Source organism: Lissotriton vulgaris, chromosome 11 (genome assembly GCF_964263255.1).
Source record: "Lissotriton vulgaris chromosome 11, aLisVul1.2, whole genome shotgun sequence".
In the NCBI taxonomy this organism is placed as follows: domain Eukaryota; kingdom Metazoa; phylum Chordata; class Amphibia; order Caudata; family Salamandridae; genus Lissotriton; species Lissotriton vulgaris.
In genome coordinates, this window is record NC_141699.1 from 205,722,477 (window position 1) to 205,794,565 (window position 72,089).

Sequence of the window (72,089 nt, forward strand, 5' to 3'; positions counted from 1 at the left end):
AAGGCACATGCAGCTTCAGAGATCGGGTTCTGCATATTTCATTTGATTGCAGGCAGCAGTAGAGCAGGCAGGGATACAATCTCCATGGAAGGATGGATCTCGGCAGGAAACAGGTGGGTCCTTCGCAGGTAGGTTTTCAGGGTCAGTGCGGTCACACACAGGCCAATCTCCTTCCTGTTGTGGAGCCAAGCATAACCGCACATGGGTGAATCGTCATGGTTCCCAATAGGAAGCACTTTCAGAATGACTGTAGACCTGCAAGCACCATAGTAAACAGATGGCTCTCCACAGTCCTCCTCTTCTGTAAGTCCCTTCAGCCCTGGGTTCCTTCTGCACCTCGCTCTTCCAGACAGTTACTCCTCTGCAGGTTTTGATGGCTTTTTCCCTTTCCCAGTATAACAACACATGGTTGTGTCGGAATTGTTTTAACATCTTTCAGACATTTTGATCAAGTCCGCACAGTGATCCTCGTATGCATACAATGCATTTCGGTAATAATCACCAGAAGGCTCAATGTTTGTTTAACATATTACATATTGTCCAACTAATTCAAAATCCTTTACTGTAGTTATGCAACACATTTTGGACCGGATGTGCTAGTGCAGAAGTCGCCAATAAAGCGCATGTGCAGTGCAAAAAAGTGCTAGAATCTAAGAAAGTCCTTCATGAAATATTTATAGAGCTTTACAACGCTTTACAAAGCTTGCTTGGCTGCATTTCACTTGACAGCACCCCATTTGAGCCGGGTCACTGCCATTCACTTCATCCCAACCAGATGAATGAAGTGCAAGCTGTATCTTCTATATCGTCCATGTTTTGACCCCGTAGTCAAGGTGTGTCCCTGGGAGCATCCAATGGAATATTCCTCAGGACAAAATATTCCTGAATGATTAATGCCCGAACCGATGGCAACATACAAATCACCTACTGAACCAATTAATCCTTTGTATATGGTGATCAAACGCATGGAGAAGTCATGCAGTGGGCCCTCAAGGAATTGGCCCAAATGGTTACTTAGCAACACATCCAACTCAAAGGAACCAGGTATTGCATGCAAGTCAGCCGGTATTGTCTCTCATCGGTTAGAATATCTTTTTTAAAGTTGCACTTGTGAGGTTAATGAACACAGCTGCTTTAGAGACACAACTACAGGGATGGTGGCATGCTATTTCTCGCAGGCCTCCATCCTAAAATGTGTAGACAATCACATATTCAATAGTCATGTATTTCTGTTACCATAATGACAGGAGATTGTGTAATGTGACCTAAGTACAGGGCAGTATTTCGAATTTAGACACAGGTCACAAAAAGTCAATGCCTAATTTCAGATCACCTTAGGTGACGTGTCCATCAGGCCCCTATGTTGTATAGTTACATGGTTCTCTTTTTGACTGCATGAGTATGACCTATGAATACAGGCTGTTTTAGGTACATAGCTGAAGGCAGAATCCAGTAAGAATGTTGGAACTGATTATATAGATTTTAATGTAATGTAAAATATTCCATGACTGATTTTTGTAGTCTTGGGAAGGACATTGTTGCTCATTTCTTTGTGATTCTATATGGTTGTTTACAACTTTCTTGTCAATGTTTTATGATAGGGATTTTCATGTCAGGTTCTGGACTGTTGCCTAGCAAATCATCAGAGCTTGTTTCCTAACACAAACAAGCCTGATCTCATGAATATGGTGTTTTAGTTTGGGTATTATTGTTTGAGCTTCCTTAGTGCATTACACTGGGCTTCTCCATGCTGATCCCAATCTTGCTTTTCTTTCACTGATGTTGCAATGCATTTGCCATCAGGACTAGAATCTAATTAATTGTGTTCATTTGATCAAGTTGTCCTTGAAAAAGGTGGCAAGGGGGAATAGGCGATAACGTTGGTTTCCTCAAACTGAATAGATTATAGCTCTCATTACTGATGTCATCAATGATGCCATTTGACATGACATGGGAGATGTCAGTTATGACATATGATATACTGAAATGTCCCTAGGAATATTTGAGGCAACGAGTATATGTATGGTGGGCCATAAGTTGTGATTTGCATAGCTAACCACAACTGGACAGGAAATTTCAGGTGTTTTTCGTGACCATACCTTCAGTTTAAATCTAAGTTCTCAAGTAGATTTATAATTTTTTTAGCACATATGAATATGTTAGGAGCAGAACAATCCATGATGTACACGCAACAAAGATTATTAGTAAATATTTGCTTTTTAATGACATCCTATCATAAATCTGCAAAATAAGCAATTGATTTTCTACCAAAAACATTTTTAGAAAAAGAACCCATGCAAAAGGAATTAATTTCCCATCATCCATCCCCAAACATAAAAATGCTGTCCATCATATCATCGTTTCTGTCTCTTTGGAATTTACAATGGTTTTTATTTCCTCTTCCACTTGATGTAATCGTCGTGTCAGACCGCCCTTGCCTTCTTTGATGGTTTCGTGAACCATATATCATGAAGATTATTCATTTAGTTGGGCCATTTAATTTATAGCCGTTGTCTGTTAATTTAGGCATATTTTACTAATTTTGTGACATATTCCTCAAACTGACAGCATTGTTTTTGGCGTATTCCTCTAACATCTGAGAATGTGGGCCTCATAACTGGGAATCAGTAGCAGACTCTACTAACATCAATATAGCATTGCAGAAAAATACTTTCCAACCACTTTGTTTATTTCTTTTTCAAATGTTTTAGGTCTTGCTTGAGCTAAGACCTTTTGATTTTAGTAAAATGTTATGTGTAGTATACTTACTTACTGGGATTTGATCTGACCCTCCTCAGTAGTGTGTTGTGTCTCTCACATTTTTCTTGCACCCACTACGACATTGAATTAGGGTCATTAGGTTAGCCTGCTTATGCCTTAAGCTAAATTCACTCTGAGTGACGGAATTCTGGTCTATCACATGGCGCACAAACACATAAAGTAGTTATTTTCAGTGTCAGGGTCTGCCGTGGAAAAGTGTCCTTTTTGAAACCCAAAAATATTTTTGCTTTTAGCAATATATATTTTTTATATTGATGAGGGCCATGCAGTTCTCCTAAAAATAACGTTTAACAAAAAAACATGTCTAACAGCATTGACAAAGCCAAAATACAGGCGGCCAACATGATACCCATAGCCTTTGCCGCTGCAGGTTTATATTGCATTCTTTACACAGCATTGTGACACACTCACTGGTAGGACAAAGACGCTATTTGGGACAGAAACGCATCACTGACAAAGCCTATTACTGTTTATATGTGATCGAATAAAAGGTACCTCTCATTATACCTGTGACTCACAAATCGTAATGATGGCTTACTTTTCTATTTACCAAAAGAAGTGTAATTCTATGAGGATTAATTTATGTCTTCTTTTACCATGGATTTTAAATGTGAGACTTAATCTGCAACAGGTTTTATCTTCTCTGCCTTTTAGTATTTTTGCATATCACATCTAGTATGTACTAATGTATTATGACATTTGTTAAACTTATTGCCTATTTATTATATGTGATTGGAGAGTCTGCAAATTTGTTTGTACTATGGCCCACATGCATCATTGTAGGAATTTGCGATTCCTAAATTGCAAAAATTAAGGAATCGCAATTTAGGAATCGCAAATTCCTATGCATTAAAAATTCGCAAAAGTTTTTGCAATTTCTTAATTTTCCTTATTTGCGATTCCTTAATTGCGAATCGCAAATAAGGAATCGCTTTACATTGATTCCTATGGGCCTAGAGGCCCATAGGAATCAATGGGAAGGCATTCTCATTTTGCGTTTGCGTTTGCGAATGCAAAAACGCTTGATGCATGTGGGCCCAAGTTTGTTTCCTACGCTCAATAAAAAAAAAAATTAAATTGTAATTCTATTGATGAGTTATGGTATATATTGTGCAGAAATATCTAATTACTTTGGCACCTGAATGGCTGAGCAATGTCATATCAGATCCTATGACGAGCCCCCATTACTTTTTATCAGCTTTTATTTTCCTTTTTTCCTTTCCTTTCTTTAAAAGTAATATTTCACACTATACAAATATTAATTTCCTTTAAGCCTACTCTTTCACACTACATCATTGTGTGTTCTTTCTATATTTCTTTTCATATTACCGTGTGTGGATGTCAGCTCCCATTCTTCCTTAATGTAGCATTATAATGCCCTCTCATAAATTATTCTGCAAACTCTTCCTAAATAATTTTTCTTTAACTGTGCACATCAATTAATATGCACAGGGCCCAAATAAAAAAACTGAAGACGAGACTATTGACTTCAATTGTCTGGGGTGCAGCAGCACAGAGGCTGAGAGCTGGCGTCCTTCTAGATGAGGAATAAAATTCCTTGCAGATCTGGTAATATTTAACCGGATCTGCCGCAGCTCGCGCCACCTGCCAGCTCATTTTCTTAAGCGCTGTTCAGACACAGGTGCTTCATCAGAGGAAATGTATGGATAATTTAGCCCAAAGACCTTTGAAGATAAAAAATGAAGCATGTGATTTTTTTTTCCACTGGAAATGTGGCAGTATGCTCACCAGTTAAGCATCATCAGCATTAAACTTCAGCAAAATAGATTCATATGTAGCTGAAAAATACATGAGCCGCGCGCTCAGCGAAATGGTATATTAGGGCTCACGGTCAGCCACTGATCTGAGGCATTGCCACTAAGGGTTACCGCTGCTCTGTGTAACATTCATTGGCGAAGTGCATTTCAATATTGGTGAGAATTTTTCTTGTGCCTTTAATGCCCAAAGTCATTTTCAAGTAAATCCTGCTTCCCAAAACTACTGCAGGTTAAGGAGCGTGAAAGGGATTTTACGATTTTAGTTAGGGTGGAACAAACTTGGCTACTCAGGATGGAAATTTGTAGGCATATTTACAAGAACTGACGCATTTGCATCGATGCGTCAGAGTTCTGCGCCTGCCGCAAATGTCATAATGATGCCATGGATGCACTGTATTCACAACACAGGTCTCTAACACGCAAGGGTTTACGGATGCATCGGAAATTCTGACGCACCTTTTGGTGCTAACATGACGCATTGCTAGAGTTGGTCGAAAGACTGATGCAACTCCAGCAATGCGTCAGAACAAACACGCAAGTACCATGTTAAAAGCCCTGCATCAATCCTTATGCCTGGTTGAGAAGGTGTAGGGATTTTGACGTAGTCAAGTCATAGAGTCACGCAGTGAAAAGTTGTACATTTCACTGCGTCAGCTCTATGTGGCTTTGCATGTGGGAACACCTACTCTGCATACATTGTTCCTGGCACAACCATGATGTGCTCCTTGGAAGGGCCTCTATGTCTGACTCGAGGCCACAGAAGCACAACATATGTCAGGAGACGCAGCACAAAATAAATGCTTCTGAGTCACCCACTGCTCCGTTGAAGAGATCAAAGTAGTGGCATGACCTTAGGTCACTAACAATGGAGAGAGTGGTGAGATGACTTACAGAGTCCCGGGCAACAGGAGGTGGCCCCTCAACTGTACCCCCACCCACAAAACTGGAGGCTATGGTTGAGACTACTTTAGAGCCTAAGGCGGTTGTGGGATTTGGAAGCATTGACACCAGAGCACCTGCAAAATCACAAATTAAGTGTTAAATATGTTTCTGTGAAATCTTGAAAAAAAAAAACTCAGTGACTATTACCGCCGCATAGACGCTGTCATCCCTTTGCCCTGAGATACCGCGCTGGATACAGCCTTGGACATAGCCCGCCCGCCCCCTGCCGTGTGACTCCTCCAGCCATCCCGGGAGTCCGGCCGTCGAGGGGAGCGTGGGCGTGGCATAGGACCACAACCTCCAGCTGCCTTAGCGGTACATACCGCAACCTTTCCGCGCCAGGAGGCGCATAAAGCCTGCATCACCCCGGTCGAGGGGGTGAAATCTTGAAAAAAAAAACTCAGTGACTCTTACCGCCGCATAGACGCTGTCATCCCTTTGCCCTGAGATACCGCGCTGGATACAGCCTTGGACATAGCCCGCCTGCCCCCTGCCGTGTGACTCCTCCAGCCATCCCGGGAGTCCGGCCGTCGAGGGGAGCGTGGGCGTGGCATAGGACCACAACCTCCAGCTGCCTTAGCGGTACATACCGCGACCTTTCCGCGCCAGGAGGCGCATAAAGCCTGCATCACCCCGGTCGAGGGGGTGAAATCTTGAAAAAAAACTCAGTGACTCTTACCGCCGCATAGACGCTGTCATCCCTTTGCCCTGAGATACCGCGCTGGATACAGCCTTGGACATAGCCCGCCCCCCCCTGCCATGTGACTCCTCCAGCCATCCTGGGAGTCCGGCCGTCGAGGGGAGCGTGGGCGTGGCATAGGACCACAACCTCCAGCTGCCTTATCGGTACATACCGCGACCTTTCCGCGCCAGGAGGCGCATAAAGCCTGCATCACCCCCGTCTCGCGGGATGCGAGCAGGACGCCGGTCGAAGCCCGGGCAAAGGGCGGGCCGTCTGAGGCTGTCCGAGGTCGGTTGAGGTTGGGTTGGGCCAGAGACCCTGCCCGACATTTCTCTTGCATACCTCTGGATATAGCCTTCCTTGTCTACCGCACATCAGGTAAACTAACTTTCTGTTGAGCCTTCTGAGCCAACATCCTGTACTGCGTGTATTAGCCATTTCTATAATGCCTGGAAAAAAGCAAACCCCAGTTAATAACACCATGGAGAATTATCTTGTCCAAGTCGTGGCAAAAATCAATAGCGACAGGAGGTCTTCACTGGGACTAGATACATCCAACCATTCCCCTTCGGCAAATAAGGTGGCAGAGAACTCTTTTGCACTATTAAATGGCAGTATCTCTGGTGTGGTACATGACTCTTTCCATGATACAATCACCATCCAGCCTAGTGGTATTGTTGCTAATACTGAAGCTGATAGTGACAGCGAAGTATTGACTGTGACACTTATTAACAACGAGTCCACAATCCCTACTGCCGTCCCTATTCCAGCCCCGAGGGTTACCGGGGGCAAAAGAAAAGCCATACAAAAACGGGGGGGGGGGTTTAAGGTCTGCTAAGAACAAAGTTGCAACACCACCAAGGAAAACATCCGAGGATGAGGAGGATGATCTGACTGGGGAAGCACATGTGACCCTTTCCAACGCTCAATATAGTAAACTTTGGAGTATGATGGACACAAAAATTAAAGGCATAGTTAAACCCCTGATTAGTAAAATCGACAAACTAACTGCTGAGGTCAGCAAGCTGGAAGGTTTACTTGAAAAAGCCCTGGGGGAGGTAGGAAATCTCCCTGAAGTTATCGTGTCCAGTGTACAGCCTTTGGTGAGTGAAATTCAATCATGTAAAATCAATGGATCTATTCCTATCGCTGTACCAAATCCTCCAAAAGCACATTTGATTAATCCCCCTGGAGGTACCTTTGGTGTTGCACCCACCGTCTTATTAAATGATGTATCCAATACTTTGAAAGAGTCTTTTGAGCTAGTAGTGGAAGCCTCGCCACTAGTTCTCGTACTTGCAAATGTACCTCCACTAGCAACTGGTGAGGTTGAATCAACATCATCACTACTAAATAAATCTGTATCATGGCTCACTAACAATATGGCAATTTCTCCCTGGGGAAAGCAGCAATTATCTGAAGAACTTGTAAATGCAAGAAGGGTAGAGTGGATTGGGACCAGAGTAAAAAAATTCAAGGGGGATTGTGTTGTGCTCAATTTTTCCAACCCTGAGGTCTTGCCTAACATCTTGCCTCATATCTTCCCACCGCAGCGAAGATCCACCTCAATTGTTCCATTGACTTTGGACTTTTTCTATCCTCGGAAAGGTAGAGACCCGAATTCTAGCACCTTAAGAACCAAATGGAATGTTGTGACCAAAAAGGGTAGCAAGAATGTCGGTTTTAATGAATGGGGCCCAGGTTTGGAAAACAGATTCTCTGCCCTCTCAAACTTAGACGCATGTGATTGACAACCATTTAATCCCATGCCTATGTTACAAATTCCTTTTGACGCATGTACAATTATGGAGTCCAGCCATTTAACAGATGCTCAAAATGTGACAATCTACCCTGTGGTCATAGCAGGGCCTATTACTGTAAATACAAACGATAAAGGTACTGACGTTGTGAAGTTGAACGAGCCAGTTCCCAGTCCTAAACCAACCTCGACAAATTCTATGGGGAATCTTTTGTCTTGTAACGTGGCAGGGCTAAGCTCCAAACTGGATTGTGGAGAATGGTTTGGGTTTGTCAACCACTACGACGTTTGTATTTTTCAAGAGACATGGGCTTGTGATCCTGTTTTCGCACTGGGGTATTTGAATTTTAACGTTCCAGCCACCAAGGGCCCTAAAGGGTGTCCGATGGGGGGACTCACCATATGGGTCCGTCAGTCTCTTAAGGTTGTAGTGATAATTGTGGAGCTCCACCTAAAAGATATACAGCTCATCAGACTTACGAGTGGCTCATCCATCTCTATTGACATTTATAATATATACGCCAGAGGTGGTAGTACAGGAAAATCAGAAGTCCTCCTGAATTTGCTCAATCTACTGGAGTCCCATTCTTCTGGGAAGAACATAATAATTGCAGGAGACTTAAACCGCACATTTGAACGGCTAGATACTGGTGAGGCTTTCTTGGGTGCGGAGGAAGATAAACACTGGGATATTCCCGCACTTGATACAACTCCAGTAACTCGCTGGACCGAGGATATCTTATGTTTAAACGCAATGTGCCTTGAACAAGGTCTAAGAGCTCTGAATGGTCGGACAAAGTCCGATAGAGTACCAGCCATGACTTTTAATAACGGGAGAAACAAAAGTCGTATCGATTATGTCATCTGTAGTATGTCCCTCTGGCCATCTGTTATCGATATGGCTGTAAAGGAAAGGCTTGAGAGCGATCACAACCCTCTATGTGTTCTCCATAAATGGTGGCTGTCTGATGATATCGCTCCTAGTCTCTGTGTCGAACCCTCACCTCCGATGACTGTACCATCTAATGACATGCGTAGGCTGAGGCGGGCAAGTGTTAGGACAGATCAGCAGGTTTTAGAAAAAATAGGAGTGGCGACTGATAGGGCTATCATGGCCCTAGAGGGAGTGACTGACTATTCCCCGAGTCAAGTTAATACTACTAGGGTTCACGAGGATCTCTTTCTTGAAATTAAATGCCATTTCTTAAAACCGGTAAACAGAAAGAGGGTTTATGCTTATAGGGCTGCTAAATGGTATAATCATGACTGTAAGGTGGCACGAACCTCATTGGGAGCCGCAATTAAGAATAAAAATCTGGGGGTTATTAGATCAGCCAGGAAACATTATAAAAATTGTATAGCCAAAGCGAAAAGAGACTGGGATGAAGCCCATTGGAATAAGTTGAAATGTGCAAGTGATCGACACCATTCTAGATTATTTTGGCACATTGTTAAATGGGGTCACGATAGGATAGAAGAGGCAAGTACCAACAATGTCCCCCAGGACGCCTGGGTCCAATTCTTTAGCGAGCAGTATGCTGCCAGGGACCAGACTGCAAATAGTAGGTGTCCGAACATTTTATTGGCAGAAGACAATATTTTCACGCAGGGTGAAATACTGTCTGCCCTTAAAACTGTTCAAAGTGGCCGTGCTCCTGGCATTGACGGGGTTCCAGCGGACGTTTTTCTAAACGACTCTGGAAGGTGGTGCAAATACATCTACCTGTTAATAAATAAGATTGCCAGAGGTGCAGATATCCCGGCAACATGGAGGGGTGCTGTTATTATCCCGGTATATAAAAAGGGAGATCGTGCCCAGCCTTGTAACTACCGCCCAATCAGTTTAATAGATACTATTCAACAAATTGTGGGGCGTGTGATTGTCAACAGGTTGCTCGATTGGGCGGAGGACCACAATATTTTATCTCCCTTTCAGGCTGGATTTCGCAGGGCAACCAGCACTGTGGATCAAGTGTTTCATTTTCAATTGATCCAGTGGAGGACCGTGGTGCTAGGCGGAGGCAGCCTTTACGCGGCATTTGTTGATCTGCGGGCTGCCTTCGACCTGGTACCAAGGGGAAAACTGTGGGAAGTGCTCGAGGCTTTAGGGGTCCCAGGGGACTTGTTGTCTCTGATCATGCGATTGCATAATGGTAACTATGCCAAAATCCGATGGGGTGGATATGGTAATGACACAGCCGAATTTCCTGTTGAGCGCGGGGTTCGGCAGGGGTGCTCAATGGCCCCAACTTTGTTCACCCTTTTTATTAATGGTATTGTTTCCCGCATGCAATCTCAGGTAGTGGATGCCCCCTTTCTTGCAGGTGTGAAAGTTCCTATTTTAATGTTCGCCGATGATACGTTAATTTTATCCAAAACCCCAAGTGGTCTGCAGAAAGCTTTGGCAATATTTGATGAGTTCTGTGTTGATCACGGACTCGAGGTGAATGCTTCTAAAACAAAACTCATGGTTTTTAATCCGCATAGAAATTTTAAACCCAAAATTTCCATGAGTGGACGCATGCTTGAGGTCGTAAAATCATTTACCTACCTGGGGATCCTCATTTCAAATGATAATAGGTGGCACCAACACCTTAACATTGCTACCTTAAGGCACAAGCAACTTGCTGGTACTATTATAAAGGAACATCGAAATCATTGACCAAACCGATTAAACCACCCCTGATAATATACGAGGCTAAAGCAGTTGGGTCAGCTTTATATGGTGCTGAGCTATGGGGGCATGAAAATCTGCAGGATCTACAAATATCAGAAAACAAATTTTTAAGGACTCTCACAGGTACCCCCCAGAGTAGTCCGTTATTGCCCCTACGTTATGAGCTCGGTAAGAGAGAAATTTCGGAAATGGCCAAACTACGCCCGATTTTATACTGGCGTAGGCTCTGGACCACGCCAGAGCTCTCTCACTATGCGGATGGGTTCATTGACGTCATAAAAGCTGACCGTTTTAATAAAATCAAATGGTTTAAAGCACTAAAGATTGCTTTGATCGAACTAGGTCTAAATGCTTTATGGTCTGATCCAGCAGGGGCACCATTTCCCACTAAGTGTATTTTAAAAAACATTTTCTGGGAAAAGGTTGCTCAAAGGAGTCTGCTTAGTACCAACAGCGGGTCCATGACCACAAGTTTCCTTGAAGTTAAAATGTACCCTACTTATGAAATGTATTGGGACTATATACTGAAGCCTATGGACAGGAAATTGCTTTTTCAACTAAGGGTTGGTTCCCTCCCTCTCCATAATTTAACATATAAGTGGAAATCAGGAGGTGTAGCTACTTGCCCGGTCTGCGGGGAAGGAAATGAAACCCTTGGTCACTTTTTGTTTTCCTGTCCAGTATACTCTGCCCCAAGGCGAGCCTGGTTGGCACCTATGTGCAGGAACTTAGGTACAAAAAGTAGCATGGTAGCGCTGCGCATTGTTCGATCTACTTCTGTGCCCTGGATCACAATTGCCACTGCAAAGTATTTGGGGTGGGCGTGGGTAATAAGGCAGAGAATGCTAGTAGGGTAACTACTCTCTGCCGAGTTGTCCAGAGACTGCTAGGCTATTGTCTATGTCTATTCTCTGTAATTGTTTATTTAATTGCTCTGAGACTGCTAGACTACTGTCTATTCTCTGTAACTGTTTATTTGGTCGTCCAGAGACTGCTAGACTACCGTCTATTCTCTGCAACGGTTTATCTAACGTATCATTCGGTTTGAAATTTTATGAATTTTAGCTTAATGTTACCACAGTCTTTTTTTTGTATTCCTTAATAGTAATGAACTTTACACCTGTGATTATGATGTGTAATAACTTTTTTATATGTGTTATGTGCTTATGACTTTTTGCAGTTTAATTGACTTTTCATGATATGTTTGTTTGTCTGCTTTTATGAGTAATACTCGAATAAAGCACTTTTGAATTGAATTGAATTGTTTCTGTTCGCACAGCTCGCAGCCTAAATCTATTCCCAACATCCATTAATAATGTAACCTAATCTGCAGGATTATTTTAAGAAGTACAAAAAACTACCATCATAGAGCATAATGGGATATGTAGTTAATAAGTTACACACTGTAGTCAGTGTCAGAGATTTATTAAAGACATGTTTCCACACTTAACAATTGATATTCCCTCAGCTCAAAAACTGATTGAAAATCCATTTTTTACTCAGATCACCCTGGGTAAGAGGATGATGACAACACAAATGTGGAGGAACACAAATGGCGCCTGAAGATCCAATAGGAATTCAAAGTTAGCCACGTACACCTCATGGCCCCTGTTGCAGTGCTACATTATCACCACAGTGGTCATTAGTGTATGATGACAATCAGCCTAATAGTCCCATCCTGGAGCCTGTTGGGAGGCCACGACAGCAGCTTGTTCCAGAGTGTGAGCGCATTCGACGCAGTAAGGCCAATTTTGCCAACCAACCATTATTGCCGGGAGATGCTGAATCAAATGGCCATATATTTGGAGGCCTTGAGGCTTACATGCTCCAAACTCAGTGCCTGCAACGCAAACAGATGAAACTAATGAATGAAAAAATACAGAATATGCAGCAATGCATGTCATTTGAATTCCACAATACTGGCACTCAATTTGCTGAAAAAAAAGGCTAACTCTAACCTGGACAGCCTCACAACTGCAGTAGAAAAATTATGCAAACAAATGGCAGATGACACAAAGGCAAAAATACACCTGCTTTAATGGAGGGGTTAACCCATTCTATTAGTAGATTGGTGCATGCCGCTTAAACCCTATACTGGCAAACAATCACCCTTCAGGTTAAAATGGGACACTTCAGTGGTGACATTACATGGGGCTTAGGGAACATAACCTCTGCAATTGAGATGTTACACAATGCCAACGTAGCTAGCGGGGTTGCTTCTGCCCCTCCACACAATGAGGACATGTCTAGTGTGAGCAGCATCTCTGCCACTGATGCACATGCCTGTGATGCAGCAGCACTTGTACTCCTGCTGGTGAACAAGTAGGTTCAACCCATTTGAGAAGTAGCCACAGGTTGCTTTACTTTGAGGCATGAAATCATGATTTAGTAGTTTCTTGACAGTGTACTGTCACATCAGACCTACTTTGAAAAGTTTTTGGCTGCAATGTGGTCCTGTCGCCGCCTACCCTCCACTGCTGTACTCTCCTCTCTCGGCTGCTACAGAGATACTCAGTATCCTCATCCTCTGATTCAGAGCCAGCCGTAGTGATGAGTATACCTCACCTGGTGGCTATATTATGTAAGATGGAACATGTTGCCTCTATCTTACAGGGGATGTCTGGAGCATACCGTAAAGCGCATTCACTTTCGTGAAGGCAACGGAATCGGGCTTTTGGAAGACCATATGTGTGCTCTATCGCAGATCGGTTGTGACAATATGTAATGCTATATCGCCTTTTATTTGGGGTTGCCGGGGATAAGTATGGTGTCAACCAAGAACGCCTTAAGTCACCTGCAACAAATACAATACCGGTGAGCTTGCTTTCATTATGCATTTGATTAGCACAAACATATGTGTGATTCCACTCCATACATTACCTAACAAATAGCCATCATCAAAATCCCCTCTTTCCAGGCTTTGGTGCATTCCACTGTGCCTGAAGTTGAAAAAGCCATGATTACTCCTGAGTTATTGCTACACAATATCAGTGATTACATTGTTTGAATCACACACAATTTGAATCTTGAGGGAATGGGTTTTATTCCTTTTCCTAGATTAGTATTCAAGAAGTGTTGGAGGACAAATTGGGACATGTTTTCCATCTACACACTCTATGATGTGGGGAAAGCTGGAAAACCTATAAAATTTAAATTTACATTTCCTCACCATTCCTGTTTAAGTATTTGTACCAGTTGATATGGAGGAGCATGGCATCTAGAAATCTGGTAAAAATGAGGGAGCGCACTTTGGGGCACCCCACCAGCAACAGCAATCACACCAAGGTAAATTCCAGAACCCAAAAGGTGTAATGAGCACAACACCTGTACATGGGTGGGGATTAAATTGCTGTGCAGAGTAATGCTTTTTATTTGTGGTTTCCGCAATTCAATGAAATCTAATATCAGAGCTCTACTCTAGGTGGATAATGGTGAGTCTGGCTCTGAATATCCTCTCCTGTCTCCTCTTCCTTCTCTGCTGAGCAGTCAGTAGTTGCATCCTCCTTGCAATCACATACGGAGCAGCCATTCTGGAAAGCCCTGATGCATTCTGGACCAGCTTTTATAGTTTGCACACAGTTACCACCCGAAAAGAATTTGTATTAAATTGCATATGCAAACAGACATTTTTGCAACTAGTCGCTAATTGCAAGAGGGTGGAGCATAAGGTTTGCAAGTAGCAAGTGCAGGTAATTGACACATGCAAATATGGGTTGCAAAGAAATATCAATGCGCATAATGCTGTCATAGCTAAAAATACATTGTGAATGCCTTTTTGTACATCACAAATCACAATTTTTATGGTCGCCAACCAATTTGCGATTGATACGCGAGTCGCAAATGCTTCGTACATTTGGCCCCAAGACCTTAGGCAGTGGGTTCAAAATAAAAAAAGCTTTTAACAGCCTAGGAGGGCAAGACAGGGACTGGGCATCTCAGGTTGAACAGCTGAAGCGTAGAAAGGACTGGAGACAACAGAGGTCCCAGAACCACAATGTCCTCCCACACACTGAGGTTCCCCTACCATCTCCAACACCAGATGAAACCCCTCCAAGTGAACCCAATTCTGAAGGACCACAAGGACCTGTAGAGATGACACTACGCAGCTTGTAGTTGGAGAAGTAGGTTTATTCCAAGATAAAAGTCTAACCAAGAAGGGGCACTGGGGCAACTGACTACAAAGAGAAAGCCATGCTCCAATGACCTCATAACATTCCAAGCCTAGAGCTTAGGGCTTACACATTACCACAGGACCTCTACCGTTCAACCTAAATCATCTGCAATATTAAAGGAATCAAAGGGAATAGAGCAAAGGTCTTAAAACTAGGGGGGGAGAGGGCTGATTTGATCTCAGTGCCTAAGACGAGCATAATGCTGAAACAGAGCTTGGACTTTAGGGAAAAAAGAGAGGCACTGAGCAACCCTGTATTGACCCATCAGTAGGATATTTTGTCAATCTTATCCTGGGTGGATTGCGGGGTCAAAGGGTGTGGGGGGTTCAAATGATTCCTCAAAGCCCCTAAGCCCCATTTCTGATAAAGAATCACACTGTTAATACTTTGCCGCTTTAGAAGTTCAGGCTGACCATTGCATGTTGGAAATCATGTATTTGATTACATTTTTAAAAGGGATAACTGAATATCACTCCAAATGTTTGAACTGAAAATTATGTTTAAAGCTGCCAATTTAATAGAATAGTTATGGAAAATATGTTTTCATTGTGGAGGGCACAGGGAATTTCTTTTACACAAGGGATTCCATAGCATAAAAAAGTATGAAGACCACTTTAATAGATAGAATGCATACTGCAGCCCCCCTTGGTTAAGATGTTTGTGCATCGATCCTCCACGGGGCTTTTCGACCATGAGCCCTACAACAGGTATGTGGCACTTCAGGGTAATTCTCGAGGCAAAGCAAAGCAACAGCAAAGGGTCCTAAATACAGCTGGGCCATGCAGAAATCCTCAGATTATAGGAACACCCTGCCACACCCTGAAGATGGACTGTCTATACAAAAGGAACTCGCTGCTCTGCTGCAAACAATATTGAATAGAACCTGAATCTTCATTCTATTGAGCCATAGAAAATAGGTCTATTTCCACACCAAAAGTAGGATCCCAGCACGCCAACAGTGGTTGCAAAGCACTGGTACAAGGATCCAGGCGCGCAACGCCCATTGGGCTCAAAGCGCTTCCACCCCCCCGTCGTGTGTGTCTCCTCCTCCTGCTTCCTTGCCCTCCACCTCCTATGCAAGACCTTCAAATGTATCACCCTCTAACACAGAAAGGCTGTCACTCACTCACTCCCTGGTCACCAGCAGACTCGACTACGGCAACGCACTCTATGCCGGAATAAACAAAAACCTCACACGCAAGCTACAGAACATCCAGAAAGTAGCTGCAAGACTGGTCCTCAACCTGCCAAGACACTGCCACATCTCCCAGCATCTGCGCAGACTCCACTGGCTCCCCACCAAAGTTAGAGTCACTTTCAAGATGCTCACCCATGCTCACAAGTCCCTCAAAGACACCGGACCAGCATACCTGAACAGCTGACTCCAATTCCACGCACCCCAAAGGACCCTACGATCAGCCCAGCTCTCCTATGCTGTGGTCCCCTACACCAGAAAGACCAGATCAGGCGGCCACCCCTTCTCCTTCCTCGTGGCCAGAGCCTGGAACGCCCTCCCTCTCCACCTCAGACAGAAAATATCTCTCCCCATTTTCACAAGAAACCTCAAACCCTGGCTATTTGACAGACCCCCTCCTTGATGGACTGGAACATGTGAAACCCCCCTCCTCCAGCGCCTTGAGACCCTCACGGGTGAGTAGTAGTGCTTAACAAACACGTGATCGATTGATTGAGCCCGGATTGAGACAGCTTCCCGGGCACACAAATAGACAGTTTCTTAGCTTATTGCAGCCGTACACGAGTACTTTCACAGGTCTTTTAAAGACCAATTACGTGTTAAAGAGGATTTGTTGTTTTTTACCCATTCTTCTCCGCTCTGCCTATTGCTGGAAGAATTATCCCCCCCCCCCCCGAAATTTTTAGTAGCCCCCTCCAAAAAAAATATTTGGCTCTAGTTGTGCCTCTTCAAGGATCCCACAGCCAACGGGATCACTGTCCCAGGGTATTGAACGCAACCCAGGTTCCCCCTACAGGATATAAAAATCGAATTGATAGCATTGAAAACAAACACCAGCACCCATGGGGTAGAAGAAGAACTAGTGTCAAAACGAAATAAAAAAACAGGAAGTGCTCTTGAGTTTCCCAGATGTTTGGGTCTCATAAGGGGGTGAGCTACAACTATAGAAGGGAACTAAACAAAGGAAAACTTTCTGGGAAGGAAACCATGACCTTACATTATTTTTTCAGAGCTGCATTTACATTAGGAATGGAACATAGCATTAATAACAGCCTTTTTATGAATTCCCTGATGAAGGGGAGGCGGTGAAGGGTTCTCAACTCTAGATTTAGCCTGCAGGGTCCCCTTACTGCACAGTTAACGACAAATCAATTCTAAGGCAGCACTTGCGGATGGTTGAAATGTACAAGGAAGATTGTAAGCTACAGTTTTCCACCCTAACTTCATTTGATGTAGAGAGGACGCGATTATGATGACTGTATTCTAGGCAGAATCCGCAATGTCTTAGCATGTATGTAGTGTCAATTTAAAGGAGCCATCCAGTGAATAGAAGTTGTGCATCGCCAAGAAAAAGCATTCTAGAATGTTGCTTTGTTTGATGGCGCCTGCTTGGGTTGAGACATTGTGACATCATTCACTGCATGATGACTTTTAACTAACCTACTGTAATCACTAATTGAGAACGCATGAGAAATAGGAAGTGTGAGAAGTGCCAAGTGTTAAGAAGCTGCTTAGCAGTTTCTCTATGCGCCGCAAAGGCTGTTTTGATTAACACCTTTGCAGACTGGCCCACAGAGATAGTCCTGTGCCGTCTGAGAAGCACAATCAGGCGTTCTTTAAGAGGACGGCGCTGTCACCATAAACATTTGCTCATTGACCTACTTGTTAATTAGTTGCTGTGGAGACTCTGGTTGTAAAGATGTGTGCACCTGCCCTCTGGTAACTGACCACTAATCCATTTAATGAGCACTGCAATACGAAGGTGTCATCGCCCTCTGCCATCCAGATGACGTACAACCTCGCACGAATACAAGGGCTTGCGGCTTCTGGCAGAATGTGACATTTTTTTAAAATTATTGCTCATAAGTGTTTGCAGGGCAACTTTATAAAGCCTGGACTAGCTTGATTATGCATTCATAGCGCACCCAGAGTGCTGCAGCTACAGTGACTGAGTTATAAAGGTCTTTGAAAGTAACATTCATGTACAATGGTGTAATATTCTTAGCTACATTTATTAATTATATGTTGGAATTGGAATTTAGTACCTGCGTGTACTTCCATATTCTGGGTTCTAAGTTCTGTATGTAGCAGTTTCTTTCTTCCAGCTTTTGATCTTAGCAGCTGCTGCTCTGTACTCCTTTTACCAAAAAAACTCATTTTTAGGTCGAGCACCGAGAAGGCTGCGCTTGCGCAGTCTCCGGGTGGAGAATTAATGTCCTTTAGTAGGATGTTTGAACCCGCCTCTCTCTTCCGTCTCTCCTCCATTGGCTGGCTTCCTAAACGGAGGCCAGCCATTGGAGGAGAGAGGCGTCACTCTAATAAAGCCCCTCTCTTTCGGATTCCGTGGCGTAAGTTTTGCTGTTCTTTCGACGGTGACATTGATAGGGCGCGCAGGTCACCAGACTCTGGGTTTACCAGATTTTCACGCACTTGGGCCCATGACGTGATTATGACACTATTTTGTGAGTCGGGCGAGTTTACACACCTCTATCAGTACTTTGTATGTGTCTTCTTTAACACTATTACCATGGTACCTGACTTACCACAGGCACATATTCTCCCGATGAATCAGGAGTTAGTTGTGGGCAAGAGACAAGATAATCCTAAATACTCTATTCATTCAATAACACTTTGAGATTCTTTAATGACCACAGACACCTGAAGGGTTTTAAGGATTTTTATATAGTAAGTAAAATTCAAAGTGACAAGAGAATAAGACTGATGCAAATCAGAACATCAATGATCAAGATTACAACAATAAAGTAGCTATGGATAAGGGCAAGCACCATTTGAGTGTGAGTGGAAAATCTACTGGGTAAGGGTAACAGGGAACATGCTATTCAGTTTCAGGCTTATACTAGGGTGGATAAGTTTAAAACACATTAGTCAGTGAATTTCTAAAGAACCCTAAGTGATTCAAACCCTAATCTTAGTCTATCTATTAAACTAAACTTAGATCCTAAACATCAATAAAGTCATCACTCTATTCAAGCAATACAGTTCAATATGCCCTACAGGAAAGGGAAAAATGGAACATACTAATAAGCAGTTTGCATATACGACGTTGGAGATAACAAAGATGATATCATGGGCATAGAGGCTTTATTAAAAGAGGAGAAAAGAGGATAGATAGACGAACACCCACACTATATTTACCTAAGTCAGGAATGAGGACTAACCCTGGCCACGGGTCAGCTTTGGAAAAGACGAGGACAAGGACCCTCGAGGATTTAGGATGCCAGTAGGTGAGCAGGTACAGCTCACGGAAAATCAGGACAGGATACCCCTCAGGACTTTGGGTCAGGACTGGGCTCACCGAAGGGCATGACCAACACCTGCAGCTTCGGATGCAACGCCTGCGCTACCCCCTCACTGCACGGAATCCGCCAGTAACCCCGATTGGGTTCTCGAATCTCCCAGCAAAGTGCTCCGCCAGCACTTAAGACTATTTCCACCCCTTGGATTTTGTGGAAAATTCAGACAGAGGGCTCAGCAGCTCTCTGTTTCAATCACCTATAGAGTCGTGGGGTCGGTGACAGGTCAGCTATTCGGACAAGTCTGACAATTTCTCTAACTAAAACTAGGCTAGTTATACCCTTTTCCGGTCCCTAGACCACCCACAAATGTTGCAAGTGACAGGGTCCCAACTTACGATTGGTCAGGAGAGGTGGTTAGGTCATTGTCACCACCTAAAATTCTGGGTTCCCATGTTTAATATGCAATTATCAGTACCCACCCCTTACATTCCTTTTCCCAGGGCATGAGAAAGGTGTAAAACAATAGGGCACACATAAGAAAATATATTTGTTGCAGTTTAGGTACAGCCGAAATCTTCTCTCGGTGCACGAAAGTCGTTCCCAGGAGCATCTCAACTTCAGAAGCCAGCTAGATTGGTGTTGCTTCTGCGCAGTTTGAACTTTCCCTCATCACGTGACAGGGTTGTACTGGGTTTCAAAGATGGAGCAGCTCCCCACTCCCAGGCCCACAGATACGTGGTACATGAAAAGTAAGCGAAAACAAATTAGAAACACAGAAAAAATGAATACACTGTACACCATGATAATCTACACCGCACCCCTTACTTCATAATAACTATAGCGGTTAAGAGTTAAGCAGAAATAGATAGAAACTGCAAAGCGGCATGGGCAAGCAAAGAGCGTGTTTAGAGAAAGCGGCCATTTTAGCTACAATGCGCATGAGCAAAATATCCCTCCAAAACTGCGAGTGCGTCACATCACATGGGTATGACCGACGCATGCGCAGACTGGATTTCTGCGAAGCAGCCATTCTGTAGTATGCAAGCGTTGTTAGGATTAATTGACACATAGGCAAGCGTCTCTGGGACACCCGCGTGTACTGTAAAAGTGGAATATTAATGACAAACAGGATTGGTTAATACTACAAGTTAACGAGGTTCATGAATGTGAGCAAGTCGCTTTACGTGCGAATCCTTGCTCCATCAACATCATCCGTCACTCAGAACAACAAAACACGCCCCCGAATCCGAAAATTTTCGGACTTGCGGACTCCATTTTTATTCCTGTTTTCCTGCCTGCCAGCTGTTCTCTGGGCCCGGTGCGACCCGTCCTCCTCTAGGCGCAGGCCCGGCCTCCAACTACATGGGCTTGGTGGCTAGGGGGTTCTCCCTGTAGCAGCCGCCATCCGCTCCTCTGTAGTGTGATCTGCCTCGGTGCCGGCGCAGTCTAGCAGGTATTTGGTGTGCCCAAAAGAACTCCCGGAAACAGGCCCGTAATATGTCGGTAGGCGCGGAGGGGAGTTGGAAAGCAGAAATGGCTGCCCGCTTCCAGCCCAATTTACCGCATCTGTTCCCCTCACCACCCTGTGGTAATGTGTCGTCTCACCAGGCAGCACTCTACAGTGCACTACTGTGCTCTAATGTCTGTAATGGTCGCCTTTCTACTCCACGCCACCACCACACTGTGTCTCAATGTTCACAGTAGCCCCAGGGGTCCGTCCTGCCTCAGGTCGGACCCCGTTATTCTGCAAGTACAGCCGCCTCATCAATCATCCGCTCAAGTGATCCCAGTGCAGTCTAGCATGCATCGGGTGTGCCTGAAATTGCTCCCGGCAGTGTGTGGAGGAGGTGGGGGTTGTTGGAGGGGGGAGCACGCCCACGTCTTCCAGCCTAGCGGTGCGCCGTGGTGCTATTGGGTGGAGCCCGCTCACATCGCCCAGCCAGGCACCACCGCCAAGAGGTATTTCCCTCATTGTGGTCTGCGCTCCAGGTCCATGCCTACACTCGCCTCCCCCACCGCTCGGCCCTACAGGACGTCAGTAGTCCGCGGCGGCGAGGCAAGAGGCAGAAGGGAACGCCCGCTCCCAGCCCTATGCTTCACATATTCGCCTCTCACCGCCCTGTGTTAATGCGTCATCTTTCAGCAGTCCAGGGTCCGCTGCCGATCTCGGTGCTCGTTCTCTCAGACACCTTTCTGCTGGGAAGCTGTAGCCTTCACCTTCCGCAGTTACGTCCCTCACCAATCTCGACTGATCACAGGTAGCGAGGGCCGCTGTGTGGGCTGTGGGAGCTTTGTGGGCTTTGAGAGCTGTGTGAGAGCTGTGTGAGAGCTGTGAGAGCTGTGTGGGCTGTGAGAGCTGTGTGGGCTGTGTGGGCTGTGAGAGCTGTGCGAGAGCTGTGAGAGCTGTGAGAGCTGTGTGGGCTGAGAGCTGTGTGGGCTGTGAGAGCTGTGTGGGCTGTGAGAGCTGTGTGGGCTGTGAGAGCTGTGTGGGACCTGTGTGGGCTGTGAGAGCTGTGTGGGCTGTGAGAGCTGTGTGAGAGATGCGAGAGCTGTGTGGGCTGTAAGAGCTGTGTGGGCTATGAGAGCTGTGTGGGCTGTGAGAGCTGTGTGAGAGATGTGTGAGAGCTGTGAGCTGTGTGGGCTGTGAGAGCTGTGTGGACTGTGAGAGCTGTGGGAGCTGTGTGAGAGCTGTGTGGGACCTGTGTGGGTTGTGAGAGCTGTGTGAGCTGTGAGAGCTGTGTGGGCTGTGAGCTGTGCGGGCTATGAGAACTGTGTGGGCTGTGAAATGTCTGGGCTGTGAGACCTGTGTGGGCTGTGAGAGTTGTGTGGGCTGTGAGAGCTGTGTGGGCTGTGAGCTGTGTGGGCTGTGAGCTGTGTGGGCTGTGAGAGCTGTGAGAGCTGTGTGGGCTGTGAGAGCTGTGAGAGCTGTGTGGGCTGTGAGAGCTGTGAGAGCTGTGTGGGCTGTGAGGGCTGTGAGGGCTGTGTGGGCTGTGAGGTCTGTGTGGGCTGTGTGGGCTGTGAGAGTTGTGTGGGCTGTGAGAGCTGTGTGGGCTGTGAGAGCTGTGAGAGCTGTGTGGGCTGCGAGAGCTGTGTGGGCTGGGAGAGCTGTCTGGGCTGCGAGAGCTGTGTGGGCTGCGAGAGCTGTGTGGGCTGTGTGGGCTGTGAGAGCTGTTGGCAATGTAAAGAACAATGCCATTTATTTATAATAAAAAAAATTTAAAAAAAGAAATGTCATGAGCAATGCCAATAGCTCTACCTTTAATAATGCCGAGACCATTGCATTGTAAATGCTTGTTATATATCCAGTTTTGGGATCTTTTACTTTACACATTTGGCGACGAGTGATGTGGGCTTAGATCCCCTTTACCGCTTTTCATTTTTTTTTATGGGAGTACAGATGCGATGAACCTGACAACATGCATTTTTTAATTTTCCTTCTATGGATATTTACTACATTCATTGAGCAATACTATTTGCTCCAACTTGGTTCTCTGTAGTCTTTTCAGCAGCGAACTTACACATTTATGAAGTTTTTACCTTATTTTGATGCAACGATCTTCTTCGAATCTTCAGAATCTTCAATCTCCAGAGCAACAGGATCCGTGACGTCGGTGACTGATGCAGCTTTCCGATCTCCCAAGCAACAGAATCCGGTGACTGGCACAGTGAGTCTGACGTGAATTCCTCACTAGACTCTATGTTATTTGTTTCACCGGAGAGTTCGTCTTGTTTTGAAAAAGTCGGAAGCGTGCGTCTTATGTCATTACGACGGGTGCCATTTTGGATTGGGTTGATTTAGTGTTTATTCCGATTTTTGGATGCAAATGCTCATATTTCTTCGTGCGCTCTGTGGATAACATCTTAATCCTGAAAGTATTGATTCCTATTTTAACACATAAACTTGGTTTCTTGATCATACCATCGGATTAGCTATATTTATGATTCATGATTTAGCTTCGTTTTCACGATTGAAAGACTCCAAGACAAAGAGACCATTCAAGTACCTGATCATCGTGCATCGAGTTGTTTGTCTCAATCAGACATAAGTTTTTACAACTTTACAAATTGCTTTGGATTTATATTTATTCTTCAAGAACTATGTGATTTTACCTCCACTTTTATTTTTGTTTGAATTTTAACGAAACAGCTGGAACATATACTTACATCTATGTACTGTTGGCGCATACTAATATACATAGTATTACAGTTTAGAATATAATTTACTTATTATTTTTAATCTACATTTTAGCCTAAGTTTTGTGTTGTGTGCAACATTTATTGTTATTATAAAACATGCAGTTTGATCCTCCCAACAAATTGCTTCAAAACAAAGGTGAACTTCCTATTCCTTGGTCTAGGTGGAAGGAGGAGTTCATAACTTATTTAAAAGCTATGGATGGTGAGCGCATGTCTGCTGAAAGAAAAAAATATATATTTCTTCACTGTTTAGGCTCTGAGGGCCAAAATGTGTATATACCTCTTCCTCCTATGAGATCTGGCGGGGATTACAATGTTTATGATGAAGCTTTATTGCGTATTGAAAATAGATTCAAACCTCATACTAGTGTTGCATTAAATAGATATCAATTTTACACTAGGACTCAAGAAGAGGGAGAGTGTTTTGATGATTTTCTGACAGCTCTTCGTGCTTTATCATTACACTGTAATTTTGGTCTGATTACAGATGAAATGATTAGAGACCAGATCATTGTCCATGTTAGAAATAAAAAAGTCCAAGAACAACTGTGGATTTTGGGTGATCCTAGTCTTGATACTGCTATTGGTACTGCTAAAGCCCTGGAACAATCAGAGAAATGGATGAAATCTCTTGATAACAAAAATTCAAATTCTAATACTGTAAATAATGTGACATCCATGTTGCCAGATTAATCCACTGTTGGCAACATTGCTTCGAATAATTCATCTTCTGCTAGTAGTTCTAAAGGTAATTTCAGTAGTAAAAACCAGATCAGTTCCAAAAATGTTTATTATTTTAGGTGCGGTAACCCGAATCATATTGCATCCTTTCCACAATGTCCTGCCATTGGGAAGGAGTGTACAAAATGTGGACGTATAGGACATTTTGCTAAAATGTGTAAGGACACAAGTTCGAAGAGAAATTTTTCCTCCTCTCATTTTTCAAATTTTTCCAAAGGTAAAATTTCCACTATATCTCATGATTTGTCCTCCCATGAAGATATGCAATCCGAACTGGAGTCTGGCATTGTTGTATCCATTCACAACTCATTTGACATGGCGGACGCTGACAAATTAGGTCCACCAAATTGTATAGTTTGCATTTTAGGAAAAAATCTAGAATTAATGGCTGACTTAGGGTCACCATGGACCATAATTACAAAACAATATTGTGTTGAAATTTTGGGGAATTTAATTGATATCTCGAAACTTTGCGAACCTGACATTGTTGCACACATTTTTTATGGTTCTTATATCGATTTTATAGGTTACAAAGAAGTGTATATTGTATTCAAGGGTAATGATGCTTGGATTAAACTCTACATAGCTTTCAAAGGAGTAAATGTCCTAGGATGGCGAGATCAAGCTAAACTGGGAATTCAGTTAAATCCCAGAAACAAGGATCCAGTTTCTGTTGTTGCCATTACACATTGTAAAGAACTAACTGTCAGAGATAATACTTCTTTATGCGAGGATATTATGAAAGAAGCACACATAGAAAAACATGGTGAGGTTATTGTTACTAATGAGGTGGTAGAAAAATGTACTGCATTGTTTCCTCATGTATTTACTGAGAAATTAGGCAAACTAAAGGGTTTTTCTCACAGAATATAAGTGAGAGAAAATTCTATTCTGGTCAAACAAAAACTCAGAGGGGTACGTATTAGCATTAGAGCAGAATTGAAATTAATGTTGGATGAGATGGTTCAAGGAGATATCATTTAATTTAATTTAATAACGATTTCTAAAGCGCCTGGTGACCCAAGGGCATCCCCGCGCTATAAGATTTGTGATCCTGTTGAGGGGGAGGAGAGGGAGGGGAGACAGTCAAGGGGACTTCATTTAGGAAACAGATGAGTCTTTAATTTCTTGCGGAATGCTAGGTAGTTAGGTTCAAGTCTGAGGGAGCGGGGAAGAGCGTTCCATCCCGTAGCTGCTTGAACGGAGAATTGTCGTCCTCCTGTGCGGGTTCTTTCGAATCTAGGAATGCTAGCTAGGTTCTCATTCTGGGATCGTAGGGATCTGGTTGCTGTGTAGGGGGTGAACATTTTGCTGAGGATCGCCGGGCCAGATCCGTTGATCAGCTTATGTGTCGTACACATCGCTTTGAATTGCACCCTTTGGCGCACAGGGAGCCAGTGCAGAGCTTTGAGGGCCGGCTTGGCGGACATTCTGGAGGGGATGTTAGTGAGCAGGCGTGCCGCCGCATTTTGTGTCCGCTGGAGTTTCGTTAGGGTGGCCTCAGGGGCTCCCAGATAAACCAGATTGCTGTAGTCCAGGCGGGACAGTACTAGTCCCTGAATGAGTAGTTTCCTAGAAGTAGGTGGTAGTAAGGGCAGGATCTTGCGGGTCGTGCGCATGAGCCCGAAGCAGGTGCCCGAGGTTTTGGTTGCTTGTGTTTTCATAGTAAGCTCTGGTTCAAGCCACACACCGAGTGTCTTAATTTCACGTTTCGGGGGGGGATTTCCCCGAACACATCGGGCCAGAGTGCTAGAGGGATGGTCGTCCATTGTTTTCCTAGGAGCATCACCTCCGTCTTTGTCCCATTTAGTTTTAATGATGAGTTATTCATCCAGTTGTGAATTCCTGGAAGGCAGTTGGTCAGGTTTTCTGGATGGTCGATCAACTGGGACAGGGAGATGACCAACTGAGTATCGTCAGCATAGCTTACCATTTTATGTTAAATGGTGTTACCACGTCCTCAAGAGGGGCCATGTAGACATTAAAAAGCATCGGACTCAGGGAGGAGCCCTGAGGGACGCCGCTTGTGAGTGGGAGAGTGAATGAGTGATGATTGTCGTCCCACACTTGGAAAGTGCGCCCTGTAAGGAAGGATTCAATCCAGTTGATTGCTGTCCCGGTAAGTCCTGCATCCGCCAGTCTATGCAGAAGGACACGGTGGTTGACTGTGTCGAAGGCTGCGCTTAGATCCAGGAGGATCACTGCCACTGATCCTCCTGAATCCAGTATGCGCCTTGCTTCCTCAATGACTGCAAGAAGTGCGGTGTCTGTTCCATGGCCTGGGCGGAATCCAGTTTGGGATTGTCTAAGCAAGTTGTTGGCTTCAAGGAACTGTGACAATTGTGTGTTTACCAATTTCTCAGTTACTTTGCTGATACCAGGAAGTAGAGATATTGGTCTGTAGTTAGACAAGTCTGCTGGGTCTAGCTGAGGTTTTTTTTGAAGTGCTTTCACCACCGCACTCTTCCAGCTGTCGGGGACAGATCCGTGGGCGAGCGAGCTGTTGATAAGATCCGTGACAGTGGGTACGATGACTGAGGCTACGGTTTTGAGGAACCTGATTGGTGCTGGATCCAAAGGTGACCCACTTTTCATTTTCGTTAAGGTTCGTTCGACCTCTAGGCAGGTTACTGGCCGGAATGTCGGTAGTATGGGGCGTAAGTTACTTTCGGCCTGGTCGGGGGATAAATGGCTTTCCGTGTGGCTGGGGGGACCGGGGGGTGGGAGAGAGGTCAGGATGCGGGTGATTTTGTCATTAAAGTAATTCGCTAGCTCATTACTTCTGTCAACTTTAGGGGTGGTGGAGGGGGGAGTGATGGGGACTTTGACCAGCTCCTTTACGATTAAGAAGGATTCTCTGGCTGAGTTGGATGATTCTTGTATCCGCGTATCATAGTATGAGGCTTTAGCTTGTCTGATGGCCTCTTTATAGAGTTTAACTGTGGTCTGGTAAGCTTCTTTGTTGGCATGTTGCCAGTTTTTCCTCCAGAGTCGTTCGGCTTGTTTGCAATTTTTGCGAAGTATTCGGAGGTCCGCGGTGTACCATGGAGCTGAGCCAGGTTTGCCGTTTTTGTCTTCCCTAGTTCTAAGTGGGAGTACTAAGTCCAGGGAGGAGGTGATCCAGTCTCTGAATTTTTTGTCTGCGGTAGCCGGGTCTTCTGCGTGTGCAGGAGTGGTTCTTTCAAGGGTCTTAGCCCATTCTTCCGTGGGGAGTCTGGACCAGGTCCTGTCCTTGCTGTAGGTGGGAGGTTTTTGGTGTTTCCTGAAAGTTCCAGGTAGTTGGAAGGGGACTAGGAAGTGGTCTGTCCAGGGAAGGGGAAGGGCCTCCTTCGCTTGCATCGAGGAAGAGCTAGTGAACACCGGGTCCAATAGATGACCCTTGATGTGGGTGGCACCGGAGTTAAGTAGGCGGATGTCGAGTGCCGCTAGATCTAAGATCAGGTCATTCGCTACCGAGTCTACCGGGTCTTCCAGATGGATGTTCAGGTCACCTACTATCATATAGTTTGATAGGGAATGAGCCTGGGTTGTGACTGAGTCTAGAAGGGAACTAGCGAAGGGACCTGGGAGGCCGGGGGGACGGTACACAAGTAATCCTGTTAGTGAATTGGTTGGGTTTAGTTTGATGGTGAAATGAAGACTTTCTGAGTCGGTAATCTGCGCATCGCAGGATTTACAGTGGAGATGTTCTCGGTGAATAATGGCGACACCACCACCTCTGCCTAAGGGACGGGGTAGGGACTGAATACAGTAGCCCGGAGGGGTTGCTAGTGCAATGTCTGATTGGGAATGTGGGCCGAGTCTCATTGAAGAGATAGAATCTTCAGAATGGGTTTCTCCCATTGTTTTGGCGCAAAAAATGGATAAAAGTATCAGATTATGCGTAGATTTGAGAGCTTTAAATAGCAATTTAATTACTGATTGTCATCCTCCACCAAACACTAATGAGATGGTATGTATGCTGGATGGAGCATCTGTATTTTCAACTCTTGATCTCCGTTCTGCATACCACCAAATTGATTTGACGGAAGATTCTAAACATTTCACTGCCTTTATTACCCCTCACAGACTTTTCCAGTTTAAGAGGATGCCGTTTGGGTTAGCCTCAGCGGCATCAGTTTTTCAGAGGGCTATGTAGCACATTTTTAAAGATCTTAGTGTGTTCGGTAAATGTTTCCAGGATGACATTCTTATTTTTTCTAAAGACGATGATGAACATTTTTCCCATCTTAAGGAAGTTTGTAGTAGGTTGAATGAATATGGTGTATCTCTTAAATAAAAAAAAATACATTTTTTTGCAAGTCAGTGGAATACTTAGGTCACACTCTGTGTAGGGAAGGTGTTGTGCCTAAGAAATCACTAGTTGAAGCTATTGTAAAAGCACCTTCACTAGACAACAGAAAAAAACTTCTTTAATCCGCTGGATTATGCAAATATTATAGTAAATTCATTCCAAATTTTGCCACCAATATGGAACCTCTCAGGGAATTGACCAGTAAGTCGTATGAATTTGTATGGTCTGATAGGCAGGAAACAGCTTTTCAATCAATTAAAAATGAAATGTATCATTACTGTTGATGCTAGCTGTTATGGATTGGGAGGTGTTTTAAGTCAATGCTCAGGAAAGGAAGAGTGGTGTGTTGCCTTTGCATCCAGGACTTTGTCCACTACAGAAAGAAGATATGCTGTAATTGAAAAAGAACTTTTAGTGTGCATTTGGGCTATCGAGCATTTTCATAACTATGTTTGGGCTAACAGATTTATCCTCAAAACAGACCACAAGCCATTGGTTGGGATTTTATCTCCTGGTGGGGGGTGGAATTCAACCACTCGCATTACCCGTCTTACTTCTAAATTACAAAAGTATGATTTTGAGGTAATACATGTTCCTGGAAAAAGTAATGTCACTGCGGATTTCCTGTCTAGATTGCCTTGTTCGAGGGAAAGTTTGAGCTCAGAAGAACAAGATTTAGACATTGTATCTACTGTTAAGGATTTTGTTTCTGAAAAATTTACTGGTTTGTCTGAAGCTGAATGGATGTCTGAAATAGAAAGGGATGATGCATCTAAATTCATGTTTAATTTTTGGGAAAAAGGTTGGCCTAACGATAAAGTAGTTACTACAGATTTTGCTCCTTTTTGTCAAGTTTCAACGGAAATTGAAGCTATTGGTGGTTTACTGTTCAAGGGCGGAAAGTTGATAGCACCTGTGCTGTTACAGGAAAAGATTTTAAATTTAGCTCATCAAGGACATATTGGTATGTCATCCATGAAGCGTCTTATTAGATGAACTTTTGGTGGCCTGGCCTAGACAAATTTGTGGATAGGACTGTAAGGGAATGCCCTGATTGTATTAGCAGTGATTAAATGCTTAGAGTTTCTTCTGCTACTCTTATTCCAGTTCCTTGTCCCAAACATCCTTGGCAGAAACTAGCATTTGACATTTCTGGTCCATTTTATCATCTTCCTTACAGTGCTCGTTTTGCTTTGGTAATGATAGATTATCATTCCAAATGCCCGGCAGTAAAGTGTGTTGCAAGTGCCACTACTCAAGTCATCATTTCTTTTTTAAAAGAGGTATTTGCACGGGAAGGTTCACCTGAAACTTTAGTTACTGACAACGGGATTCAGCTCACATCGCAAGAGATGGAGAGTTTCCTTAGTTTGTGTGGAATTAAGCATCTGACTACGTCTCTTTACGAACCAAGAGAAAATGGTCAGGTTGAACGATTTAATAGAGTTCTTAAAGATTGTGTTGAATTTGCAAGTACATCTGGTGATTCCTGGAGGGATGTTGTCAGGAAAAGGTTATGGATGTATTGTCTTACTCCGCATTCAGTTACTGAGGTTAGTCCTTTCCAGCTTTTCAGAGGTAGGGATCCCATTACTGACATATGTCCTTGGTGGATAAAAATATCAATAGGAATATTGATCAAGTTGACATCAATCAAGTTGCCATGCAAGTGAAAACTAAACAAGATAATATGAAAAATTTATTTGATCATAAAATGGATGCTAAAATTCCCAATTTTGAAGTGGGGGATTGGGTGAGAATAAAAAAAATGGTTTCTCATCCAAAACTACTTCTAAGTTTGTTAATCCTATTAAAGTGGTCAAAGTATGCAAAAATTCCGTTATTACCCAAGATGGTAGAGTTTGGAATGTAAGAAGAGTGGCCAAATGTAAATTGGTACCACCATGCAAACATTTTAGTGGAAGTTCTAAACAGAGTTTACCTTCTTTGCAGTCTATCGCTTCAAGAGTCTGAAGCAATTGTAGACCAATCAATTTACCTGCCAGATTTAAGTCATGATTTATATGTTTGCATTTCTACTCTTTCTCGCTACAGTATATGTGTTATTTTGAAGGGGTAAAATATGTAATATTCTTAGCTACATGTATTAATTATATGTTGGAATTGAAATTTAGTACCTGCGTGTACTTTCATATTCTGGGTTCTAAGTTCTGTATGTGACAGTTTCTTTCTTCCAGCTTTTGTTCTTAGCAGCTGCTGCTCTGTACTCCTTTTACCAATAAACCTCATTTTTATACATCCAGTTTTGGGATCTTTTACTCTACAGATGGGTGACTGTGGGTCGTTCAGTAGTATGCTAAAAGTAATATGATTAGAGAAAATTTGACAACGGTCAGCTATTTTATCATTTATCTCACTCAACCTCACCCCTAGTCCTCCCCTCCACCATAGCATGAGTTGTTTGTTCGATACCATTAATCTACAGTATTTAGGGTGGCTAGATTTTGAAAGCCAAAAACAGGGACATTTCGCAAAAATAGAGCCAGGATTCAATTTAACATCATCAGAGACGCACAGAATTTCAGCGCTCATCAATATAAAAAACACACACACTGCACTAAGGAAGTAAATAAAGGCAGTTTTTAAACCCTTTATCAAACATGCTAAATAGTGCTGCTTTGTAACACATCACACTGTTTTCAGTCGCCCCTTCACTGAAAACCGGGACCTAACCCAAAATTGCCGAAATCTGCCTGAGCAGCTGGTGAAAACTCGGGGCTATCCCAGCAAAACCGGGACACCTGGTCACCCTAATTGTATTATACTACGACTCTGACGAAATTCCAGTGTCATTTTCATTATTTTAAATGATTTCTTCCTGATGTTTGTTATTTTATTATATTTGTCATCTTCTGTATGTCCGATTTTATTCTGTTATTTTATTACCACTTGTTATGTATGGGGTTACATAAAAAGTAGAAAATAAATGTATTATCAGAATAACAAATAAAATGTTTCACAATTTTGAACGTTGCTGTTGTCACAAAAGCATTATCCGTTTCCCCTACATAGGACCTTCATTGATTGATAACAAAAGCAAACATAAAGTAGAAAAGCCCAAAGGCCAGAATGTTTAATTGACACGTTAAACGGAGTCCACCTCAATCGTCAATCACAGCAACAGCGTAAGAGTTGCAGTATTTCTCCCCATCTGCTTTTATATTCTAGATGCTAAACAGTTACCCTTAAATTGATTACCGGAAGATTACTACCTTGTGGGGATATGAAGGGGAGGTGCACGCTGTACTTTGGCCCCCAATTCTAATGCACTGAATAGTTGCTTGTAATTACTTTGTGGCTCATAATTTTAGAACCTGTTCTAAAAATACAATTAACCGCTCGTTTGCTCTTTTAATATTTTTGTGTTATTCTGCTCGGTCCCGCCCCGGTCCGCCGCGTCCATTGTGGGCGTTTGCGTGAAGGGTAAGGAGTCCACCACTTCCTGTCTCCTCGGCGCTCGGGTTAGCGCTCTAGCCTTCCCCTGACTGATGTTATTTAGGGCGGAAGGGGAGAGCCCTCGTACGTGGATGCTAAACTGTCAGTGGCAGTGACAGTTATCCTTCACTTGATTACCGGAAGATTACTACCTTGTGGGGATATGAAGGGGAGGTGCACGATGTACTTTGGCCCCCAATTCTAACAAACTGAATAGTTGCTTGTAATTACTTTGTGGCTCATAATTTTAGAACCTGTTTTAAAAATACAATTTACCGTTCGTTTGCTCTTTTAATATTTTTGTGTTATTCTGAGGGTGAGGAGTCCACCACTTCCTGTCTCCTCGCCGCTCGGGTTAGCGCTCTAGCCTTCCCTCCTGTTTCCTATTTAATGACGATAAGCCTGCGACCGCTCAGCGAGCGCGCGGAGTGGGTGGCCGAGTGCGTGCCAGAGGCCAGAACCCTTGCTCCTCCTCCTAGTGAGACGGTAGGAAGTAGAAGATATACAAGAGATCAATTGCTCTACCTTCGCCCTTCACCTAACACCACATGTACCTATAGCCTGCCACCTGATGATATGGCACAGAAATGTAGGACATGTCATTTTGATTCATCATTAGCTTTGATAAGCATTAAAAGAGGAGATCAACTCACTATGTTCTTAGTTAACTGTCGCTCATTTAAGAAACACAGTTTAGATATCTATGATGCTCTTATTGATCTCCAGCCGGACCTGTTGTTTCTTACAGAGACATGGTTGGATGAGGCATCGGCGCCGGTGATTCTTGAAGCCCTTCCATCAGCCTACAGTTTGCTGAGAATTGATAGGGTGGCCCAAAGAGGGGGAGGGGCATTGCAATGGTGTACAATACTAAGCTCGAAAAGATAGGCATCTGCCATACAGCAAGAGATCTGCTTGCCTCGTTTCTCACAGACAGAACCCAGGCCTTCACCCTTGGGCCTTACCAATCTGCTAAGCTTTTTTTGCCATGTGGGGTACCTCAAGGATCATCCCTGAGTCCGACACTATTTAATATCTATGTGTCGGACCTTGCTAATGTCATCAAAGCACATGGGATGAGCCTAACCTCCTATGCGGACGACACGCAATTGGTACTGGCCATTAAAGGTGACGGAGGGGAGGTCGTCCAACGTTTCCAAAATGGAATGTTGGAGATAGGAGAGTGGATGGCAACAAATTGCCTGAAACTCAACTCAGAAAAAACTGAGGTAGTTATCTTCGGACCTCTTTCACCAGATTGGTCATCATATTGGTGGCCTCCCACATTTGGAGCACTCCCAACGCCAGTAACCAAGGTCAGAAATTTGGGAGTCACCTTTGATGATGGCCTAAATTTCATGGATCATGCAAATAAAGTGGCCTCTACAGCCCACTATAAATTACGCATGATCAGAAAAATCAGTCCGTTTTTGCCAGCAGCCGCCATTAAAACCTTGGTTAGCTCCTTGGTTTTGTCGTCACTGGATTATTGTAACGTCCTATTTCTAAACACTCAGGCCAGGGTCATGAGGAAGTTGCAGTCGATACAAAATGCTGCAGCACGCCTGCTTTCTGGAATCCCTAAATTTGCGGCCATTTCAGAAACTATCAACCAACTCCACTGGCTGACGATCCAGAACAGGATCAAGTTTAAGTCACTATGTATGGTCTACAAAGCGCTAAATAATCAAGGCCCGCATTTCTTAACAGACCAACTGGTTCCATATCAACCCTCCCGTCAGCTTCGGTCCTCTAATCTTAACCATCTAGTGATTCCTCGCTTTAAAACAGTGTCCTGGGGTGATCGTCGCTTCTTGGTCGCTGCTCCTAAACTTTGGAACACCCTGCCCCAAGATATCAGATCAAGCTCTACACTCATCAAGTTTCGTAAGAGATTAAAGACTTGGTTGTTCTCCTAATAGTCTCCATGAAATGTAGGTAACTTATCTGAGCAAATAACATCGATCTGAATCTATGCAAATTGACTAGCGCCGAGACGCCTGCGGGTATTTGTCGTGCTTTATAAATGGCAATAAATAAGCTTGTGTGCTCATTAGAGCAAGTGAAAATTAGTAATTGTGAAGCCAGCCTCTTTTCCATCAAGGTATCCCCCGAATGTACTATCATGGGATATCTCCCATACCGCCCCCCCCGGGAGCATCAAGCAGTTTGCTGAAAGCCTACTGGAATCGGTTGTTCAACCGGCCCTACGCTATAAGAAATTGCTTATATTAGGCGACCTCAATATACATTTTGAGGATGTTTATTGTGCTGAGGCACAATCTATGACTGTTTCTTTAAAATCCCTGACACTTACTCTCTTAGGTGTGATGCCTACCCACCAGGCGGGTCATCTCTTAGATCCTATATTTGCTAATTGGAATGGGGTAAGGTTGCTAACTCCTATTAGGATTTTGTGGTCTGATCAATACCTTATTCCACTCATAATGACAGATATGTCCGTAGGAGAAACATGTAAGAAACCCACCCATTCTAAATGCAGGAACTGGAAAAAAAATTCCCAGAAGACATTTGAATGTATGCTAATGCAGGATAAGCCCCCACTTAGTAATACCTTTAAGGATGCATGGACGGAGTATGAAGAATGGATATCTAAGGCGTTAGACAAGGTGGCCCCATGGACCCTAAAAGCCCCAGTACGTAAGACTAGGTTGGCCCCTTGGTATAACGATGAATTGCGCACTGCTAAAGCCAGATGTAAAAAATTGGAGCGTCTGTGGCGCAAAGATTATGACCCGGCCCGGAAAGAGTCATAAAGGATCAGTCTCAAGGAGTACCATGGATGGATTAATAAGGCTAAGAGAGTATTTATCCCAGAGAGGATAGATTCCTCGGAAAACTCCTCTAAAGAGCCCTTTCTAAATTATAAAGAGCTCATGGTGCTTACAAGGATAGAGACAAAAGATCTCTATTCCACTGAGATATGCGAATCTATCGCAGATCATTTTGTAAACAAAGTGGAACAGATTTACATGTCCTTTCAGCAGGATCCAGCCGAAGAAAATTCTGTGCGGGATACCTGCCATGCGCCCATTAAGAAAGCCTATCTTAACACCATGCGCGCTAGCGGAATTCCGCTCGCACGCTGAGATTTGCAAAAACGCACTTTACGTGACGAGCTGGGCTCGTCATCAGCGTGCGAGGAGGCTACGCCATGACGAGCCCAGCTCGTCATCAGCGTGGAAGGGGTTAAGGAATTCATGGTGCCTCCAACGGAGGAACTGATAAATCTCATTATGAGTATCCAGTCAGGATCCCCTATAGATGTGGTTCAGCCTAAAATTCTTAGGGAGCAGGTTCATCTCCTGTGGAACTATATAGGCAATTTGGCGACACTCTCGTTTCAAGAAAGACATGTGCCTGAGGAATGGAAACTGGCACAGGTAGTCCCCATTAAAAAGAAGGCCAACTTGAACATTTCCCAGTTGGACAACATCCGGCCCATTTCTCTTCTTCCTTTCTGCGCCAAGGTGGTAGAAAAATTGGTGAATAACCAGCTGGTCAAATTTGTGGAGGATAATCATCTCTTATATGCCTCCCAGTTTGGGTTTAGGGCCAAACATTCTACAGAGACTGCCCTCCTTTCCTCAACAGAGCTGCTTCGTCAGAAAGTAGATGAAAGACAGACCGCCGCTCTAATATTGCTGGACTTAAGTGCGGCATTTGATACTGTGTCACACTCTAAACTTCTGACCAGCTTGAGCGAGTTGGGGATTGAGGGGTCAGCCTATGAATGGATGGTCTCCTTTTTGGCGGCAGAAAATTCCAAATACACTGTCCCCCCTTTAGGTCCACGCCTAGAATCCTAAAACAAGGGGTCCCGCAGCGCTCTATTTTGAGCCCTACGTGGTTTAATCCCGATATGGAACCCCTGGCTAGGTTGGTGGAATCCTACGGGGTGGACATTGTATCTTATGCGGATGACACGCAACTGGTGGTTACTCTATCTCATAACCCAGTTGAGACGGCGGACAATTTCTCCGCCTGTCTGGTATCACTTTCAGCATGGATGAAGAGCAATTGCCTTCGCCTTAATGGCAATAAGACTGAACTCTTGGTGATTGGCTCTTCTCCATCTTTCTGGACATCCACATGGTGGCCCATGGAATTGGGTCTGACACCCGTCCCCTCTAACACAGTGAAGAACTTGGGTATTCTGCTGGACACCAATCTCTCTTACTCCCAACATATTGCCAAGATAGCAGGGAAATGTTATGGCATACTGAAGGTCCTGCGTAAAATCTTGGATCTCTTACCTATGACAGCTAGAAAAACATTAGTACATGCCTTGGTCACGTCCCATCTTGACTATGGGAATTCCCTGCTGTGTGGCCTTAGCAATAAGGGCCTGAACCAGCTACAATATATGCAAAACGCGGCGACTAGGCTGGTTTTAAAGTTGCCTAGGAAGTCCTCGGGGAAATGTGCGTTACAGACCTTGCACTGGCTCCCCATGAGATAACGCATTCGGTTTAAGACCATGTGCATAAACCATCAGATTGCACATGGCAAGGGCCTGATTCATCTTCATAGGTTACTTGCCATATACCGCCCGAAACGCCTTTTGAGATCTATGGACAGTATGCAGTTCTCGGTCCCCCGCATCTACAAATCACGGATGGGTGGGCGCTCTTTCAGGTTCCTGGCAAGTAAGCAGTGGAATGATCTTCCTGTTGATCTCAGTATGGAATCGTCGGAAACGATATTCCGACAGAAACTCAAGACCTATTTGTTCCCGGTAGCTTAGTATCTTCCTAGCGCTCCCCCCTGTCTCTTTCCCCTGATTTATTTTTAGTGTGAATGCATCCTAGCTCGGAGACGCACTGTTTGAGTGTATTCAGGCGCTTAATAAATGTTTTTATTATTATTTTATTATTATTATGAGTTTTCCATGTGTTTTAATGTAAAGCCCACGCCTATCTACCTGCAGGGATAGATGGTTTTACCCTTGGCAATGGCTCATGTTCAAGGCCACTAGAATTATGGAGCAAAGCAGGGTGAAATCATGCAGCAGGGGTGGCTAAATTATGGAGCCAGAAAAGACACATAATAAGACAAAAATAGGGATATTGCTTAGCGCATTATGCAGCACTCTCTCTGTCATTATTATCTATTCATTTTAATGTTTTTACAAACGTAGTTGAAAAGAGGATCCCAAAGCAATTCATTACAAACTAGACTCATTCATCAGACCCTACCGCAAGATGGCATTCACAAAGAATTCATGATTTTGTTTTGCATGGAAGCAATGGGGGCATTTTATTAACACAGTCCTCTATATTTCCAAGTCTAGAATTTTTTTTTTTTTTAATTTTCCCTTGCGGTCGTCTCTCGGAATCCCCCCCAGCCGGCCCCACAGCTCTTAACTGCAGCGGCCGCAACTGTATGAAACATATTCGAGGGTGCACTGTGTAATTAACATTACTACATAGACACACTTCTGTAATAAAAGGTGTGCTTTTTGTATTTTGTGCATCCTAATAAAAATACTAGTTCCAGATTTGTAAAGTGCATCACTCCTATGGGTATCCAGGCATTGGAGGCCGTCAGGAAGATAAATTAAGCTATTGCCTGAGTCACATGATGCTGAGCTGCCACGAGGATCAAACTGTAAGCCCCGCCTTCGGAGTCAGCCACTCTGGATGCTGCACCACACCTCTACTATAATTCTGGTATGAAACTTGTCTTCAATTTCGGGTTTCACCTTAGACCGATGGGATCAAGTCTCTAGAAGCACCTCATTATGTTATGCATTTGCCCCTAGAACCGCGGATTACAAGTCATATGCATGTCACAGGAAGGACTGTATGCATAAAAAAACTGAGGACAAAACATGTATCAAAGTAAAAAAAAGAAATAAAAAAAAAAGAGTTGCAATGTGTTTGGGATTCTTTAAGTCTGATATTTCCCTGCTGATGCTTTGAGAACAGTGTCAGTATTTGAATTGGCATGGCTAATAAAATAAATAACTTTCCATATTAAGAAACAAATGTTTTCACCCTGTTTCAATGTCGTTAAAGTGCTTAAGATTTTTGTTTCCTGGTGCATAATAAAGCCCTTCCCTTAGTCCATTTATTAATAGGGATAACACTACCTGGGCAAAATTGTCACCTCTTGAAATGTATAAATATAGTATGTATCTGACTGAAGGTGTCAAGTTATTTTTTGCAAAGTGTCAAGTAGCATTTCACATCCCCTGTGCAGCAATTGTAACAACTTTGGATCCAAAAGATATTCATGTTTTGTTAAAATCGGGAAAGTATACAGCGGATCATGGGTAATGTACCAAGTGAAGCAAATACAAAAAAAGCTACAGTTGCAGAATCATTCATTTCTATTTACCCTACCCCACACTGTCAAAGTCAAATAAAACAAGAATTTTCAACACAACCGGTCTCGCCTTTGGGACATTATATATATTTAGCTATGCAGAACATTTTCCTTGGCCCTAAAACATCTACTGTTCTTTAACATGGAAGGAAAGTGAGCACCAGACTGCGTGACACGCCAGGTATGGGAACACATGGAGAGAAATATTGCCTTTCAGCAGGAAATGGTATACTTTAAAGCTCTGTTTTTAATATGATATCAGGGCCGTTGATGGTCCTAGCACTGAAAATACAAGATTTGAAATAAATATTATTGTCTATGGGAGCTTGTGGAAGACAATCTCTGTGGACTCGAATGTATGAAACTTGTCTACAATTTCGGGTTTCGCCGTATGCTCATGGAATCAAGTTTCTAGAAACACCTCATTATGTTAATGTTATGTTAAGAAATTGCCCCTAGAACAGCAGTTTACAAGTCTTGTGCGTCTCACAAGAAGGACTGTATGGTTAAAAATTGACGACAATAAATGTATCTAAGTCATAAAAAAAAAAAGAGTTGCAACGTGTTTAGGATTCTTTAAGTCCGAGTTTCCCCTGCTGATGCTATAAGAACAGTGTCAGTAATTTACTTGGCATGGCTAAGTAAAGAAATAATTTTCCTTATTAAGAAATAAATGTTTTTACCCTGTTTGAATGATGTTAAAGTGCTTAAGATAATTCCTGGTGCATAATAAAGCCCTTTCCTCAGTCCCTTTATTAGGTCAAGCATAGCGGAAGCTCGCATGCGCTGCTCGCCCTGCGAGGCATGCAATAATCGAGTATGTTGTGGGAGCCTCGCGCACACTCCTCCCATATTTGTAATTGGCTGGTGTCAATGTCCTTGGTAAATGCTAACTTCCTATTCATTATGAGGCTTGTTAGTCCCGCCTCGGTACTGCCCTGTCTCCATTTGTTGCCGCCCATAAGGACTGGACCTTTTACTTCGCTCCTAACACGGCATGCTTTATCCAGTGGGTGAGCACTATTTACTTAATTGACAATGGCGGCTGTCCTACTGCAGGCACAACGTACTTTGGGGCCTTCTTTACTCCCCCCTCCCTCCCGTTATATGTGCCTTTTCCCCCTTCTGTTGTCCGTGCCTTCAAATAACCCCCGCCGTCCCTCCCATTGTCCAAATGCCTACCGTGCCTTTGCACTCACGTTGTCCATGCTGTCCCCCTCCCACTGTCCATGATCATCACCATTTGCAAAGCAATAGGTCTCATGTAAATGCGAGTCCTATTGCATTGCAAATGCTTGTCTCCAATGTCTTTGCTAACTTAATTGTCAGCAGGTTTCGACTGTTTTCATGGAAAATTGTTAATTTCGAAGACCAATAGAAACATGGCAATGGCGTTTCAAAAAGAGAAGAAAAAATACACTTCTGACAAGTTCGTCTGGCTTTTAAAATTAAAAAAAAGATGAAACACATATAGAGGGGAAAAAAACACTCTTCTTTTGGTCACACAGGGACTGTTCTACCACATGGCTGCATCTTGTCTTTAGTTTGTTTAACACAAAACTTACGATTCGTGGATGAACTTAAAACGTTTATCCTGTCTTTCCAAAATAAATAAATTATTTAAAAAAGTTATACATGTTAGACAGTTTATTTAAACATATATTTTTGTTGTAAAATAAATCAAACACCGTAGGACTCTATAGTACACTTTTTGTTGTCAACTTAAATATAATTTCACATTTCTCAATGAGTTATTAAAAACCTTTTGGATAGTGAATGGTAAGCCTAGTCTACAATGTTTTGTTTTGTGGTCATTAGCACCATTGAAAGATGGCAGTCCTGTGCAAGGTAGTTTGTCTTTCTGCTTTGTCTAGAGGAGTGGGAGGAGTTATTCTGTGTCTCTCTAAGTCCTTGCTCTAGTGCATGCACACTTGTATGGGAGTATTGCAGAAGCATTGGGTTTGAGGAGCTAGGAATCAGGAAGGAATGCAGGGTAATCGGATGCATCGCCACCGGAGAGTGGCCAACCCAGCTAGATGTGCCCCATGTCAGCACCCTGGGGTTGGTAGGACTAAAGCACAGGTAAAGAGGCATTGCAAACACACTGTCGTTGTCAGGGGCTTTTGGGAAGACACATGAAGGCGTGTTGCCCTATCTGCATGGAAACAGAGCTTGACATACAACTGGTGCAGTTTGGAGAGAGGCTTAATAGCGGAAGGAGCAATCTTTTTATTTTCCAGTTGATTTGTGTTAAAATATGTTTTTTAAAAATTAAAGCACAACTTCAGAAATATAAAAAGTGCATCTAGAAATCGTCCTCCAAACTTTGGGGAGGGGTTCATGTTATTTTGGAAAATGCTTGCAAGGTCTTAAGTAGAACCAATGTTGCTTACCACCCCTATCAGCTAATGCAGTAGATTCTGCATGTACAGTGTAGCACCATGGTTGTGTTTTGCACGTATATGGTTATTTGCTGTCGTGAAACTCCATTCCCACTCCAACATTGCTTTTGAAAATGCAGGATCCACAAAAGCTTTGTGCAAACCAAGAAAGACACCTTTGCTGACCACTGCCTTTTTGTACTGTGGATCCAGAATAGTGGCACAAATGTAATGTTGTTCTGTATGTATGTTTTGAAGCCTTTCATTAGCAACTAGGCGGCTTAATAACCTCTCCGCCAACTGATATGCGTCTTGCTTTTCAGCATCATCTCGGAACGTTGACAACACCACCTTCAGTCGGTGCTCTATCATGCGCAACAATGGGATAGCTTTGCCCAAAGAACAGTCCTCCCTGCTGACTTCACGCGTGAAGACCTCAAAAGGACATGTCTGTCAGGCTTGCAACTAGCTTCCATTCCTCCAACTCTAGCCTCATGTCTTTCATAGTAGAACCTAGTTTATAGACATACTCATCTATTACCCCCCACTGCTCAGACAGACGCTCAAGCATGTAAAAAGTTGAGTTCCAACGTGTTGCCACCTCCTGGATGAGTCCTTTGACCGGCAGTCTACGTTCATGTTGAATGCTCCTCAGCTCTTTCCAGGCCTTAAAAGGATGGCTGAAATGTGTGCAGATTCTTCGTCAGGTGGTCAGTAACTTGTTGACTGTGGTTTCTTTTTTCAAGAAATCTTGCACAGCAATGTTAATACTGTGCGCCAAACACGGCACTCTGAAATAGTCACCTAGCTGCATGGCCTTAACTATATTACTGCCATTATAAGTGGAAACATAACCAATAATGTGATTTCTTGGAGGCAGCCATTTATTGACCTTCCTATCAAAATCCTCCAAAAGGTTAGGTGCAGTATGTGTTTTCTCCATGGCAAACATCGCTATTGTTGCATGTTTCCGAGTAGCTTGAAAAATTGTGTCTGTGTCAACACCTACTTTTGACTTGTCTTTAACCCCATGCAAGGGAGACCCAGTGTGCAGAGATGCACATGTAATCAAGGGCTTGGCAACTGGTCCACATGTCTGTTGTCAGGTGGATAGTGTGAACAGCACTCTTCTACAAAGCTGCCCCAATCACCTCCAGCACATCTTGATGTAGTGCTGGAACCGCAACTCTGGCAAAATAGGACCGGCTAGGAACCTTCCATTTAGGGCAGACTTGCCACAAATTCTAGAAAACCCACCCCTTCCACGAAAGAAAAAGGGAGAAGGTCCAGTGCTAACATTTTAGCCAGCTTTGCGTTATACAGACGTGCCGTTGGGTGGTTGCATTCAAATGGTGCCTCCGACCAAAACATTCTGCTAATGGTGGGCTGGACCATTTTACGTGATGATGATGATGACTTCTTCAAACCAGTTAGGCCCAGTGATGTACATTTTTGCATTGATGTCTCTCCCAGACTCTTAGTGTGCCTCATACATGTTGCTGGGGTAGAGGGTGTGGGCGATACCACTGCAGTGCTGCTGGGAGGAGTACTGGGTGAACCAGAAAAAATGTCTGTCGCTTCTTCACTTCCCCCCTGCACGATCAGCCCCTCGTTATCATCAGATGCAATATCAATGGATACATTTGGATTTGTTTTTCTTTTGGCTTCCTGGATCTTACTTAGGTGCGCCTCCAACTCGATAGTGTGGTGTTTTTGAGATGACCGCTCTGGCCTCCGGTACCATAGTTGGTACCAAGCTTACCCAGACTAACTAATGTTTTACAAATCAAACAAACAACCATGTTTTCCGCCCTTTGGCTAACAGTAAAGAAGTCCCAAACTGGGGACTGGAGATGTCTGCTGGTGGTGGAGGGGCTACTTTGAGTTTCAATGCCAGATGAAGTGGAGGATGGGCGTGGCTGAATTCGTTTCTGCTGTTTACTTACAGCACCACTACTTGAGGTAATGGAAGTCGAGCTGGATGGAGGTCTCTGCTGGCCCTTCTGACTAAAAAATATGGAAGCTGTAGGTCGTGTTGGTGTTGTAGTTAACTGCGTTGGTGGTGGTACCAGTGCCACGCCACCCACATCCCGCTCAGCAGCCATTTGGGATAGGGTGAAAATGTCTGTCTGCTGCATGCCCGCTGGGGCTGGAGTGACAACTGTTATGACTGGGTCATCGTCCGACTGTTCATCAGCAGCAGAATATACCACTTCTTGTTCGTCGTCATCACCCATAAGTGGAAGCCTTGCACGAAGCTTCCTTTTGAGGCTTAGCTACCTTTGTCGGCTCATGGCGTGCCTCACTCTCAGAGTGCATTGGTGGGTTCCAATCAAGATCAAGGTCATCAGAATGAAGGGGGCTTGAAGAAGAACTTGTAGTAGTAGTACTAGTAGTAGCCCTCCTTGACCTTTTTCTTGCTGGGGATCTGGAAGACAATGGATCATCATCAGGAGGAGTGGCTTCCTCGGATGATACCTCCACTTGAATATCAATTTCCTGATGTGCCCCTACTTCTGGAGGAACAAGCGTTGTAGGCAGTTGTGCCGATCCATGAACCTCTACTTGTGCCTCTCCTTGCGCCTCTCCTTGCCCATGTACTTGCGCTTGTACTAGTTGCACCTGTGGTTGTCATTGCGGCTGTGGTTGTTGAACACTCGTCAGCTGAGTTACACCCAGCATTGGTACTTTCTTGTGATGAGCCAACATCACTGGTCGATGGTGATCGAGAAAGTAAAGTGGCTGCCTCAGCAGCACTAATGGTCTTGGACCTCACTTGGCGTGGTGGCACTGAGCCCAATGAAGCGGAGGTGCTGCTTCCAGCTTGGTCCCCGGCGGACACCGCTGCTCCTGCAGGCGTAGTTGTTTTTACCAAAAAAGGTGTCGGTTGGCCCACCAGTCTCCTTGGTAGGTGGTGCCACTTGCTTCTTTTGCTCCTTCTTACTGGCAGTGGCACTGGCAACTTTTTTCGCTGAGGCACTACGGCCACCTTTCTTTGGGCCCATCTTCTTCAGATGTCAGAACAGCAGGCCGCAGTTGCAGGAGTTGCAGAGTTGTCTTGTCTGTGGCCACACGTGACGTCATGTGACATTGTGCTGCAACCACCGCTGCAGGACTTCTTCCTGGCACTGGTGGTTCTCTTGTGCACCTAAAAGCAATGGAAGCCAGAGGAACATCAGTTAAACACCCCAAAAAGTCAAAAAACACACACAAATTGCCACAATCCAATGCCATCCATGCCCTTATTGATGTTTAAATTCAAGATGCCCCACAGAAAGACTTGGTCCATGCACCACTCACTACACCTGGGCCTAATGGAAGAAAGCAAGGCAAACTGGGTGCAGGCCTGAGCACAATGCCTGGCTTCAAAATGGCTCCTTGACCCCTAGCCACATGGCCAGGCCCTGCCTGGACCAGGTCTCAAAATGGCCCCCACCCACATGGCCAGGCCCCAACACCACCCCAAACAGTCGAAAACACACAAAAATCACCACAATCCAATGCCATCCGTGCCCTCAATGATGTTTAAATTCAAGACGCCCCACAGAAAGACTTGGTCCATGCACCACTCATTACCCCTGGGCCTAATGGAAGAAAGCAAGGCAAACTGGGTGCAGGCCTGAGCACACTGCCTGGCTTCAAAATGGCTCTGTGACTCCCAGCCACATGGCCAGGCCCTGCCTGGACCAGGCCTTAATGGCCCCAACCCACATGGCCAGGCCCCAACACCACCCCAAAAAGTCACAAACCACACACAAAACCACCACAATCCAATGCCATCCATGCCCTCAATGATGTTTAAATTCAAGACGCCCCACAGAAAGACTTGGTCCATGCACCACTCACTACCCATGGGCCTAATTGAAGAAAGCAAGGCAAACTGGGTGCAGGCCTGAGCACACTGCCTGGCTTCAAAATGGCTCCTTGACCCCCAGCCACATGGCCAGGCCCTGCCTGGACCAGGCATCAAAATGGCACCCACCCACATGGCCAGGCCCCAACACCACCCCAAAAAAGTAAAAAAACACACAAAAATCACCACAATCCAATGCCATCCATGCCCTCAACGATGTTTAAATTCAAGACGCCTCACAGAAAGACTTGGTCCATGCACCACTCACTACCCCTGGGCCCAATGGAAGAAAGCAAGGCAAACTGGGTGCAGGCCTGAGCACACTGCCAGGCTTCAAAATGGCCCCTTGACCCCAGCCACATGGCCAGGCCCTGCCAGGACCAGGCCTCAAAATGGCCCCCACCCACATGGCCAGGCCCCAACACCACCCCAAAAAGTCGAAAAACACACAAAAATCGCTACAATCCAATGCCATCTATGCCCTCAATGATGTTTAAATTCAAGACGCCCCACAGAAAGACTTGTTCCATGCACCACTCACTACCCCTAGGCCTAATGGAAGAAAGCAAGGCAAACTGGGTGCAGGCCTGAGCATACTGCCTGGCTTCAAAATGGCCCCTTGACACCCAGCCACATGGCCAGGCCCTGCCTGGACCAGGTCTCAATGGCCTCAACACACATGGCGAGGCACCAACACCTCCACAAAAAGTAGAAAAACACACAAAAATCCCCACAATCCAATGCCATCCATGCCCTCAAGGATGTTTAAATTCAAGACGCCGCACAGAAAGACTTGGTCCATGCACCACTCACTACCCCTGGGCCTAATGGAAGAAAGCAAGGCAAACTGGGTGCAGGCCTGAGCACACTGCCTGGCTTCAAAATGGCCCCTTGACCCCAGCCACATGGCCAGGCCCTGCCTGGACCAGGCCTCAAAATGGCCCCCACCCACATGGCCAGACCCCAACACCACCCTAAAAAATCGGAAAACACACAAAAATCACCACAATCCAATGCCATCCATGCTTTCAATGATGTTTAAATTCAAGACGCCCCACTGAAAGACTTGGTCCATGCACCACTCACTACCCCTGGGCCGACTGGCTAGTGAGGCTTTACAGGCATCCCAAAATAAAAATAAAAAACAGCATATAACAGTGAGCTAAACTTTCATGACATAAATGAGAATTAAGTTAAAATAAATCACAGAAACAGTTGTATCATGCACCCATGACTAACCCTGGGCCTACTGGATACTGTGAAAAAAGTGTTAAAACTGTAGTTGCAGCAACTGCAATGCCCCGAACAAACAACGCCAACTTACTTGTAAAATCTCAAGTCCAAAAGTGATCCAAACTCCAAAGTCCAAAAAGTCCTCAAATCCAAATATCCAGCAGCAGCCACAAAAAGTAATCCTTCCAGCTCCAGATCCAAATCAAAAGTGACCCGGACATGGACAAAGCACTGGGAGGAGCCTGCTGGACAGGAACAGGAAGTTGGAGACTCTGGGGCACTAACTTCCTCCCAGCCCCCCAAAAATGGACTCCTTGCACCAAAAAGTGCTGCCAAATGTCAATCTGAGGAGTTATTCTGATCAAAATCATAATTTTCAGAAGGTTTATGCTGCCTGCGGTGGATTTCTTGTGCAGAATTGCAATTTTTACAATTTCGGGAAAGCGAGCTGTTCAAATCTCCCGCCGGAAGTCAGCTGAGCGCCGCATCTACATGTTCAGCATTGTTTACTCATGCGATGCGTGATCGCGGGCCCTTATGACGTACTGACGTTGTCAAACTATCGCTGTGCAAGATTGGAAGTCACGATGATGTAATCGCGGTCGAAAAACTCCCGCGCGATCACGCAGCAAGTTCCAAAATGGCGCAGCACACGCAAACCAGGAGAAAAACAACTCGGCGGACTCAGACTCACGGTAAGTCAACGCAGCGCGCGCAATATTGTATTTTTCAAGCGCGACCAAGCAAAAAAAATCCGCAGCTTGCGAATTTGAGGATTTTCTGGCAAATTCGCGCAATTTCGCGGATCGCGAATTTGCCAAAACTCCGCAAATTTCGCAAACAAAATGCATTTTTCGCCCAAGCTTTCAAAAAATACTCTGAGGGACGTTTTCAATATGTTTATTGAACAAATGTTATTCTTGTATAAAACACTTGTGCTTCAATGATTTATAGAAAGAAGCAGATAAATGTGATTACAAGCACCAAAAACATAAACAGTAGATATAGTTCTACCATGGTGCTAAAACATTTTAAATTATCAGGCATATAAAACATGGTGGCAATCGGGCGTACACCTCAAACCCTACTCTGGGTGTACTTGAAGTGTGTGTAGGTGTGAAGCCAAGAATACCCCCTAGGGATGTGCCAACCCCATTACCTGGTAGGAGAGAATGTAGGAGCCTGTCTTGGTCATGAACTGAACACCCCTGTCGGAGATGTCAGACCACTGCATAGTGAAATTCTAGCATGCAGGGACCCTCAGTGTCAGCTGAAGTGCCTCCTCTGCTAATCTATTGGGATGCTCATTATAATGGAAAGCAGCTTTGTGATGTATGCGTAGATCAGAAAAGTTATGGATATGTAGATAGCCTTGTCACTCTGTGGATGAAGATGAGATGACATTTGTACATAGTTCATAAGGAGGCCTACTACATGATGTTCAAGGCATTGTGATAACGTTGTGTGAAGCTGGATGTGTAAACAAAGTAGTTTCAGAGAAACTAATGATCCAGGGGTCTCCAACCAGTAGCTTTTGAGCCAGTGTAGCTTTTTGCTACCTCTGAGTAGCTCACCTGTGGCAGCCCAGCCTATTAAATTAGAAAGCTTTTGCTTGGTTGAAATAATATATATATAACAAAATTGAAGTTATACAACACTTATAATATTAGAAGCTCTCAATGCATTTCATTGAACGTAAGTAGCTCTCAGTGCAGAAAAGGTTGGAGACCCATGGTACTAATTCAACATTGTTGTGCATGCAAATGTGTGCAAACATTCGAAACTAAAATGTTATTGTGAGGACAATGTAAGAAATAAGCTGATTCACTACATGGGCCTAAACCAGGAATATAACAACACTTTAAATACAAGAACACAGGAACCAATATGCCGCTGATTCATACTATTCTTTTAAGAGAGAGGGATTCCCGAAATCCATTTGATCCTTTTTAGGCATAGACATACAAAGTCATATACATCATATAAGAAAAATCCACAGCCAGAATTATTTAGACTATATTGGTGGCATATATTGAAACAACAATATATTTAGGATATTTACATACAGATTACTGGCTGGAGCTCATGGTTGCACAGTAAAAGTGCTTGTAAAGTGGAGAAAGTGTTGGGGGGGCGGAGCTAGCCGGCGTCTATGGCGGACGCGTAAGAGCGGAGCTCCGAGCTAGCGCCGCCAAATATCCTGAAAAGATCCTTTTCTAGCGGCGAACACCGACCAATTCCGGCGGGGGCTGACTCCCCTACCCCTGACAGACCTCCGACGGAAATCTGGGAGAGGTGCGAGCACCGGAAACCTCCATTGCACGACCGGTTGGAGAGGGCCGGACCAGGCCGAGATCCCCGGCCTTTCCTGAACCGCACAACCGAGTTGCGTCACCTGACGTGCGGCCGCCCGGTGTGGACGTCCCGGAGCTGGACGGGTCCTGTTGTCAGCGGCCCCCACAGCTCCCCCATACGCTGCAGCCACATCTGAGGGCCCCTAGAAAAGACATTGGGCGCGTCGGGGCAGGCAGAGGGGACGAGAAAGAGGCGACATTGCAACGCGGTAGCCAGTGGAGCCCACGTGGCGCCGGCGGAACCCCGCAAAGGTACAAGCGCCTCTGCCCTCTACCTAATAGGACTCCCGGGTAACTCGGAGGTACGAAGCAAGATTTGGGGAGAGAAAGGCTGCTTCAGGACGGAGGGACCCCACCACAAGAGCGACACACCGAAGAGGTCCGGGGGGGTCCTAGGGCTGGCGACACTGGTGAAGGAAATATCGGCGGACGGCCATCTGGGCCCGTAGGCCTCACCGAGCCCGCCAGGCCACACGAACTAAGCGGCCAGATCGACGGACCCCCTGTACCGGCCTGCGGACGGAGAGGGGACCCGCACTGAACAATTGGGAAACTGTAGTACTCCTAAACTAGTGGTCCCCAGCCTCCCCAACTACCGGAACGATGGGCAAGGGGGACAGGACACAGACGAAACTCACGTTTGACCAACGGAGACAGAAGGAGCCAGAACATCCGGCCGCTCAGTCCCCGGGAGCTACTGCTGACCCGAGTGCCTCACTGTGTGCGGAAATAAAAGGGATGCTTAATACAATGGAGAAAGGCCTGCAGGAGGGCATGTCGGCCATTAGCACCAAGATTGACGCGCTGGCGTATCGGATGGACCGGATGACGGAAAGAGTGGACAAGCATGCGGAGCGGCTGGATATGGCGGAGCGCAGATTGACGGAGGCGGAGGAGGCGCAAACAGAATGGGACGCCGACCGCAAACAATTTGGGAGGCTGCTTCAGGTGATACAGGAGAAGTCGGAGGACTTGGAAGCGCGCTCCAGGCGTTCTAACATCCGCGTCACGGGAGTGGCGGAGTTGACCCAAACGGGTAAAATGGAACTCTTCGTCGAGAAACTCCTTAAGACTCTATTGGGGGACGACACCTTTTCCCCCATGTTTATAGTGGAACGCGCCCACCGCACCCTGGGACCAAGGCCTCCCCCAGGCGCGAACCCTAGGCCGATTATAGCGAAACTGCTCAACTACAGGGACAGGGACGCTGCCCTCCGTGCTGCTCGAGAGAAGGGGAAACTACAGTACGAGGGAATGAACATATCATTATACCCTGATTTCACCTCCAAAGTACAGGAGGAGAGGCGGCGATTCGTCCCGTACAAACAACAACTTAGAGACCTGGGGTTGGACTACGCCATGTTGTACCCGGCGCGGCTGCGCATCAACAGGCAAGGACACTCGCACTTTTTCACCGATCCCAAGGAACTGCAAAAATCGTTGAAGCAGTGGATCAAGGAGAACTGAGGAAGCCCGACGGCGCGCGCAGAGGAGCGTACTGGCGAAGAGGACCTGGAGGATCAGGACTGAAGAGAGGGGGAGTGCAGAGACACACTCCGGAGGCTCAGCTACTCCGGTCAATAGGACACCCCCCACTTGGCTGACCAGGAAGTGCCCACTCGGAGCGAATTACTGAGGCTGACGGACTGCTGTATCCGAGATTGTGGGTGAGATCTGCACAGTTTGAAATGGTTCCAATGGGGGGCTGTGCTGCCTATGCTACAGTTACACTAAGCTGGGGTGATCTCGAGGGGGCCCGGCACATGGAAGGAGCAAAGAGGTTGGGGTAGGGGGGGGGGAGGGCCCAAAAATGCTGGTAGAATACTGTACTTACAACTCACTGCCGCACTAGCATATGGGGGCGCGGGCGAAGGGGCAGCTTATGGACATTGCACGGGAGTCCCGAAAGGACGGTGGACGATAAAGAGACTGAGTAGGCTACCTCTGCCCTAGTGCTTACAGTGCTTACGGCTCGTATTGAGCCTGTTTGGGGAAGTGTTGAATGGGGTTGAAGATGGGTGGGGGGGAGGGATGCAGGGAACTCGGTCACACCAGGTTGGGGTTGGTTGACTGTGGGAGGTGGGGAGAGTTGGGAGTTCTGGGTTCAGGGATGCTCGGGGGGGGGTCCAAAATGTGCTCTGAAATGTTAGGTTCCGCAGGGAGGGTGGGCGGCTGCTACGTACGGAGGGTGGTGGCTCTCGCAACTGCATTGACACTGATGTATTCTTTCACGGTCAATGGCTGATACAACACACGAAGATTTACTGAGTGATACAGAGACCCTCAAGGCTATTACTTGGAATGTGAGGGGGTTAAATGACCATCGTAAACTCCGCAAGGTGCTACAATACCTACAAAGACACCACATAGACCTGGCGCTACTGCAGGAGACTCACTTGCCCGACACCAGCAAGATGCTCACGCATAGGGGGCTTCAGGGAAACTCCAATTACGCAGGCTTCACCACACACGCAAGGGGGGTTCTTACATGGGTCAACCCGAAATCCAAGTTATCCCTTACACTGATGAAGGCGGACCCGGAAGGGAGGTTTGTGTTGAGCAGGTGCGTAGGCAAGGGCCACAACATACTGGTCATGAACGTCTATGGCCCGAACTATGACTCCCCTGACTTCTACGTGGCAGTGGCGGGACATTGTGCTGAGTGGCCCGCAGAAAGAATGCTTTGGGGGGGGGAGACTTCAACTTCACTTTTAGCCCAGAGCTAGATAGGTCGGCGGGCCCCCCCCGGCGCCCGGCGGCGGCCGCGCAACAAATGCAGGCAGAAATGATGCGACTGGGACTGGTAGATGTTTGGAGAGAAAGACACAGCGCTAGGGGGGGATACACGCACTACTCTGCGTATCACAACATCCATACCAGGATAGATTACTGGCTGTCCACACACACACTACTCTCCACGATCAGGGGCTGCAGGGTGCTTCCCCGTACCCTGTCAGACCACTCCCCGGTATTGTTGGTACTGAATACTCCCAAGCAGAGGATTCCCCCGTTCACGTGGTGTTTCCCGCCTTACTCCTTGTTGGACGAGGCGTTTAGAGCTGACCTGAGGGAGGACATAGATAACTTCTTCGCTGCTAACTTAGGCTCAGTGGACAGCTTTGGGACGATTTGGGAGGCATTCAAAGTGTACGTCAGGGGGGTAGTCATGGCGAAACACTCCAGTGTCCTGAAAGCAATTAGAAACAGGCTGAAGTATCTGGAGGGGCGGATAGCAGACTGCGAACGCCACCAGCTACTTGACCCGACCCCGCTTGGGGATGGAACCTTAAAGAATCTACTGAAAGAGTTCCATGAGGAGGCAGACAGGGAGGTCAGACATCTAGGAAAATATGCGACAGCGCGCACGTATGGAGAGGGTGACCGCCCAGGAGCACTACTAGCCAGGATAATGAAGGGCACCAGACGTAGGCAGGTAGTCACAGAAATGCGCACTCCAGGGGGGGCGATGCTAACAACGGAGGACGACATCCTAGCGGAATTTAGGAGATTCTACGAGGAACTATACACCAACAAGATCTCAGGGGTGGAGGACCAAATTGACAACTACCTAAGCTATATCAAGATGCCATTCCTCGAGAACTGGCAGAGGGAATTCCTGATGTCCCCTATACTCCGTGAGGAGATATCAGACGCGCTAGACGGCATGGGATTGATGGACTGACTGTGGCCTTTTATAAGGCGTACAAAGACAAGCTGTTACCTTACCTCTCCACCCTCTTTGACGAGATATGTGAGTACGGCGTTATGCCGCCCTCTATGAGAGAGGCACTCATTGTCACGATATTGAAACCGGGCAAGCCCCATGATCTTCCTGGTTCATACCGCCCACTGTCCCTTCTAAATGTAGACGCTAAGCTCTATGCGAAGGTCCTAGCGACCAGGCTGGCACTTGTGGCGCCTGAGTTGGTAGCCCCGGAGCAAGCAGGGTTTATCCCGGCTAGGAACCTCACTTACAACATCCGCACGGTCATGGGAGCCATGCAGCACACCAAGCATGACACCAAAGCCATCACGGTCTTCCTAGACATGGAGAAGGCCTTTGACTCCGTGGAGTGGCCCTTCATGCGCAAAGTGCTGAAGAAGCTAGGGCTGGGGGAGCTATTCCTCCAACTCCTGGGCGCGCTTTACCACAAGCCCACAGCGAGAGTTAGGCTGGGGGATGCAGTCTCGGAGCCGATCGCTGTCAGCAGAGGCACGAGGCAGGGGTGTCCCCTCTCCCCGCTACTCTACGCATTGGTGGCGGAGCCACTGGCATGCGCGATTCGGGAATACCACTCTTATGAAGCCATCAACTACCCCGCCTACAAGATTGGTATATCCACGTATGCGGATGACACCCTGTTGTACGTCAGGGACCCGGCCAATAATCTTTCATCGGTCTTGAGGGAGGTGGTGAGGTATGGAGCACTCTCGGGACTGAAGGTCAACTGGTCAAAATCAGTAGCCTTCCCGCTGACCCCAATCACCGAACCTTTCGAGATGGACTACCCGCTCCAATGGTCCACAGAACCGATAAGGTATTTGGGCATCATGCTCCACACGGATCCTGACATTATGCTGAGGGACAACTACGGGGTTGCCTATAGCAAACTCGTAGACGACGTGGAGCTCTGGATTAAGCTCCCGCTGTCACTGATGGGTAGAATAGCTATGATGAAAATGGTTATTCTCCCGAGGTTTCTGTTTCTCTTCAATAATCTCCCGATGGTCCTCTCGAAAGCTTTCTTCGCAACCATAAACAAACTACTAGTGAGGCTGGCATGGGCTGGAAAACAACCTAGAGTGCAGTGGAAGGTACTACAATTGCCATACGAGCAAGGGGGACTGGCTGCACCAGACCTGGAAAGATATTACAGGATAGCGCAAGCCTCCCATCTACACACTTGGATTCACGGCAATCAGGACATCCCGCATGTGATCCTGGAACGGCTGTTCGCAGACCCCACCCCGCTCCCAGCGACCATCTGTGGCCCTAAGGATCGCAGAGTAGGCATGCTGGACTCTCTCCTGTCCACTAACCACGCCTGGCATTCCATATTGCAGAGGCAGAACAAGGTGCTGATGTACGCATCCAACATGCCGATACATTGGGCGCTTTGGCTCCCAACATTGACGGAACCTGGTGTACACAAGGTCCTCAACGAACTGGGCGCACGCACCTTGGGGGACCTATTCGTGCAAGGGAAGGTGAAGACGTGGGAACAGCTTTCACATGGGAGGGAGCGCACCTCCTTACTTCAGCGCTTCCAGTACCATAGGGTACGAAGTGCCCTGCTAGATCAGCTAGGTCCCGACATGGAAGAACCTCCTGAAGTCCCGGAACTAGTATACGTCATAGACACTGAGACCCCAAAGAAGCTGATTTCTAGGCTTTATAAGATAGGACATGAGCACACGGCACTGCACTACACGAGGGCGCGCTTAGCCTGGCAGACTGACCTAGACACCCAAATTGACGACAGCATGTGGGAGTACTGCTGTGCGGCCTCCAGGCGCATTTCCCTGAACGGGAGGCACCGCTTGGTCCACTTTAAAGTTTTGCAACGGGTATACCATACGCCGGAACGACTGCACAGGTACGGCCTCCGTGACACGCCACGCTGTGAGAGATGTCACGCCCAAGTTGCGGACTTCCTGCATTTAGCCTGGTGGTGCCCGGGAGTTCAGAGGTTCTGGACCTGCGTATTTGCAGAACTTAGCACTATCGTGGAGTTGGACTTGGTATTGGACCCGGCCCTCGCTCTAATGGGCTACACGAGGATGATACCCGTCTCAGTGCGTAAGCTGGTAAGCATGGGCATGCTCCTTGCAAAACGAGTAGTAGCTCTATGCTGGATGAGGGGCCCACTACCTACACTGAAGCGGTGGGCCAGCGACATGACGTACTGTAACACTCAGGCGGAATCATACAGTGAGCTCCTTCCGCCCCGAAGTCGACTCAAGAACTTCTGGGGGTTGTACCAGACCTACCTAACCTACAGAATAGACGAGGATGTATCAGTAGAGGGGGAGGGGGAGGATCCAGAGAGTGACTCGCACATGGAGCCTGGATGAATCTGACAGGGCTCTCCCCTACACAATAAAACGTCATTGGGCAGTAGGAGCCACCCCATCCCTAGATGTGTGAGAACATGGGAGTCACCCTCTGGAATGATGGAGAGTAAAATGCTGCACAAGCCACAACACATCAACGGGACGCACGCTAACAAACACGAAGAGCACAAACAGGGGACCAGTTAAAGGGTGGGGGGGTTCATGGGGCGGGGATCTGGTTGGGAGAAAATGTTAAAAATGTACAGATTCGTCCATATACATACAGTGCACATAGCTACACAGATCGTATTGGCCTGCAGAGGGAGTCCTGCTTCGGCCGGACTGCTGCTATGACTTGTAATTGATCTATATGTTTTTCCATGTGTTATACCTATGTGTCATGGATATGGCGAGGCAGCCCACTGCCGGCCCGAGAAGGGATGTAGGCGAATGGCTATTTGAACTCTGTAATGTGCTTTTTTCATGATAAACACAATAAAAAATAAAAAATAAAAAATAAAAAAAAAGTGGAGAAAGTGTTGTGTTTTTCTATCTATCACCTTTCCTTAATTCCCCCTACACATTCATTAATAAACCCTCTAACCCTCTTCACCCAGGTTCTGTGATCAGTTGAGTTGTGTTGTAAATTTCCACCATCAACAGATTTCACACTTGGTGGGGGCAGATCTGGACAGGGAATGCACACTTTTTTTACCCACAATCTACAGCCCATGTTGTTTTGAAGTAACCTCCAACGGAGTCCTCCTGAGGTGATACATCTGATTTTGGTGGCTTGCCTCTCCCCACACAATGCAGCTTTGCCTCCTGCCACAGGCAATGAATCTGGCCCTTATCCTGCTATTTGGTAGCAGAACGCCTCCTGCCGATTGAAAGCCTGAGTGAAAACTTCAATTTTTCTTCCCATATGAATTACCATATGTAGTTGCAGTGTAAGAATTGGCCAACAAGGCCAAACAAGGCCTGGGTCAAATGACCAGAGATTCATGTTGCACCCGGTCAAATAATATGCCACTCACCACTTCTTCCATAGAGAGGGTTTTCAAAAACGGCCCTCAGTGCTCACCAGGCCAAATGCAGTGGTGGGATCACCACAGTGGCAGCAAGAAGCCTACAACTATGTCAACAGAGAACAGCACTACCTTCTGTTGAACCAACATGCACCTTACTTTTACCATCACAGACAGACTTTTAAACAAGGATTGGAAAAGGTGATAGCTCCCACCTTTGAAAGGATTTGCCTGACTTTTTTTCTTTGGCAATGCTTGTAGACGATGCTGAGAAAAATCCATGAGCAGACCACGGGAGGGGAAGCTAGGGATGCAACAGGAAAGCTGTGGGGGAGCAACACAAACACACAGCTTATTGGGACTGGGGATATGAGAGAAAGCAGTACAGAGGGACAAGAGCAAGAAAATGCATGCACTCCCATGGATTGCTCTTAAAAAAAGAAAACATCAGTTCCCTGGTATAAACTTTGTAAGGGTACGAATCATCTAGTCTAAAGAATGTGAAAAAGAGCTATGCACCAGGGGAGCGGCCAACTCAAGAAAAAGAGGGAAAATCATTGAATAAAAAGCAAGCAAATTAAATTGACAAGAAGGTCAATCAATGATAAGCAATGTGCTGAGTCACATTCCACTGTAAGTACTGATATAGTAGGTAACAGGTCTTTTGACAGCAGACAGCTAAAAGCTGTCTCTAAGTGAGGCATTAAAATGATCTATCATCTCTCACCAAGCCCAGGAAGCAGCAGTATCACCCATGAAGACAGCAACAGGCCTATCATCATGTGACAAGAGACCATTGATGCCTATCAGACAATCAGTTGTATGTATACAGGATCCATAATTAAAGTTATACAATGAAATGTAGTTGACATGAAAATTATGTATAATTATTTTACCAATACTGTTGTTTTGCAAAGGTATTTTTCTCTTTGTGTATTAACCAATGTATTCTTATGAGCCTTAATTTTGATTGTAGACTTATTTTCATGGGATGAACTGCTATAACTTTCAGCAATCTTTTGAATGTCTTCTTCGCCTTATCCCACGCTCCATTCCCAAATGGTATGTTGTTTTGTATTTTTAATGTGTGATAACTCCCTGTCCCCCCAAATCTTCTGCTCCTCCTCACCTTCATTAAACCTCTTCAGTTGGTAGCTTATTTTCTTAATATGTTATAACTTTTTCTAATGGACGTACAGCGTTGTCCAATTCTCTGTTAACATGAGGCATCAACCTTAATTGGACAACATTTCAGTCGTTAGATCACAACTCTTTAGAGACTATCAGCCAGATGTAGCAAGCATTTTTCCGGTGGCAACCATTTCTGACCAGAAAAATATATTTGGTATATTTCATTCCCAAATTGAAATTCGGTAACATGTTACCAATTCGCAATTCGACCTTAAAAGATGTGTGGCCCATGTACTAATCCTGTTTTGCGATTAGCAAATCAATTTGCGACTCGCAAAATAGGATTAGGGACTAGCTATTAGGAAGGGGCGTGCCAACGGCGTCCCTTCCGAATAACGACTCCTGAAGCCATGTATGACTGTTTTTCTACCCCCAATTGCGGTTGCAAAACAATCGCAGTTTACTGACCCTCACAGAAGGGTGGTAAACCACTTGCAACCTCCCCTTCCCCTTTGTGAGTGGCTCTCAAAACATTTTTTTACGGGAAGGTTCTGGTCCCAGGGACCACTGCCTGCCCTTAAAAAATGAAACTGAAACATTTAATTTTTAATTTTTAAATGCATCCTGTTTGCCTTTAAGGAAAACAGGCAGCATTTAATAAAAGAAAAACTTGCTTTATTTAAAAGCAGTTCCAGACATGGTGGTCTGCTGACCCCAGCAGGCCATCTTCCCTGAGAGTGCCAGCCATTCCAAATGGGTTCACAATTGCTACAGCCTCATTAATATGCATGAGGCATGCAATTTGCGACCTCATTGGAAATCGCATACAGTGTCTCAGACACTGTTGTGCATCCCAATTTGCGAGTCGCAAATGTGACGCAATTTGCGACTGGCAATTGGTGGGTTGTATATCTGGCCCAAGGAGTCTAATGAATGAGGGATCAACTACGTACAACCTTTTGGGCAGACCTGGAATTTGTGACCGCCAGAGGCATTCCTAAGGAGGATATACAGCAGGTAAGGGCACCCAGCTAGTAGTTTGAGGGTTTGTTTCCTTTCCACTACAAAATAGCTAGTGTATGTTTGCACAAGCTTCGAGGGTCACCCTGGAGTCAGTTCGGCAGAGGCAAGAGTTGAGTGTGGGTCCTGCAACCTGGAAAGTTTCCTTACAATCTTGGAAATAGTTATAACCCACTTGCCCTTAAGTATAGGAAGACAGGGGCCTGGCCTGGCCATGTGGGTGGCGTGTTCCCAAGCACCAGGAAGCAATAGGCGACAACTATTATAAAATAATTCCTAGTATACTGGCATCACAGAGGCATAAAGATGACCAGTGATTCGTAAGGCGCTATGTCTGATGGGAGGTCTGGGCCATAAGACAGTATACCACCCATATCATCTTAATATCCATAGTGAGTACTCCTCCACAAGCATACAGGAGGTATGCACGAAGTACCCCTTACATTTCCATACAGCATGATACCGTTTGGACCCTTCTGGATATTTCCCCATGCCATTTACTCTAACACGTTGAGAAAAGAGTGTTTATATCAGGATTTGAAAGGTACTTCTATTTCTCTGCTTACAGGGCGTTCTACTGAGAGTTTTGGGGGATGCCCAGTGAAAAACGCGTCTTTATGTATGGGGCACGATGGCGAATATACAGGTATTACATACACACGTTAATACCGGTTCATATGAACCAAGGTACCGCAGGTAGTGGAGGTCTTGCCTGACCACCAGTTTTCTAATTTTCTTCTTCTATTAGTTTTCTATTAGGAGTCCCAATATTAATCTCTGCAACAGTGCTAAATTGCCCTACGGATTACCACAGCAGCATGGACAATTGAGACAAAATATTAATACACAGTGAAAGTGAAAATGGTATGAGTTTCAGCTCAGAAATTTGAGATTAGATGGTGGTGGGAAAAGAGAGTACAGTTTCTGTTTATGCATGCACAGGCGAAGGTCTGGCCCACTTCCCTTTTTTTTCTTTTTTACGTGTGGCATTACACGATTTACAGGTGCATTTTTCTATGCACAGTGAATGCTGGGTCTTGAATAGAAGATGTTGTGAGGTTTCTTGCTGAGTGTAATACGCAACACGTCTCTTTTTCATCACTTTTTTTATCAGGGTTTAACTTGGTGGCATATTCTCAAAGAGCTATCGACGAGTTAACTGCACAAATTTATCGCAGCCAAAGTCGCGATAAATTTATCGCCCCATTCACAAGCTCATGCTAACACCCCATAGTACCAGTTTAGCTGTGATAGCAGCCGCAGAAATCATTGCCAAGGAAGACACACCTATTGCTAATGAGATGCAGAGTAGGTGTTCCTGAGCAAGAGCCACAACAACACCACACAACATTCTCAACTACCAGCCAGATCGACATTAAGATCACAAAACAGGCGATAAGGCGTGTTAGCATCAGGAAACTAACACCTGCTCTGACCTGGTGTAAAGTAGGACCACAGCCTGCACCAGAAAAGGGAGCCTAGGCCAGAGCCCACACCTGAAGAACAAAAGATGCCATTGAGCCACTGAACATGTAGCTTTGAGTCCCAAGAGGTCCGAAACACCCACCACCACCACCCCCAGAACCACCCCTAACCCCCTGGACCCCCACCGCCCCGACCAACACCGAGGCAGCACAGACAAAGTCAGCGATCGTCCCAAAATGCACCAACCTCACAGACCCAACACCAGAGATTGTCATAGCCTACCACACGCATAATAAATCAACCCACCGCCGCATCCTGACCACCATTGCACACAGGCTGACGGTACCAACACAGCGGACAACCAACATCCCTCTGCAGACAAAGCTGCTGCCCGTGATGCACCTGTTGGAGACTGGGGCCCTCCAACCAACATCCCCACGAGTCGGAGGAGTCACACAACCAGGCCAATCCCACAACAGTCATGGATGCCACCCTCAGCTTGGTACCCCACCATCTAAGCCTCCCCCATAATGCGCAGGGAGTAAGGCATCAACGCCACAGCTGTCTTCCCGCACGTGTAAGGGGGCAATTGACTGCACACATGTCCTACTTGTGCCACCTGGCAACGCAGCACACAATAAGTGCAACAGAAAGTGCACAAATCCCACCAATGTCAAGGCAATATTGGACCACTGGGGAATCCCCACCAACATCGCCATCAACCCCCAGGCAGTGGGCATGAGAACTACACCTGCCGACAGTCCATCATCAACTTGCGCTCCCAGTATGGCACCTACAGAAATGCACAGCTTGTTGGCCAATACCAAATGAACACACCACACACCTCAACTCCAAAATCATGCAACTCACAACACAGTAAATACACACGTCACAACCTCACATACAACATGCACACCCACCAGATAACAGAACACTGTGGGAACCTGGGGCAGCCATGTACATTAGCCATCTACGGCATGGCACCTCAGCCACACAATAGCAGGATGTGGGAAGAGGTGGGGACCAGGCATGTGCGAAGGAGACAAGTGACCCAGGAATAAGAATGTACACAGTGCCAAGTGTGGCATGGGTGTGATGGCCACACTGCAGTATGCAGACCACACACATATCCATGTTGACTCACACCTTTGGTGTATGGAGTGTAGTGGACAATGGACGCAACCATGTCACCCCAGCCGATGGGGAGGAACTTGGAAATGTAGCTTGTGACGTCCCCCCGTAAGCGTGAGCGGAGTGGGCTGGCTGGCATATGTCAGGCCAGGGAAGTAGTTGCGAATAAAAGGCATGTCGCTCTGGGCGTGGTGCTCTTCTGCAATGCCCAATATCTCTGCCAGGGTGGCACCTAGCACCCCACCATGAGGCCGATGCCATGAGCAGAGTTGCCTGCGATCCTGTGCGCCTGCTGCAACACGGGACTCTGGTTCCGGAACCAGGCCTGCCGGCCCCTCCACACTCAGGCCTCAATCCCCGCCTGCCGACACCGGTGTGTGTTGAAGAGTGCCCACCACATGCCGGTGCAAGCTCCAGGCCCAAGGACCGCGACCCTGGCAATCTGCTACGACCATCACGTCCTCCGCATGCAAGTCCCGCAGTACTCCTTTCTTGTTGATGTACTCTACCGGTATACACAGCATACTAGTAGGTCACACATTTGGAACAGAGTCTTGATTCCACCATGGTAGAGAACATTAATTATGGCAGAGTTTAAACCACTATACTCCCTTTGATGTGGTGCCACCAAGTCTCTGCATAGCATTACAACCACACGTGTCTGTGGGCCCACGCGGACTACTGCTCCAGGGCCCCACTGAGCTCAAGTAGGTCACACATTTGGAACTGAGTCTGAATCATGCAATGGCGGGTACACATGGCAATGCAGACTTTACATCACTATACTCCCTTCAATGTGGTGACACAATGTCTATATGTAAAAAACACAGTTGATGGACAGAATGCAGAACAATGTCTTACATTCACCCCAGTACAAAGATCTGGGCCTAAATCCATCGTTTTTTTGCACTCACACCACCCTAGGTCAGACACTGGCTATATGCAAATCAGCCTTGACCCTGTGCCTCATGGGAACAGTCCAGCCCGAACTACCAAGCCATGTCTTTCCTAGACCGGAATCAAGCATCCAAGGATCGGTTTCTGGCTATCAGCCTTCTTCAGCCTGGATAGCTTGACTCCAGTGATGTGGAGAGCCTGGGGCTCACGTCTCAGCCTACCTAGTGGTATTTCCCAAGATCCGGAAGATACGGATGGGTGGCCGTTCTTTTGGCTACATGGCATCCAGGATATGGAATGCACTGCCATTGTCTCTTAGATGCTTGGGAGATCTTTCCTCTTTTAAAAAGGGACTAAAAACTCACCTCTTCCCAAGGATACTGTAGTTGGCTGTTAAAGTAATGTTTGTGTTTCAGGCCTTGAAAGAGCACAGCCTCAGGATACCCGTTGGGTGACAGTTGCGCTTTACAAATGTGCCTACATACATACATACATCACCCACTCAATCTGTAAGGGAACGGCCTGGGCTGCCATACCTAGAGCCAGCGTGTGTGTGTGACTGCTATTTGAGTGTCCCTGGGCATGGTTCTTTACTGTGAATGTGCATCTGCTTGTGTCTCTATGGCAGTGTGGGTCTCCTTTGTGGGGTGTAGGTGGTCACTGAAGGATAATAGACACCAATGTATGTGATTTAGTTCGCCTTCCATGGGTTCGGACCCACCCACATCAGTTTGGCACTTCCTTTTGGCGTGCTGACACCTGGCATTGGGGTGCCATGTGTGGGTGGGTGAAGTGTTGTGCGCCAGCTGTGCTTGCGGGTGCTTCCTGCTGTGTGGTCTGTTGCAGGGTCTGTGTTCTCCTCTCAGTAGTTTGGCTGCCCGGGTCGTGGTGGTCGGTTGCGTTGGATGTCCATGGGCTATTGTAGGGCGTCAGTGTCATAGGTGTGGTGGTCCTCTCCGGCATCACAGATGTGTTGTCTTCTGTGCTCTGCTGGAGGTGTTATGTGCCCCTCTGCAATGTGAAGGGGAGATGCCTGTTGACATTGTGTTGACATGTATGTTGGTGCACTGTTCTTGTTTACATCCAGACTGTATGACAATGTACATTGTGACTGTTTGGGGGTGTTGAATATTGCTACGGAACAGTGTACATTTGGACTACATTGAGCTGTGTCCGGTCTCTCAACTCCTTGCACCATCTCTACACTGATGACTATGGCCTCCGTTTCCTCCAGCTCCTCCTGTGACGCTGGACTCCCACCTCCTGTCACCATTGCACCCTTCCTGTTTACAGCGGGTTTGTGCCTGGTTTAGGTTGTCACATCATGCCAGCGCCTCTTGGGCTCCTCAAACGGCCTCCTCAGGACTCCAACTGCATTCCCCGTAGTCTACTTGTGGGCCATTTGATGGTAGTGTTTTGTCACCTCCGTGATGCTGATCTGGTTTTGCTGCGGACTGCAGCCCATCTTCCTCTCCCTCTTCTCCTTGGCCGTCCCCGTTGTTTCTTGCTGGTGGTCTGTGGGGGTTGTGGGGTTCGGGTTGGTATCTGCGCTTGGTCAGGGTGCATCCATATTGCTATGTGCTTTGGATTGTTTCTGGTGTGTTGTTCTGTAGTTTTTATGGTGCATTTTCTCACCAGACGTGTAGGATTTGTAGGCCTGTCGCTGGTTTTCGCTGGTTTTGTACCGCGATCGGCCTCATCGCAAGATTGTTTGCGTTCATGTTTTGCATTTTTGCGGCGTGCAGTTGATTTTAACACAGACATTTGACGCATTATCTAGAGACTATCGCATGGTACCGCTGTGAGAATGCTTGGTTAACACAGCGTAATTTTCCCCCAATAGTCTGCGATGTTGGAGGTTGCGTTAAGTAACTTTTGCGATAATTATTATACGTTCTTGAGAAAATGCCCCTTGGGGTCTTGTCCGCCAATTCCGTATACTCCATTTCAGATAAACCCCCATTGGCTACCCAGAGTATCAGCCAATTATAGCATGGTGTGAAGAAGGTGGATTTGGAAACACAAATGTTACCCACTGAAACATGTGTTGACTGTTTTTAGGAGAGATACTAGCCAGCAACACAACAACAGTTGAAATAGAAAATCTTTTCCCATTGTAAATCTTGGTGTATGTGGGGTATGGCTGGGATTGGTACGAGTGGTATATAGGAGAGAATGTGTTTTCTGTGAAGGAGTGAGTGGATTGAGGGATGGAGAGAAAATAATCTTGTATGTAACAATAGTGCAATAATGTCAATTCTAAAAGTTTTTTATGGAAAGTACATAAAAGGTTTATAAAAATGGTCTTTGATACATAAAGGAAAAACAGTAAAGACTTCATGATCATGAAAATTGTAAATAATACTGTGTATATTCAATTAAAAAGTATTGAAGTATATATTTACCAAAGAAATAAAGTAACATCTATGCAAATGCATTAATTACAAATTGTTTAAAATAGTTTATGGTCAGCCCACTGTGCTCTTTGAACTATAACAGAAGAAATACAAGTCCTGTGGGATATTTTATTTAGTTTATGGTTTTGTTTTTCTCCTGATCCCAAACCAAAAACCAAGCAAGTAGTGGGTATCCTACTCTTATGTGATGCAATGCCATGGACGCCAGCTTGTTTGCACATATGTTTGTGAAATATTGCCAAGGGGAACATGTATTTACCAACTAGTGGCATTTTTTGTGCTATATCAGCAAAAGCTAACGTTCATGAGTTAAATATGCCTTTTAGATCTAAGCCTCGTTTTTTAAAAGCTAGTTAGAGTTGCTCTTGCATTTCTTCATTCCCTGCAGAGCTCAGCAAGCGTGAGATACAGTTGCCGCATTGAGTTTATTTAAGCAGATAAAGTAATGTGAATTTTTCAACATCACCTTCGCGGCATTATATGTAATGTGTCACATTGCCTTAAGATCATTCTTCCTTCCAAGTCATACTTTCTCTCAATTCACACATGATAAATAGTAATGTGCTGAAAAGAGTAAAAATTGGAGCGTGAATTCAACAACACAGGTTATGGTGTTACACGAGATAGCAATTAATAAATAAAAATTGTTATAAATAACCCAGTAGGGTGCCTGCTTACGTTTGTACATTACCCACATATGCAATCCAACTGTCAGAGATTAGGCACACATTCCCTTCTTAGATGATGGATAAATCTCCGCCTGCCTCTTGTAATGCTCAGTGAGCTGAACTATCGCTGCTAACAAATGCAATTTTCTGGATGTAAAGAGCTTACCCCCAGCAAGGTAGACTCATAAATTGCAAAAGCACTGATTGTTCCATGCAAAAGCTCATTGGGCAGAAAGGACTACGCTTTCTTCTGGCAAACATCAGGTGCTTCAATTGTGAATGGATAGAGAGTTACTGTAGCACAGACCCAATGGTTAATGACAGAAAGTTGAACATTTTAAGGTTAGATAAATCATTGTAATGTATGATGTTGATAACACAACGATCTATTATGGTGATAAAACACAATAGAGTGAGTTAAGACTTTTGTTGGAAAATTCTCAATGGGAAGAAACACACAACTATATAACAGTGCTTTAGAAATGACACAAGTTCCAATCTCTAAAGATGCCACCATTTCATATATGGTAACTTCAGCAATTTAAATTCACCTCGTTTAGATTATGATTTTAATTAGTTTTAGGTTAGGATTATGTAATATATTTTCTAGTGCATTTTTTTGGGGTGGAGTTTTATATAATGCGAACTAGACCCCAAGGTATCATTACATGACCACCAGTTACATTACAGACGGAGGCATTCATTCAGGCATGGGGAGATTAAGTGATTTGCCTAGAATCACAGAAAGTTAAGTGTCCCTGCCGAGACTGAAACCCGGTTCCCCAGCTCAGAGGTCGACTGCCTTAGCGATTAGGCCACATTCTCTCCCCAAAAATATTCAATTTATTACCATGTAATATAATTTAATGTAATTCATTGTATAGTTAGGGTTAGCTAAAATATTGTTGCTATATCAGCGTTCAAACACTTGTCATATCTTTTATAAGAAATTGAATACATATCTATTTAACTTGTAATTTGTCTCAATTTTTCTCAAGCTTTTCTAACTTCCTCTGTTAGCACCTTTTCTCCTGGGTATTTACCATGTTTACAAATTAGACTTATTATGAATTCATCTACTGTGCTTTAAGTTTCTCTCATCTAATATTAGATAATTTAATTTAATGTATTATAATAGATTAGTCTACATGAAACTAAATTCCAATCTTATGAATGAGTTAATATGGGTATTTAAGCACAAGAAAGAGAGAAGGAAATTCTGGAACATGTGCAAAGAAATCAGTGGGATATGAGATTATTAACATATAGACAATGCAAAATAGAGTAAAAAATGAACTTCCTCTCAGAAGGGGGAACTCCTTCCACAAGACCAAAAATTATTGATACAAGACTTAGGGCAATATTGGAGCCAACCGATGCAGAAAGACAGCTGCTTATATCATTCCGAAAAAGAGACAGACGAGGGTAGTCGAAAAACATATGAGTGTCCGAGGCGAACAATAGCCCACATCTTGCACAAGCCACTGTACTTCCAGATGAAAATTTTGACAACCTAAGTGGTGAATAGTAAGCTTGATGAATGGTAAAAAGATGGTTCCTGCGAAGCCATCCAGGTTTCACAATGTCCCACATCATTCTACATGACGTGCTCCAAAGATCTTGCAAGTTAACATTGAGCAGAAACGGGGACCAAAGTGTATCAGGCAGTATGAATTCACCGTCTATTTCTTCCAGAATTAAATTATACCAGACTGAGATCTCCTTTTTGATTGGAGGTTTATCAAATAATAGTGTTACAGGATAACTATATGCTCCCAAAGGGGGTTTATTTCTCCGCTGATTCTGAGCAGAATATGCACGAGACCAGCGGGAAATTTGCAAGTATTTAGGCCCGGAGAAATTCGAGCCAATTCTATTGCTTAAACTGTCCCAGGGGAGCAGATTGCCTTCGTTGAATAATTCGCCCCAGACCTCCAAGCCTGCCTCTCTTATTGGTATTGCAAGGGTGTCATCTTGCCAGGAAAGGCCAACTGGGAGGTCCCAAAGAGGTGTTCTACTGCCATAATAGCCTAATTTGATTGCCTTAGCTATCTGGGCCCAAGTTCTAGCCATACCTCGCAAGATTTTTAGTTTGACTTTTTTAAAGAACATGTTCATTGTTTACTCTATTTTGCTTGCTAGGAGGGAGATATGCAAGAAATGGAAAGACCCTTCTCCCCCTACTATCACTGAATGGTATAATGCCACCTTGCAGGTCCCTAAGTTGGACTTGGCCAGAGCATGTAACCAAGAGAAAACATCCTTCTGGCGTTTGTTGAAATGGGATCATTGAGTATCTGGGGTTTTTTTCCCCCAGGTCCAATGATTAAGCCACTAAGCCCAGAAATATGGCAAAGCTGTATATAAATGCTTACACCAACATTCTGGCTGTACTACGGTTACCTCTGTATGGCTCTTATCCCAGTGATCGTTGTGGTTGAGGCTTAGTTGCTGAGGGAATAGGTTCAGGTTCCACTATTGTCCCCTCCAGTTGATATAACTGTGGCAGCACAAAGCTTTTTAAACTCAACAGATTGCTTGTTTAGAATTTGGGTGGCAAATGAGGACAAAAAAAAAACATATAGACAATGCTTCAAAAATCAACATTCAGTTACTAAATTCATGTAGGCTAGCAGCTTACAACTAAAAAAAAATATATGTTTAAAAGTGTTAAAAAAATATTGTTTCAAAAATGTATTTTTTCAGTCTTCCTTTACAACTACCATCCTTCTAAGACTTTAGAAGTTTGTCAGAATGAAAAGCCATTCCAGCTCCTGCTCCCCTGCAAATGTAGATCTTTAGGCCCTACCTAGATGGTGCCATACCTCCATAAAATAAGTTAAAATCTTTAAATTGTTTAATCATTTAGTAAACTTGTATTTTGAAGAGTTAACAGGCTCTAAGGTTTTATGACCTTTTTATAGTTTTCCCTATGCTTTCATATAAGAAGATCCCCAACTCTGTGGCGGAGAGCATCTCGGTGTGAAATGTTACTGGTAAATTCCTTCGTTGATATTGCAATGCCACCTTCTGTACTAGGGGGGTGGAGTCTTTTTATTGCAGTTTTATATAAAGCCAGCTCAACCTTAAGATACTGGAATGCTTTACATGAGCACCAATTACATTACACAAGGTCACATTAATTTTTCTTTTAGGGATGGGTAGATTACGTGATTTACGCACAATCCCACTGACGTTGAGAATTCCAAAGTCAGCAGTTCTGCCCATAACACCTACACTTATGTGCAAATCTACATTCAGAAATGGTGAATGTCAAAAAGGTGTGACTAAATCTACATGTGTAAATGTACCTTTCTGAATAGGGCCCATAGAGTAAAATACACTCGAGGGCAGATTTGAACTGCATACTGATGGTATCATCTGTTGTGAACAACCTATGGCAGCTGAGTGTCATGTGCATATTAGTGAACTGAGATGCCCATTGACTGAGCGCAACCACAGTTGCTTCAGATGTGCATTAATGTAGAGCAGTGGCTAAGGACTCCTGGGGTACCGTAAATTACATCGGGTTGAGTCAGATTAATTTTTAATCTTGGCCTGATAAAAACATATTGATAAAAAAGGAAGCAAACCCTGTCAGTACAATATCATTAAAATCTAACCTGTTTCTCCAGAGGGAAACCTGGGGTCATTTGAAGAAAGTGCCTAGAGAAGGACCAACCACCAGGTGGAGTTAACAATCCACCTCAGTGCCAAAGCACAGTTCACTTGAACCGTGGCACAATTAGGGGCCCATTGTCACTGGATGAACTTACCAGCGAAGAGCCACATCATTGAAAGGAGGCAGGCAGGGTGGACCTGGGCAGTGCCACAGGTCTTTACCTTCACAATGGAAAGTTGAGCCATATGGTCGATACTGATGATGGAACAGTACAACCATGTGGTCTTGATTTGACAGGAATTGAAAATGCTTGCATGCACCACCAAGGTATAAACATGCATGGCATGTCATCGACTCTTTATGGAGAAAGAAAAGGTATAGGTTCATGATGCAGAGTGGCAGGAAAGATGGTTGAAACTTACAGATTGCTGTCACTATATGGCAAACGCATGATAGAGGCCATGTATGGTGTTTACTTGAGATTCTAAAGCAATCTGTGCCATTTGGTGGCATATACTGCACTGATAGTTTTTTGGTAGGTGGCCTTCATTTACTAGTGGTCTATACAAGAGATAGAGTCATCCTGCATGTTTACATGTTCCATACATGTGCACCTCCATTGCAGACCATGCGTTATGATGGCACTCCTTTGTGTCAAAAAAGCTCCTATTCTGGAGACAAGCAATCAGAAGCACCTGACTCATTGGTGGTTCAAGATAGTATTGTCTACAAAAATGCAATGTGGTTTTCATCTCTTTCCAGCTGCCTCCTCATGTGATATTAACAGCAGGCACCAATCTCTAATGGAGCAGTTAGGTTAGACTACAAGGGTCTCTCATTCCATCTCATGAATACTCCGTCCAGGATGCAACTTAACGTACTCCTAAAACAACCCTAGTTTTTCAAATGTCTTCAACCACCTCCTTGCCTTCCCTAGATGGCAGGGGTAAGGTGCATTTGAATTGGTCTCTAGGACCTTGTACTTAATGTGTCTGTGTGCATGGGTTTCCTGCTGCCCATCTCATAACATGCGTCTGCAACTGAGTAACACGTACTAACAGCTCGCATTTCTAGGCATTTTCAGGATCACCCCATTATTCATCAACAAATATGAGCGCCACAGCGCATCATGGATTCTCATCTTTCTCCCATGTAGGCTCAACATCTTACATGGGCGACAAATCATGCTTGCCTTTGCCATGAGGGATGACTACTGGATCTTTAGGCATGTTACATGACGGAGGAGGATGGATCTAATATTGAGACATTGCTTGAGGGTGTTATGAGGCCACGGACCACGGCAGAGGGAGGAATCTAACGGCATGTATCAGAGATATACTGAAACGCTGACTGAAGTGGATGTTAGAGTGTCGCTGCTAATTCCTGTAACGTAAACTAGACACTAAGGGAAATGCACACATATCTTGAGTATTCCACAGTCATTTGTTTAGTGGTATGGTGGTGCCGCTCGCAGTCGCATTAGTGAGCTTGCCTTGTTTCCAGGAAGAAAAACCGTGTGGAAGTGCCCCTGCTGCTTTCTCTCCCTGTGGATGTGCTCCTGCAAGTGACTCTTGGGGGATTAGACTACCGCCGTTGAATAGTAGAGTACGGGTCTGCGAGGCCCACAGGTCCTTGTGCTTCCAACACCACGGGCACCTGTTGCCTCTTCCCGGACTCCTCCCAACTGACTCAGCCTCCCTTATCAGCGACTCGCGGCCCCCGCTTCGCGGGAGCCGCTCGCAGTCGCATTAGTGAGCTTGCCTTGTTTCCAGGAAGAAAAACCGTGTGGAAGTGCCCCTGCTGCCGTCTCTCCCTGTGGATGTGCTCCTGCAAGTGACTCTTGGGGGATTAGACTACCGCCGTTGGATAGTAGAGTCCGGGACTGCGAGGCCCACAGGTCCTTGCGGTTCCAACACCACGCGCACCTGTTGCCTCTTCCCGGACTCCTCCTCCTCACTATATTATTCCTACGTATACCGCGACCGCGGGACGACCGCGGGACGACCGCGGGACTAAGCTCGGGGCTAAGCCTGGGCAAAGGGCGGGCCGTTGTGTGGCCTTTAGGTGGCTGTAGGAGGCTGGGGCCCTTCTCTTTCATCCTTCCTGCCTACTATACTGTTGTGTCCACTTGCTGCAAGTAAGACAAACGCTCACTCATAGTATCCATTTGTATTCTCTAATGATTAGTATATAGTTACCCCCACTCCGGGATTCTTTATTGTAAGTGGTATTTGTGATTAGACTTTTGCTCCCGCTATAAACTACAATATTTATTACCGTGTTGCGGTGGTGACAGCTGGGGGTCTAATTCGCCACTAGTGCGGTCCCGGGTTATTGTAAGGAAAAGTTTTTCGGGCCACTATAAAAGCATTATTTAACAACATCTGGTGGGTCCCTACCCATGGCTACCACCATTGATCCACCCACGTTGAGTATTGCAGGGGGAAATAATAGTAAAGGCACCCTAGATAATTACTTTAAAAATCCAATCCCTGATATAGATAGGGAAAATGCACTGGCTGAACGGAGGGCTGAGCGACGTCGCTCCATTGAAGGTATTAAAGCCAGACCCTCTCCAGCCTCAGCACCACAGACCCTCACCCCTGGTATAGGTGTGGTCCTAGAAAACGAGGATCCATTAGCCACTCAGGGTATCCCAACCACACACCCCACACACTAGCTGATTCGAACAGCACGGCCACAAATATCACACTAATTTCCAGCAGCTCCAGTATGGGGTTAGAAGCTACATCTGATACCCCACGAGTTGCAAAAGTGACCACTAAAAATAAACCTAGGAAATTGGAGGTGCCCAAAGTATATGGCCCGCCGCCAAATAAAAGACGGAGGAGGGGTGGTGCACAACAAAGAGGTAGGGTCAGCCACTCTGACTTTGGCAAGGGCAGAGGGGCTAACACTGCTTCTGCACCCAAACCAAAGGACACTCTAACATCTGAAGAAATTCAAATGGGCCCTCAAGAAATACCATCACCTCCTATACCGACTGTTCTGACACTTGGCCCAGAATCATCTAGGGACAGTTTTCTGGATTTACAGTTGTCTGTCCTTTCTCTTGACACTCTTGAACACCTATTTAGGACATACACATTACCAATTCTAGAAAGACTAATGAGGGTAGAGCAACGGTTGGGGCAGTTGGAAATGGTTATTTCCAACAAAGTGGGTCCACCAAAAGATCCTGTTAACCTAGTCCCAACCCCTGCTGTCGCAGTTACATCTTCTATTCCTGCCTCTCACAAGGACTCAAATGTATCTAGCAAATTAGCGAGCCGTAACCAACAGGGGGCAAAGTCTTCCAAACCTGCCCTCCAACCTGTCCGGCATACTTCTGGCGCAATTCCGAAGGGGAGAAATACTATTGCTGCAAGAAGCATGCAGGAGGTAAGAGGGAGGGCGTCCCCTAATAGAGCAGAACACCGTAGGGGCCGCCAGGTTGAACTACCCCCAGAAGCGGTTCCCTACGTGGTGGTGCTCACAGGTGTCCCTACACTTGAGGCTGATAGGAGAGAAGGCCCCGTCCAGCTTAAAAATAAAACTATGCATTGGCTCACCCAGAATAGATCGCTCCCTGGCAACATCAACGAGGAGATTGTGCATGTACATCGACTCGCCTGGCTGGGGAGCCGAGGAAAAGACATTGAGGGTGATCTTATAGTGGTAAACTTCAGAGATCCAGGGGCGGTCAGGCACATCCTTAATTGGATACCATGGAACGTAGGTAAAATAATCGTCCACTGTGATCTTACATACTTCTATCCAAGAGCCCTAGTGGCTCCCATGTTGTGTCCTTGGGCACCGCCTGCCCTATTGAATAATCCATGCACAAAATTCAGTAATCAGTATTTGCCGCCGTTTCCCAATCCCATGGCCCCAAAGAATGCATTTGGGTGGGACACTGTTCCCTATAGGGGTTATGGTAGTATTTTTGGGAGGGTGGACCACTCGTCAGAAACAAGGGGGATGGAACACTTGCTCCCTTTTACCCCTTTGGAAGTCACCAACAGATTCGAAGTCTTTTTAGGCCTCGAAGATTGCGAATGACGATTGGGGTCCCCTATTAATATATCGTTGCCCCCGAGGACTAATAGCACAAAAGTGAACCCAAGCCACTGCAAACAGATTCGGCCAACCATTAGTGAATCTACAGGGCTGGGGATTGTGGGAGGTAATGCTGGTACCACCACTCGAGGATGTGATACATTCCATTCAGACAACCTAACTCCTCTTAGGTTGCGGGGCCAAGAAAACATTTTACCTGGTAGTCCACCTGCCCACATTCTAAACACCCACTGACCTGCCTGACCCGAACTCAATACCTCTTGCTCCATCTAACCTGGAAACAAAACAACTGCAAGGGTCCGCTGTTCCTTCAGTGTTCATTGTACACGAGAAAACTGGGGGATCGGGCTCTAAATCTCTACCCGAAACTTTGAAGGTCCTGTCCTGGAATGTGGCGGGTATTGCCAACAAATTATATACTGATGACTGGAACTCCTTAGTAGGTAACAGTGATGTTTGTCTCTTTCAAGAGACTTGGGCCAGGGAACCCCTGTCTAGAACGGGTTATGCAGT